The 72089-nt window shown below is 35.7% G+C and overlaps 1 protein-coding gene across 2 annotated transcripts; it reads right to left on the bottom strand.

The window, feature by feature from the left end:
* Positions 1 to 50738: 50738 nt before the first annotated feature.
* On the bottom strand, positions 50739 to 57116 carry LOC145043785 (protease Do-like 7). 2 transcript variants are annotated; one of them, XM_078992536.1, is made up of 22 exons: positions 56555 to 57116; positions 56214 to 56284; positions 55949 to 56083; positions 55769 to 55827; positions 55358 to 55394; positions 55133 to 55258; positions 54944 to 55033; positions 54758 to 54823; positions 54589 to 54645; positions 54440 to 54505; positions 54235 to 54342; positions 54026 to 54156; positions 53518 to 53938; positions 53269 to 53451; positions 53075 to 53180; positions 52824 to 52994; positions 52626 to 52747; positions 52306 to 52539; positions 52001 to 52216; positions 51747 to 51904; positions 51354 to 51465; positions 50739 to 51118 (listed from the first exon to the last, which is right to left on the bottom strand). In XM_078992536.1, exons 1-22 carry the CDS (start codon positions 56826 to 56828, stop codon positions 50915 to 50917), a joined length of 3147 nt encoding a protein of 1048 aa, XP_078848662.1. In that variant the 5' UTR covers positions 56829 to 57116; the 3' UTR covers positions 50739 to 50914. The 2 variants fall into 2 exon arrangements, with proteins under 2 accessions (XP_078848662.1, XP_078848663.1); XM_078992537.1 differs by having other exon boundaries at positions 52668 to 52747.
* Positions 57117 to 72089: the final 14973 nt, after the last annotated feature.

Here is a 72089-nt window from a genome sequence, read left to right as displayed (position 1 = left end):
TTCGGTCATAACCGGGTCATATGTAAACATTTCTAAAAAGTTTGTTACCTAAATATGCACAAAAAAATGTAGTTATCCAGATATGAGCACGCCGAAAAGGTAAAAATAAATTAGACGAATGGTCCATGTAGTTTAGGTAATTTGTACGTTTGATTTCTAACTTATTATTTAACCTGGATGATCCCTACTGTTTGTTTTTATTGTGTGTTTGGCCCCTGTCTTACCACAAAAGAGTGTTGTGCCTTTTTTCTATTTATTTTTTAATTAGTTTTCTTATTTATTTATTTTTTTTATATATTTTAAAAAATTAATAGACCTCACATATTTGTATTTCAACTTAAAACCATATATTTGTTTCAGGTTTAATGTGAGGAGACACAAATATGTGGAGTCTATTAATTTTTTAAAATATATAAAACATAAATACATAAATAAGAAAAATAATTAAAAAAAATAAATTAAAAAATAGCACAACAATCTTTTGAGATAAGACAAGGACCAAACGCACAACAAAAATAAACAGTAGGAATCATCCAAGCTAAAAAATAAGTTAGGGACCAAACGCACAAATTACACAAACTACAGGGACCATTCGTGTAATTTACTTTTATCATTACGGTTTGTTCACATCTGGGTAACTATCTTTTTTTGTACACATCTAGGTAACGAACTTTTTGGAAGTATTCACATATGACCATTATGACCAGATGTAACTTGCTACAGCCGGTCATAATGGTCATATGTGAACACTTCTAAAAAGTCCGTTACCTATATATGTACAAAAAAAGATAGCTACCCAAATGTGAACAAACCGAAAAATTAATTACTTTATTAAGTCCATTTCCCGAGTATATTACGTATAATACATCTTTTGTTCTCATTTTGTAAATTTGACACCATTGATTTTAATAGTTGGAAACTCTATACATTTATATTTTTTTGTCTTTGTAGTTTTTTACGTAACTATGAACTTTAGTGACTAATTCTTTAAATACCTGGAATTATGCATTAAACCCCATTAATTTCTCCATCGTCCTCAGTACGTTTAGTCTCTTTTGTTTATGCATATCCAAGCTCATCAACTATAACGCTAACATCGAAACCACCATAGGTCACTCCCATCACCATGGATCTTCTGTCCTCCACGCCAACATCCACATTCCCTCTCTCTCTCGCTTGCACACATCTATCTCTCATACTCTCCTCAACCACCAATATTGACACGACAGTTCTCGCTTGCACATATCTATTTCTCACACTCTCCTCCACCACAAACATTGACATGACAGTTCTCGTTTGCACATATTTATCTCTCACACTCTCATTCACTACCAAAATTGTCACAACAGTTGTGGAGCTGGTTGTACATAACCGTCGACCACAATCCCTCTCTCTTTCTCTCTCAACAAGTTATAACCACTGATATCTCTTTCTTCTATGTAAAAAACTGACGTCGATCTCAATCTCCTCATATCGTTGATCTCATTCTTCTCTAGGGTTGAAATCAACTTTTAGGGTTTTGGTTTTCAGGTTTTGGCCCATTTCAATTTTAGTTTCTAACAAGCTTAATCTAATTTTGAGTTGTATGCGGTGAAAATGATGTTGGCAACGATGGTGAAATATGATGGTGTTGATGTTATACAATAATGTCTGTAGTTGTATACTATGGTGGTGGTATACAGTGGAAAAGGATTAAGAATGAGATCCATTTATTTCTTTAATAATAATACTTCTTAAAAAACAACATTACATAACATAAATAAAAGACAAAAGTAAAGACATTTTAGTAATTTTATATTGGAAAAGTTTCATATATATCATCATAAACTTCATAATTACGTTCTTTGTAAAACTTTAAATTACGTGTATATCCTTATAAAAGCTATAATATATATATATATATATCCAAATACTTTATTGAATGATAATACATTTAAAAATTAGAAACAATTTCTTTAAATTAAAATTGTAATTAAATTACTAAATTAGTTATTTGCAACACTTTTTATAATCGATCTCATTATTCACAATAAGGTTATCCACAACATGTTTTTTTATCGTTTCATATTCTACATAATCGATTAGCAAAACCCGTTGATTTTATATTTTTATTTAATTGTTAAACAATAAAGATCATCTCCTACAATCGATTTACAAAACGCGTGATTATGCTCTTCTAAACAATTATGTTCGTCATTTGGTTCTTCAGTTATAATTAGACAAGTAAATGACGTAAAAAAAACAATTTCAATGTGGATGTCAATATTTTGTAAGGATTCATAAACTTAATTAAGTTGAGAATAATAATGTAGAAGGGTAATATTGTAATATTACAAGTTCATTATATTTTTAATAATAAAAATCAATTTAAAGATAGTGTTTTTTTAATATATTAAATATGATTAAATTTAGTATATATATATATATATATATATATATATATATATATATATATATATATATATATATATATATGTTTATCCTTTTATATTTATTTAACATAATATCATTAAGGATAAGTAAGATAAAGATCGTGATGGATTTGCTAACCATAATGCTCAAAGATGTCAAAGTTCCAAAAAAAGAACTAAGGGGTGTTTGGCTTATCTTTTTGGAAGCCAAAAATACTTTTGGCAAAAGTTACAAAAAGACAACATCTTTTGATTTTTCCAAAAAGTTATTTTTCCTTATATAAAAAATCAAAAGTAGCTTTTAAAATAGTGTTATCAAACATCTCTTGCATTTTATCTTTTTCAAAAATAACTTTTAGCCCCTCAAAAGATAAGTCAAACACCCCCTAAACTTGCAAAAAAAAAAAGTACATCAAAGGGACCGGAACTATAATTTACTGAAATATATAATTTTCTTTGTGGAAATTAAAACAAAAGAAGCCAAAAGCTATTCAGTGATTTTATAAGGCTGAAGGGAGTGGTGCCACTGAAACCGTACTCTCTTCACTGCCACATAAGCGTCATGTCATTTTTTACCACATTAGTATAGTTTCTTGTCACACCAAGGGAGTGGTGCCATACTTTTATTTTATTTTCTTTTTTGTTTTTTTAGCTATTTTAATTTAATAAAACTTCTTTTTTAACCAAAAAAACATAATTTTAAAAAGATAATATTTCATTAATTAAAAATACAAATACCATACATTGTTTAACTTAAAAAAAAAAATAATAAAAAAAAAATAAAAAAAAAAAAACCTAAAATTTTAGAAAATCATATTAAAAACATAAAACCTACAAACTTATTAAAAAAACAATTAAAAACTTTAAAAAAACTAGAAATTAACCACGATTTACGTAATGTTTTTCACTTGCTCCTTCATCGCCAAAATAACTTGAAGCTCGTCCCTGGTCATATTCGACGTGTCCATCGCTAGTATTCGCATGTCACTCTTTCTTTGTTTTCGAAGCTCTCTTTTAGAAGCAATTTGCAAAATCTTTTTCATTCTATCTTTTATACCCTTCCTGTCGGCCCCCGTTTCTTTCAACTCATATGAATCCAACGCTTTGCCTTTACCTTTGCTTTTTGCTTTGCCTCTTCCCATTGGTCGAGAAGGTAGTGAAACTAGAACAGGTTCATCTTCATTCAGATCAAATTGAACACGAGCATCTGATGTAATGTGGTCGAACTCAGATGTTCTGTTGCGTTTTGAACCACTGTCGATATGTTCGTCTGATGTTTTGCTACTTTGCCATTTCTTGTTATCTTTCACAAAATTCCAAACTTCAAGAAACTTGAAAGCCTTCAGATTTTATTTTTGATACACTTTCAACGTTTTCTTCAAAATCACTTCATCGTTTTCTCCACTGTTCCATTGACGTTTCATGTTGTTATACAAATCATTAAACAACATGATTTCCTTGTTCGTCTTCCCCCATTTGGAGTACACTTGATGTTTTGAACAATATTTTCCATGGTTCATTCCTTTATGGAACCTATGTAAAACGCGAATCCAAAAGCGGTCATGCTTTTGGTCTTTTCCAACCTTCGCATCTTCTGAAATATCGATCCAAGATTGTGCCAACACTAACACTTCTAGGGGTTCCCAACATTTAGCCTCCGCCTTCTCGTTTCTTTTAGTTGCTGCTCGAATAGGATGAGTTTCTGTAACGAATTCCGGTTGGGAATAAGAAACAACCGTTTCTGGTTGTGTTTGTGTTTGTTGAACAAACTCGGGTTGCGACAAAAAATCAAATGGATTAAAATTTGTGTCGGGTTGTGGTAGTGTTTGTGGTAGTGGTTGCACTGATCATTGTGGAAAATACGGAAGCATACCGCCGTAGTGGTAATAAGGAGGTGTAAAAATCGGTCGATCATGTAACAACCCAACCCATTTTTTTACGCCCAAAAATTTCATTTAAAATAAGTGGTTTGTAAAATATTTATAACAAAACATCATCCGATCATATCATTTCATAAAACATATTACGTGTCTGAAAACCCAAAACAAGAAAATAATAATAATAATGTCTGAGTACAATCCCAGAACATCTCATAATGCGGAAATCCAAAGTGTGTATGTATGATGTGCCACTACCGCGCCGGCTCCTTCCCCTTCGCTGAAGAGGTACCTGAAACCAAAACTGAAAACTGTAAGCACGAAGCTTAGTGAGTCCCCCCATCGTACCGCATACCATACAATCATATCACATACATACTGTCAGACATTTTTGGGGTGCCCGACCTACCCGGTACGACCATTCTGGGGTGCCGACCTACCCATGTCAAGCCATTCTGGGGTGTTGACTACCCTTCAGTCCTAACAACCGAACCTCGGGGACTATTTTACCCCCTACTTCTACAACTTGGTTATGATTATTTATTCTAAATAATCTTTTGTCAAAAAGTCGTTTTCGACCCCTATTGCCTCTAAATTCACTAGCTCGGATCTACAGGCGTTACAATTATCTCCCCCTTAGGATGATTACGCCCCGGAATCATCAACGAAATAGAGCTCATATGATGACTCCATTCGTTATCTATTCATCCTAAGTCATAACTTCAATGTTTCTTCGAACGTGTATCTAACTCTTAGACTCCTTGACTACAGGCGGTGCTCGATCTTGCATCCGCCCTCTATCTCACATTAGACTCCAAATTATGACCTTCAAGTCACAACGTCAATGCTCAGTTGATACGAACTTAAGATAAGTTCTTTCATTACTACAATGGAACGATGTGTCATATTCTAATGACCTATCATCGTGTGATTCATTGCTTGGACTCAGGTCGTTTAGAGTCAAATTCTGGAACAAACTATACCTTCCTTCATGTTCTAATCACATCTTAAAAGGTAGCATTTCTAGCAACCGTCGCGATACTTCTACTGATCGCTTTGATTAATTCTTATGGCTTAAGTTGGTGCTACATCGAACTTGGTTCTCTGTAACATACTTATCGTAGTCGGACTCAATTCGATATGATGACTTGGGTCGGAATATCAACAATCTTCTTGGTCATTACCGAAACAATGGTAACGACATACTTGAATAAAACGAAATCAATTACTAGCTTCTTGGTAACCTTGTGACTTTCCGTGATCCAAGCGTGAGTCCAGTGCTTCTGGTAGTATATGCATCTACTACCTTTCACACTTACTCATACTCGTCCCAAGTATTGTCTTGCGGTTCCTAAGTCCTAAAATCACAAAACAATTTAACACATACGAGTGTGTCCAAATAATCATAAAAATTTCCCTGGACTCTACTAGGACTTCTTATATGCGTATCTTCAATCTGATGGGTTTTGGTCATAAGACATCCTATGTGCTCATACAAACCCTAATGCTTGGATCTAGGTTTCTCTATTGTACATGCTTTGAATCCAAGACTATAAACCCTAATTCTAGCATACATATAATCATATTAACATGAGAATAAGTTTATAGTGTTACCTTGATTGTTATGTAGCAATAACAATCCCAAATCTCCTTGTATTGACTTTGGAAGGCTTAGAGTCAAAAGTGTCACTCCTCTAATGGTTCACAAACACCATAAGCAAATGGAGAAGGTATAAAGAGAGAGGAGAGAGGTTAGAATTCGTCCTTAGGACTCCTTGGGAAGGGATTCACGAATTCATGAGCCAAGGGGTGTTTATATAGGTGTAGAGATAGGGTTTCAGTCATTATCCTTATCTAGTTGCTTATCCACAAAGCAACCCATAAGATAATCCTTGAATCCTTATCATAGTCGAATTCTAAGGCCTTATCACCTCAAATTCGTTCATCATATATTTAAGATAATCCTTACCTTATTTTGTAACTATCACATAATTACAAATCAGCTCCTCTAGTTTAATTAATTACACTTGATCACAAAATTAATTCCTAATTAATTATTGACCAATATTAATTAAACAAATATGATTTCTCCTTTAATATATTATTCTTATAACATATTAATAAATCATAATAACCTCTCTCTCTTTATTTATTTCTCCAATCAAGTTGCTTTGGTGAAGGCAACCTAAAAGGACCTTGCACCATCGGGTCAAGTACATACCAAAATAGTTATGGACTTAGACACTAATCCAACAGTCTCCCACTTGGATAAGTCTAACAACTATTCTGCGTATGACTTCAGATCCTGATCTGCAATCGTAGCTTTCCAAAGCCGTTGTCAACTCTGGTCCTATCAGATACGCGTGTCCTTAGATAAGGGATCATATATTCCTCCATTCTAGATATCATATGAGATATGATTTCAAATCATTCTCTTTGTACTATATCTTGATTTCCGATTTATGACGACAAACTAATTGAACAAATCAAATTAGCCCTAGCCCGGCCGAGCATTTACGTATGTCATCACTAAACCATCGAGGGGCCCAAAGATATCGCTTTTATCCTACTTTGGATAAGAGGAACGGATAAACTTTGATACAATGCTCGCTTACACTCACTCACCGAATTACACACAACAATATGTTTTATAACACCAAGTTACTGGTGCGTTTACATATTATCAATGTGCAACCAATTCGCAAGATACAACTCACACATCTCGGTTTCAAGAATATAAGATGTTATCGTCTCACTAATCACTCGTAATACAATTCATGGAGTGATCCAAGTGAGCGTGGGTTTAATCCAATGCTCAAATCATATTCATAAGCACTCATGAACGTTGCAGCAAACATTTGCTTATGTCTAATACTCTTCTAGACAATCCACACACCAATTCACGACAGTCTTCATTCATATCTACTTCCAACATATGAACGATTGTGGCCCGTTTGAATAATTCGATTATTCTTAATAAACTCAATTATTCTGGAAGTCAAAACATGCAAATGTGAAACACAAGAATAATACTAATCTCATATGGCCTCAAACCTTTGAGTATAAATAAAACGCCTTTTATTTATCACCATATTGATTACTCATTATTTGTCGTTTCGGGTAATCAACTTCTTACTTGAATTCCAACACTTGTCCCATGCTCCTAGCATGCACACAATGTTTACCTATGGTTCTTACTTTGTGAAATAGATCACATTGAACACATTTCCAATCCTTCTCATTTCACAACTCTAAATCCGTTTTTCATATGTTAAAGAATATCAAATTCTTGTTACTTATAGAATATGCTAGATTCTAACATTCTATGCAACTATCCTTTCGTAATGTCACTGCACCAAGTCACAAAGACTATTGCCAATGATATTACAAAGTCCTCTATCGGAGATTGTTACAAGACAATTCCTTAGATATGATGTCTCTCACTCAAAGTACATTCCTTTGAACGTCCCTTTGCATAAACGTTTCTAATCTAGACTTAGATTTTCAATATTCAATTCCCAATATAGATACATTTCCATATTTTCCATATGATAACTTATTTTTAATAGAATCTTATCTATTCCTAATAATGTCAATATGGTCCATCCAATACCATGCTTCCAACTAATCACAAGCAACCAATCCTCGTCGAACTTTGGATTGTTCTTTGATAGTTGTTTAATTATTTTAGTCAAAACCGATTCTAGTCCCTTTTCCTTCTAAATGCGCTAGACATTTGGAAAATTTAAGAATGGTCAAACATTAAAGCATTTGCAATCAATCCTATACCCGAAGCGTATGGGACACGATGCACAATGTTTTATTTGCTATGTTCTCAAAATTCGAATTGTGAAGAGGGATGCGGTAATCATAATCAAAATTTTAAGAACACACTATGTACCTTTGACTAAATCTATTAACGTTTCACAACCTAATCCTTTAGATTTGAAATGAAGCATAATATGCTCTCCCTTAATTATAGCAAAACAACCTTTCAACTCTTACAACTTTGCAAAGTATGACTCTTGTTTTCTATAATTAATATTGCCAACTATGCAATACTTGCCTTAATAATCATACAATCATAACATTTATGCTCCCACTATCATGATGATTATTATAAAACATAACACTTATGCTCCCACTAGCTTCGACATGTATTCATAAACATCTTAACTTTCAGAAAAACAATACTTATTGAATTTCTTAAGTTCATGTTTCTAATACTTAGTGCTTTGATAATCTTTTATCAAGACTTCTTGAACTTATACACTTTTTCCTTAGATAGTTCATATGTGTGTCTTAACAATTAAGACTAATTGCCAAACCTCACAATTCAAATTATGGAAAGGGATGCCGTAACCATGATCGAATTTGAGAATGCAATTTTACAATCACTATCTTTTAAAATCTTTCTTAGTGAAAGCATTTTCTCACAATCATTTTCATGAAGGAGGAAATCTTATGACACTTAGATTTAAACAGTGTATGTGTTCCTATCCATGTAAATTTGTTAAAAACCAAAGTTTACGACAAATTCAAACTCATATGGATCGAACTTTCTTAATCTTGATTTCTTGCCTTATGGTAGCACAGCTGCCCACCATGTTTTCCAAGTAGTTAAGCAGCTCACCTTTTCCTATCAATGTACTTTCCATTGATCAAGGTCCTTGCCTTTTATGCATTCAAATGAGAACTCATAGGACTCACATGCATAATTAACTCAATTGGATTGGCACAGAAACAAGATAACGTCAACACGCTAGGTTGTAAACCTCAACTCGTGTGCCAGTGATGATTGATAAGGTTTATTTGATTTGTTCTTGAAACTTTTCCAGACCAATAAGACTCCCACTGACTCCTTGACATATAATATTCTTTTGTCAATAAACATTTCTTGACAAATATTCAAGAGTTAGTGTAGTTTTTATCAAAACACTTCATAAATTGGTCTTAGTTGGTCTTTGTCTTATTCAAGACATCACAACTTTCCACAATTGATGAATGTTATAAACCTTCTTAATACTATTCACTCAATGTCACAATCTTGACTTTAAGACTTGTTTTGGAACGAAGTATGATTGTCTTCTTGATTTGACCATTTCATCAATCTTTGATTCCTCTTCTTGGACATACAATTGTACCAAGATTCACTTAGAGGATCAATTGAGATATGGTTCTTAATCATTAAGACACATTATAAAGCATAAAAGCTACTCTCCCTTCTTCTTAGAATGGAGAAACTTTTATCTTTCTGCCTACTTGATTCTTCGTATTCGTTCTACTATTGATCTAAACTCTTTAATCAATTCAGAATTACACTTAATCTTGTAAGTGTAATCATATTTACTAAGCCTTTAGTAAATCATGACGAATATCTTTGTTACTCTTATGGTGAACTTGATCAACACACAACTTTGTGTATTCGATCTCCTAGTCCTTCACTTGACACTTTGTCAATGAATTTGTCTAATTTCCAAATATGAAATGTTTTCATTCATCATGCAACCAAGTTGCGTGATTCCAAATTTCAGTCCAATTGAAATTTGGGTGATGAGAAACTCTCCCTATTTGGTAAATTCTCGACATTTCCATAAATAACATAACTAAGAATCACATCCATTCGTTGTAGAAATATGCAAACATCAATTTTCATTACGATTTCATTGCAAGGAAGTAAACAAATAAATAAATAAGTCAAACAAAATTTATTTTGTTTATAAAAGCAGCGGAAAAACATTTGTCCTTACAATGCAAAATCCATTGAAAACTATGTAAAAGGAAAAATTCTAACAACTCTATCATAACTATCTAAGCTCAAAATCCAATCATCAAGTCCATGCGATCAAGATCCATCTCTTGTGATTAGATTCATCTTGCTCTCTTATCAAGCTTCCTTTCTTTTCACCGATCCTTCAAAACATTCAAATGCAATCTTATCACATCATGTATTAAAAATCAATAAATAGGAACTTAATGGAGTTAGATAGTGGATTCTTACCTAAAGCGTAGTCATACTTTTGACTCTCCTATCTTAGATCTCTTAGGTAAATAGGGCAACTTCGTCTCCAATGCCCCTTCTCTTGGCAATAAAAGCAAATTGACTCCTTTGGAATAACACATGGAACTACTTCAGACATCGCCTTTCTCTTATGATCAAACTTTTCGATCATTGCATGTCTTTCATTGCCATTGTCTATATCCATAGAGGTCTTGAAGGCAGATTCATCAATCAACTTTGCTTTTCTATTGCGCCAAACCATTGTTGATTCAACAACAATAAGCATATAGGTGAGCTCTATAAGGGTCACGTTGTAGCTCATCATATAGTACTCTCTTACGAACTTACTATATGAGTTGGGAAGTGACTGAAGAACCCAATCAACAGCCATCGCTTCACTGACAACGGATCCCATCATTCTTAATCTATCAATGTGTGACTTCATCCCTAAGACGTGTGCACACACCGACTTGCCCTCTTTATGTTTACTTGCCAAAAGGGCTTGAGTGATATTGAACATTTCAATTTTAAAATCTTGTGGGTTAGGGAGAATAATTGGAGGAGGAGGAGGAAGTGAAGCATGATTTCTTGTTCCTCGATCGAATCGTGGAATATCATCTTCATGTGGAATGCTTGTTCCACGGGATTTGAGAAGACCATAGTTGTCGAACTTTGACATCGGGAGAAAAACGAATTCAAGTTAGTTGATTGATTGAGTCCTTGGTAAATCACCCAAATGAAATTCCAAGGCTAGGACCCAACACAATATCCTACAACTCGGGAGAGGGATGTCGTAACCCAAATTGCAGAACATTTGAAGGTAAGTGAATGACGATTCACTAATTTCCACCATGAAAGACGAAAAAGAAATTTAAGTTTTAAATCTATGAAAACTCCTAAATCCTTTAAGATTCATTGAACATTTCAATGGCATGTTTAAATCTCGATATGCGCCTCTTGTTTGTGACTGGGATGCCGAGGATCACAAAGCGGGTGTGAATAACCATGCAAACTACATGGTGCCCTCACATGTTACAATCACCTATTCGATGTGCCGGTAACCACACACGCTCCACCGAACTATGACAAACATTGAGTCACCCTTTGCTACCTTTTGCTTAGAACCATTTAGTGTGCCGGTAAACCACACACGCTCCACTAACGTCTTCGCAAGGGCACAAAGTGTAATTTCATGGAATTGCATCAATTCACTTTTGCCTAAGTAACTAAGATTGGGAATTTGAAAAACATTTAATTACTTTGTATTTCATTATACTTATAATGGAAGGTTTCGTCCTATCCTACCCGTTCGACTAACGACCCTCCACTAGTCAAGAGTGCGGTGGGTAAGAGTGGATACCCATTCAATCGCCATTTTATAGGCAATTTCCTTAAACACCCCTTATAGACCAGCTTCGTGAATGAGGCCTACTAACGGTAAGACTGAATTTTACTCATATATATAATGTTAGACCTTTAATGTTATATATATAGTATAGGGTGTATTTTAAACTTTTAAAATACTATATGGTTAACTTTAACAATTACACTTTTAATTCAATTAAATGGTTAACCTAAACTTTTATGGATTTATTAAACCTCTTTTAATTATACTCGTTAATTAATTAATAAAACCATAAGGGTGTGATTTGAACTTTTCAAAACATTACTAGGGTTTTAGAATTTAACATTTCTAATTAAACTTTTAATCAGCTTTTAAATTCCAAAACTTGAGGGCAAATTTTGAAACCTTTTTCAAAACGTTAGGGTTTTAACTATTTAAATTTCAAAACTCCAAAACTTTTGGGTTCAAATTTAAACTATAAAACCTAAAGGGGAAAATATGAAACTTTTCATAACAACAAGGATCAAATAACAAATAATCTAAACTAACATTTAGTTACATAATTATCCATATTTGATTTGTTTAATGATTTCTTGCAAAACAATTTATCAATTTACTCAAAATAATTAATCAATTATCTTATAAGGAAACAATTATCTTGTTAATTGATAATTATCTTTAACTAGATCAAGAATATAGTCATATATATCATAAAATTGGATTTATATTGATCTAACATGATAAGGTAACTATCCATATGCAAAAACAGCAAGAAATCCCGAGATAAACATTATCTGACGAGTTGACTCGTCGAGTCAGGCATGGACTCGGCAAGTCCAGCCTCCACAATCCATAAAATCGAATTTTTCAGTTATACAATGCATCAATACAATTGAAACCAAGCTAGGCTCTGATACCACTGATGTGTTTTGGTCATAAGACATCCTATGTGCTCATACAAACCCTAATGCTTGGATCTAGGTTTCTCTATTGTACATGCTTTGAATCCAAGACTATAAACCCTAATTCTAGCATACATATAATCATATTAACATGAGAATTAGTTTATAGTGTTACCTTGATTGTTATGTAGCAATAACAATCCCAAATCTCCTTGTATTGACTTTGGAAGGCTTAGAGTCACAAGTGTCACTCCTCTAATGGTTAACAAACACCATAAGCAAATGGAGAAGGTATAAAGAGAGAGGAGAGAGGTTAGAATTCGTCCTTAGGACTCCTTGGGAAGGGATTTACGAATTCATGAGCCAAGGGGTGTTTATATAGGTGTAGAGATAGGGTTTCAGTCATTATCCTTATCTAGTTGCTTATCCACAAAGCAACCCATAAGATAATCCTTGAATCCTTATCATAGTCGAATTCTAAGGCCTTATCACCTCAAATTCGTTCATCATATATTTAAGATAATCCTTACCTTATTTTGTAACTATCACATAATTACAAATCAGCCCCTCTAGTTTAATTAATTACACTTGATCACAAAATTAATTCCTAATTAATTATTGACCAATATTAATTAAACAAATATGATTTCTCCTTTAATATATTATTCTTATAACATATTAATAAATCATAATAACCTCTCTCTCTTTATTTATTTCTCCAATCAAGTTGCTTTGGTGAAGGCAACCCAAAAGGACCATGCACCATCGGGTCAAGTACATACCAAAATAGTTATGGACTTAGACACTAATCCAACACAATCATCAATCCTGCTTCAGCTCGGTGGAAATGCCATACGATGGGTCAACTTCATGAATTACGCCAATCATTCCATCATCCTGCCAATCGAAGGTGTACTTCGGACGTACTGTATTCCTCTAAACGTACTGCATGACATGTTCTAAAGGCAAGATACCACTCTTATGATATCTTCCGATAGGTGTCGTTCACTATCATAAGCCTTTTCATTTCCTCTATTTACTCAATTCTCTATGAGTCCTTATCATGACATTCTATTCTCCAAAGCAGGCGTTTGGTGTATCGAGACGAGAATATAGATAGAGGAAGAATTAGACGTGTATTCCTCCTGATTACTCCAAAAAGTTACATGCCAGTTCTAATATCGTATTTAAACGTTTAGAAACCTGAGCACATAAAATTTCCAGATCCGGTCGGCAACAGACCATAGATCCGATCATATAATACATATCATAAATCATTTAGCACATAAAAGCATGTTAGGAATTTTCCCTAAATAAGCTAGTGCTTGTGTCTATTCAGGTGTATTACCTAAATTTTATTAGACACACTCTTCACAATCATTGCTTAGTATTTTAAGTTTAAGTCTAGAAATCCTACAAATTCCTAGTTCGCTTAAACTAATGCTCTGATACCAACTATGACATCCCCATTTTCACTACCAGAAAAGACCGATTTTGTTTATGCTGTATAAAAATCAGAGTTCTTCTTTTAATAAAAATGTTGCGGAATTTGTTCCCAGAAAAATACGATAAATACGTTATTAAAACATTTTCGAAGAAACGTATTTTATCCATTTCAAAACGTTTGGGATGTGATCGTTAATACAGAAACATAAGCATAAACAGAACTTACATTTATTTATTCTAGTGATCTACATCTCTTTAAATCTCTCAGTGTAATGTGACTTCATATCAACACCTGTGATATAAATAAAATAAGTGGGTCAGGTTGGGAAACCTGGTGAGTACATATGGTTTTCAACCCACAATAATATAATTATTATGTTTAAACAATCAAACAATCAACCCAATTATCCATCCCCATTATCTTCTTTAATCTTAAGGATCTACACTAAGAATCAGCTATTCCTCGTTCATTCATTCCTAAGGAATCGGCACAAAGTCCATCGTTGCCACGATTTACAACGGACACTAAGTCTGCATAGTCGTCGGGGTTTAGGCATCAAGTCTGCATGATCACCAGGGTTTAGGCATCAAGTCTGCATGATCACAAGGGTTTAGGCATCAAGTCTGCATGATCACCAGGGTTTAGAGTACACCGGGTGAACACATCGTTCACAACACCTACAGGTTGCGAGTCTGCTAGTGTTCCACTGGACTGTCTAGAATAGTCTGTGGTTGTCATCCATACTCTGCTGAATGACGGGGCCATCATTTGGGAAAAAGGCTTCTCACATCATCCACCTCTCACCCTCACCTCGTGGTCTATAACACCTCTCAACTCATCATTCAACTCATATTCCATCTATTATATCTACCCATGTTTACCCCAACATTATCGTAGATATAAAATACATATACAGTTTAAATCATTTAAAACATGTATAAAATTGTTCATTTAGCATAGACAACAAGTACTCAGATAATATGCACACATAGCACGTAATTTATATAAAATACTTCATATATATGTGTAAGATGAAAGTAACTATGCACTCACCTGAAAGGTGGTGACTCAGCACTCGGACAGTGCTTCGATACTCTCAAAACAATTTCCTTCGATAACACCTAGTACCAATACCAATAGGGTTTAGTCTAATGATAACCGCGACAAATTAATTAGTCTGACTATTATTATTATTATATAAGCGTTAATAACACTCAATATAACTCATAATAATAGCCCAAATAATTATTTTAAGGACCTAATAACATTCCTATAATTATTCGAAAGCTATATTAAAAATTGCGTAAGTATAGCTCACTTACAACGAATTTTATCGAAAACTGGAACTTTATTTGGAGCAGCGTTTCGAAACCGAAAGATCCTTTTTCTCGGGACTCTGGGAGCCTCGGGGCTTCCCTCGGGTGCTAGGGGATCACCTAGACTTTAGGGGACTCAAAAGGAGATAGAGAGAGAAAGTTCTTAGAGAGAGAGTGACAAAATGTGTGAAAAAGTTGGAGACCCTCGCCCCCCTTTTATACCCAGCGAGGCCTCGGATTACGTTGGGCGTAGTCCTTGGCTACGCTGGGCGTAATGCTCGGATAAGGGTGCCAGCGAGCCTCCAGCTGTCTCGCATTTGGAAGGGATAAGAATCGAAGTACGTTAGGCGTACCCAGCCTCGGACACGGGGCGTAGATGCGAGTCGATGTGGCGTGATCCGAAGCGAAGCCTTGGTCAGCAAGCAACGGCTCAGATGCGGCCACGTCATCAACCTCTCGCAGATTTCGAAATTTTACACTCCGACTTCTAAAAATCATATCTTTCGCATACAAGCTCAGTTTTTGACGTTCTTTATATCCACGCGAAGGTGGGAATGTACTATACAACTTTCTTTTAGACTTCATCGGCTAATTTTGACTCGATTTTATATTTTATATTTTTAACAGACCGAGATAGGATTGGTCCGTTAAATCCTCATAACTTCTTCATCCGACGTCCGTTTTCACCCATATTTTTCTCGTTATGCTACTCTTAACGAGATCTTCGATTCTCGTTTAGGTCGTGTCGGCTGAAAAGCACTCGATCTAATATTCGAATTTCGGGTTGTACACTGCTAATCCGAAACTTCGAAAAATCATAACTTCTTCATACGAAGTCAGATTTGGGCGTTCTTTTTATCGATGTTCTTAGTTTAAAATATTCTACGACTTTCGTTTAGATCGCAAAGGCTAAATCTCGCTCTATCGTAAATTCACTATTTACGCTTCTCGGTATCGTGTTGGTTCCGTCGCGAAACTTCAACGGGTCATAACTTCTTCGTTATAACTCGGATTTCGGTGTTCTTTATATGTACGGAAACCTTGAGACATATTCTACAACTTGGTTAAGATTATTTATTCTAAATAATCTTTTGTAAAAAAGTCGTTTTCGACCCCTATTGCCTCTAAATTCACTAGCCCGGATCTACGGGCGTTACAACGTACCTGGGGTGTCTGACTACCCTTCGGTACTAACAACCGAACTCTACTACTATCACATACAACATATCATGCTAGCATATAACATATCAGGTAGAAAAAACCTAGATGATATCACAAAGACGATCATCTATCATACGTCTCCTACTGGTGGGCCGACATTGTGGCCTTAGACCCACCACTACTGGAATGTAACTCACCTCGAAAAGTAGCTGCTGAAAGCCTGCTTACTAAGCGTCTGACTGCTGAATCGGTAATCCTCCGGCTATAAATCATAAACATAGATTAGCCACTCATTCACACCCTTAGGTCAGATGACTGACCCACCCCTGGTCCAATGTCAACTCCTTAGTTAAAGTCAACTTCCAGTTGACTGGACTCGCCGAGTCATGGCACCGCCTCGCCGAGTCCTTATCCCACTAACCCGGTCCCACTCCACAATCCCATAATCTCACTCACTGAGTCACCCTTAACTCACTACTTGGGATGATAGAACTGGCTCGCGATCCGACTCGCTGAATCCATACGAGCAAACCTCCCACTCGCTTCTAAATCCTCACCAGAGCATCCCTTATGAGGATTTGGTTTTTTGGGACTATTGCAACACGTTAGATTGCTAATTCCGCGTGTAAATACGAAGGGTTGGACCTTCAACATCTAAACCCCTCTTACTCAGTAACTGTTCATCTGACTCGCCGAGTTTGAAGAACAACTCGTCGAGTACCAGGCAATCTTCATAGGACTCGCCGAGTTGTTCATCCAACTTGCTGAGTCTAAGGCCGTCTTCAAAGAACTCGCCAAGTCCCTTGACCCATTTCCCATATAGACCAAATCTGAGACATGCAACGCTTCAAAACCATAGATCTATGTTTCTAGAGCATGCTTATCACGTAAAGTTGCAAACTTTACGTGCATGCATGGCCTTACAAGCTTCAAAAGGAAAATCTAAGCTCTTTATGAGGTCCTACACTCAATGGGGACCTCAATCACTTCATCCACATGAACTTTATGCTTTTAATACGTCCACAGGGTCTAGATCTAAAGTCCTTTCGGATCATTAAGCACAAACACATGGAGTTTGGTGTTTTAGAGCTTGAAAACCACCAATTTGGGACAAAAATGGTATCTAATGAACTAATGATCAAGGTATGAACTTTTATACCTGAATGGAAGCTTCTCACAGTGTAGATTTCGAATCTACTCTCTTACTTGGACTCTTCAAACTCCTCTTTCTTCTTCTAAGCTCCAAACTTCCTTCACCAAGTAAAAATCACTCACAAGAACAATATGGGGGCTAGGGTCTCTCACTACAGCTCTCTGGAAGTGTTAGGGACAAGGGAGGCTGAGTTAGTGTGCTTAAATAGGGTGCCAACACTCGGGTTAGGGTTTTTTCCCAACAGGGCCTACTCGTCGAGTCCAAGGCTCAGACTTCGCGTCTCATCCCGCTCCTACTCGGCGAGTCGGTTCTTCAACTCGCCGAGTCCAAGGCAAAAATGCATGAATTTAGAATTATTAATTACAAGAAATACGTACCTGGAACCAGGTGCTACATATCAAATGAAGGTATTGGGGTGGTGGTGTTTCTAACGAGTGTTTTTTCTTTGCTGGGCCTTTTGAAAGAAGACATTTTCAAAAAAAGATGGAGGAAAAGAGGAAAGATTTTGGTTGAAGGTTGTGTAAATAATGGTTATATATATATATATATATATATATATATATATATATATATATATATATATATATATATATATATAAAGTTAAAATAATAATAATAATAATAATAATAATAATAATAATAATAATAATAAAATAAATAAATTCAGTCAATGGACCGTTCAACGGTCAAAAAGGGAATCAAACACCTACCAATCACAGGCCACAGTTCTTTCTAGTCGTAGTGCGGCCAAGACCGCACAAAACCGCACGCAGGGGGTGGTGTTTGTGGTCGACGTGGCACGAACGCGGTTCCAAACCGCACTCCACTCCGACGAGTCTAACCGTTAACATGTCGCCTACATTAAAAAGTACAGATATTGCATTCTTTAGTGAAAAGTCTGCTAAAAGTTTTGGGATTAAGTTTGTGTTGTTTGTTCTTATTTTATGTATATTGACCAAATTTGTATAAATGAAAATCTTTTTGTCACATGTTTTATTATTATTGATTTGGCCACATGTCATTTTATGGTTATTTTTAATTAAATTTTTTTCTAAATGACATTTTGTGGTTCTTTTTCCATTTTATTAAATTTCAGATAATATTCAAATGTAATAATTACAATAAATGTAATAATAAATGCATATCAATTTCAATAATTGACTTCCTTTCTAATTTCAACATTTCTAAATTAAAACTTCATTATTAGGTTCTTTTGTTTATTTTAATTAAATTATTTTTCTTTAAATTTAAAAAATAAAAAATCACTTTAACTTTAATAATTCAATATTTTTTTCTAATTTTTCTTATAAATTCAAATTTTTTCAAATTGTTAGAATTTTCATATTTATTTTTCTTTTAGATGAACTCATGTAATACATGAGTCTTACACCTAATATATATTTAAAATTAATTAAATTATATAAAAGTTATCCCAAGCAAGAACTAAAGATGTGTTATACCAAATGTTGAGGTGCATATAAACACGGTTAAAAACAAAACCATTATTTTCTTAAATCTATCGGTTTTTTGGATGGTTAGATTCAATTAAATCCAAGTCAACTTTGACTGGTTTTTTTTAGAATAGATTGGATATTCGGTGTAATCGAATTCGGATTATCCATTTTTTTTAAATGGTTTTGGTTTATCCGCTAAAAATTTGATTTTCTTTTTGTCAAAATTCTAATTTAGCTCCAACCATATAAATACTTACTATTTTTGGTTTTTGAATACTAGTTCAAAAAGGCAACAAGGTTAAAAGTACATGAAATTAAACGTATAAAAAGAAAATATAAATACATATAGTCCCAAAATGAGTTTTCTCCATAAATCCAATTTTATGAGTTTATTTAAAATCTAAGTTGAATCTGATAAGTCTTTAATGTTACCCTCATCTACTTCAATTATGTCTCCTCATTTACTTCGACGAGTAGAAGTGATCTTTCAAGTGAAACATAATTTAGTATCTTTTCAATGTTGTCCAAGTAATCATTCATACAGACACATATTTCCATCAATTTGACAGGGAGTCTTGACTTAGGTTCTGATATAACCATTACGCTAAGAGAAAAAGTGGATTATGAAGATATCGTGGAAGCTTGGAATGTTAGTATATCATGGGTAGGGATAGAAATGGGGCTCCCTGACGGATCCGGGGAATCAAATCCAATCCCTTTTAGATTTTGGTTTTTCCCTGAACCATCTCCGACCCATCCCTGGTCCATCCCCGATCTATCAACATAATAAACTAACAATTTCAAGTCTAATAAGTTATAAAAATCAGAGATCATAATCAGATTTGGTTTACATCAATTATAAAGTTTAACAAGCATCAAAGCAAGAAGCGACGATTTTGTATATGCACCGTCAAAAAAAGTGAAGATTGACAAAAATTGAGAACATAATTTGACATACGAACTCTTCTTTGGATGGTCTAATATAGATCAATTCATGTTTAATGGACTGGTTTCGAATTCAATAAATTATCAATATATATATATATATATATATATATATATATATATATATATATGTATATATATATATATATAGGGTTAGGTTATTTTGTTTTTACTAACTATTGTGTGCCAGAATGCACAGATCTGGACCATCGGATGGAATATAATCAAATGTCATGATTTGAGGGTCTATGGTAGTAGAATAGGATAGCATGTACCATATAATCATACAAATTAATTTCAGCATAAGGGCATTTTAGTCAATTAACCTATATTAAAAAAGGAAACTTTCGGATTTTTAGGGATGATTAATTCCTTTATTTTTTAAAAATCTGAATATTTTAAATTAATTCAAATTTAAAAATCCAATTTTATTCTGTCAGAATGATAGAATGTCAACCATAAACTAGTAAATGTATTTTTTCGATTTTATTCTGTCAGAATAGCAGAATGCCAAACATAAACTATTAATACATTCTGAAAGAATACATAAAATCGATTCTTGAACTAATAATATATCAAAAAATTACATTGTATGATTGTGATTCATTGAATAATAACAAACATTCTGAAAGAATAACAAGTATAATTCTTAAAAAATAACAACATTCTTAAAAAATGAGTGTGATCATTCTTTAATTCATTCTTCAACCCTTTCACATCAGGTCTTCAAGCCATTCTTGAAGCCATTTCTACCAGAAATTCATTGCCAAGTAATTTGTAGTGATACACTTGTAAAACCTGCACATTAAACATACAAATAATTAACTACAATTCTATCATAATACAACAAATAATATTCTTACAAAATAAACTATTCTGCAAGAATATTCTTTAAGAATTTGTATTATCAAGAATATACCTAACAAACAAAATAAGGAACTAGCATCAACCTATTCTGACAGAATAAGGAACTAACATTCTTCGGGTTCCTTGTGTTTCTTCTCGATATGCTCAATGTATTTAACTGCAAATTCTGAAAGAGTAAGAAACTAGCATCAACCTATTGTTATGAAAATGGCATCCAACCCAATCTAAATTGAGTTATATAGTTCTGAAAAGAACAAGGAACAAATTGAAGTAAAAACATTATAGATTTTTAACTATTTTTTCAGTGAGGCATTTTATCAAACACATGGAGGCCATGACAGAATGTTGTTTCAAGAAATTACCTGTGATCACATTAAGCATATCATGCAGGCTAGCACCAAGTTCCTTTGGCATAGCTTCTAACAAGCGTATCAATGGACGAAACTGTGACCCATTGAAACATGTAGCTGCAAAGGAGACAGACATTGTTAACCGCATATGTTAATGGTGGAAAAAAGAAAATTTTGATCAGTTGAAACACACACACACACACACACACCTGAGTTGTCCAAAACTAAGAGAATATCAACTATGCATTTTATCAAACACGTGGTGTGCTTCTTCAGTTTCTTCAAAAAAAAATTAGTGATAGTCTTACCAATTCAGTTTCTTGAATTCAAGAAACAACCCCAAACAACCATGAGTTATATCCCATCCATTATTATAATTTTTTTCAGGAAAACCCAAACATCCAAATTTACATGGATTCAAATCAAAATAAGATGAAGAAGAAGATCACCTGTTGGCCATGGATGCAACACCGCCACCTCTTTTCCGAACAATCTATCCTCCAACCTTTCTTTTCCATCCGTCGATCTGTCACACCCCAAAACCACGAACGGCGGAAACGTTCAGGGGTGGAGGACGTCATGTACAGTATCACAACAGTGTAATATAATAAACAAGCAACAACATCATCCATTGCATTATAAGTAAAGTTTTATACATGTGTGTTCTTTCATTGTAATAAGACACCAAAAATGTACAACCAAAATAAAAGACGAGACTTGTCTGCTGCGTCTTCTCACAACCTGTTCTCCGTACCTATCTACTAGCGACCTGAGAACACAAGTTATTTTGAAAGAGAGTATCAACTTTAAAGCTGGTGAGTTCATAAGTATATAAGTGTCATTGCTTTGGTTTGTGAAAACCTGCTATGAATGCCATGAAAAACCTTTACATGAAAATGTTGAGATAAGTATGAAATCCCTAGAAAACCCTTATTTTCTATAAGTATGAAGTGTAGTCTTCTACCAAGACCCAAATGTTTTGTATGTATGAAGTGCAGTCTTCTACCAAGACTCGAATGTTTTGTATGGGTGAAGTATTTTTCCTTTGTATAGACTAGTACTAAAAGTGCTTAGTCTAACTCATCGTTTATGTGAAAGATATCACAAAATAAAGTAAACAGGAAAATATGATATGATAAGTGTTGTCACTGGGTACTAGGACCTACACTACATCGCATAAAGTGAAAGTTAGACCATGAGGAACGTCCGAAGAGCGTCCCCTCATCCTCTGTAGCAGCAGCAGGATGGAAGGAGGGTTAGTCCCTGCATCGATCCCATGACGTAGATCGTCAACTTAATGATCCTCCGAAGATTCACATCTCGTCCACTGTTGCAACAGCGGGCGGAGGGATAGTTAGTCTCGTCACTGACCATTACTCAAGTGACTACCTTAGGCATCCGTAGACGCCATCTCTCACTGGTGCTAATCAGTGAGATTCGGAATGGTAAGTCCCGCTGAAAACATCCCCTCGAACGGGAATAGGAAAGACAATTTATACAGTAATTACTAATAAATCATCCTCTTAGATCTAGTTCAAGTATCCAAGGTAAGTAAGTACCAATAATGTACTTACTAAGAAGTGTCTCTGTCTAGGATTCATGTAAGTGTACTCATGTAACAGATAAGTATATGTAAACATATTCATGTATCATAGAATCCCAAGTACGTGTAATCATGTATCATGTAAGGCAATAGTATAGACTCATGAATGAACTGACTCTTGTTTGATATTCTCTGACTATCCCTATGATAGTTAACTAAAAAGTATATTGTTGTTTAAGTAGGTTTATGCAAGGTATCTAGGAGCTTTGAACAACAATAATATAAAGTGACTTAAAGTCATTATACAATTCAAAACTAATACTTCTGTTGTCTAAGTATTTTAAGATAGAAAACCCTTTTCGTGACTTCTTTTGAAATATGAGAAATCTACTGAGTGAAAACATAGTTATAAAATACATGAAACTGATTTAATAACATGTTTGTTTCTACTTGTATCCCCCCCCCCATTAAAGCGTTTAAAATCATTTAAAACATTGATTACGGGGTATGAACTCACCTGTAGTTGGTGATTAGAATGAACTGAGCGGTATCGGATGGTTAGGTGTCAAGCGAGGACTTGTGTACACACTACGATCCTAATGAACATATAATCACACATATATGCTCTCAATTAGACACCAAAGACTAATTGATAATGTTTAAGACATTTTAGATACAGATGACACTTTATGTAAGTGTTTTAGGCCGTAAGGACTTCATCTAAGCTTTTGTGGGACAGGGTACTTGAGTTTAGGGTTTCCAAAGGACCCCATATGAGAGTGTACTCTCTCTAAACCATCACTCATGGAGTTTACGGTTGTAAACTATGGAGTTTACGGCCGTAAACTCCCAAACATGTGTGTTTGGTGTGCTTTGAAGTCCAATATGCTTTCTAGAATTATTCCAACCTTGTGACTATGTTCTTGGAAGGGTTTAAGGCCTAGAAGTACTCCAAATAGGAGTTCACGGCCTAAAGGACATTTCCCTTTGGAGTTTACGGCCATAAACTCCCTTGGGGTGATTCCTTGGTTGATTTCAAGCCTCTTGTATTAGTGGGATGTGTTCTAGACTTTTAATCCTAGCATATGAAGGCATTAGGCACCACTTAGTGCCCTTTATAGGAGTTTACGGCCCAAGAACTATGCCTTGGCCGTAAACTCACTTGTTCATGTGATTTTGGTGTGGTTTGGTCCTTCCATTTAGTGGGTACAATTTCTTGTGAAGGGCTAGGACCTTAGGTGTCATGAAAACATCATTTGGGACCATTTACATGGAGTTTACGGCCTAGGAGAGTTCTGGGCTGTAAACTCACTTCCTTTTGTGTCATTTGAAGTGTTTAAGACCTTAAGCCACTTGGGGAATTAACCTAGATGCAAGCCTTAAAGTCCTTTAGTCCAAAAACCACCATTTAGGCATGTGGAATGGAGTTTACGGCCTAAGAGTGTTCTGGCCGTAAACTCCCAATCTTGGGTGGTTTTGTGTGTGATTCCTTGTCCTTAGTGTGTTTACCTAATGTCCTAAGGCCTTATTCAAGCATCGATGTCGGTTTTGGCCTTGTTTCGGGAGTTTACCGCCCAAGAACACCTTAGGGAGTAAACTCCTAGATCTCATGATTTAGCCATCTAAATCATGTTATGAGTACCTAATATGTGTTATAACACTACTAGAAAGAGTGACTCACGTTTTGGTATAAAAACCCGAAGATCCGTCAGAGAGAAAATGGTTTTTCTCTAGTCAGAAATGTGAATAATGACCTAATTTAGTTCAGAAAACTATTTATAGTCCTGAAATATTTTGGCAGAAAATATTTTTATTCCTGAAATGATCTCCAATGAATTAGAGTGTTGGAATATCAGTGTTGCACCAAACCCTAGGTGCACACACTCTACTGATAGTTATTGAAGTGTAAACCATGAATTTCTCAAACTTACGCGAAGAAGTCTGAAAATTAACTGTGACTGCTACAACTTCTATTGAAGTGATATAGTTTGTACAGAATGAAAATTTCGGGTTGTCACATCATCCCCCCGTTAGAAGGAATTTCGTCCCGAAATTAGAATGTAAGCAAATATGAATTTACAAATAACTAAGTAAAAAGGTGAGGGTATTTCAGTTTCATCTGATCCTCACGTTCCCAAGTGAATTCCGGTCCACGCTTTGCGTTCCAGCGCACCTTCACTATCGGGATACGGCTCTGCTTTGTCCGCTTGACCTCTCGGTCCATGATTTCTACTGGTTCCTCCACGAAATTGAGGCTCTCGTTGATCTCGATCTCGTCGAGTGGAATAACAAGAGTCTCGTCGGATAGACACTTTTTCAAGTTCGAGACGTGGAAGGTAGGATGTACGTTACTGAGTTCTTGCGGTAGATTGAGTTTGTAAGCCACAGGGCCGATTCTCTCAAGAATCTCGAAAGGCCCTATGTATCTTGGATTGAGCTTCCCACGCTTTCCGAAGCGTATCAAGCCCTTCCAGGGTGAGACTTTCAGTAGGACTCGATCGCCCACCTGGAACTCCAATGGTTTCGTACGCTTGTCGGCGTAGCTTTTCTGTCGGTCTCTAGAGGTTTTTAGTCGTTCACGAATTTGAACGATCTTCTCTGTCGTTTCCCGAATGATCTCCGGACCTGTGAGAGTGCTTTCGGGAACTCGTCCCTTAGCTAACTGGGTATCACCCACTTCGGCCCAGCACAGAGGGGATCTGCACTTTCGACCATAGAGGGCTTCGAATGGAGCTGCCTTGATGCTCGTGTGATAACTATTGTTGTAGGAAAATTCAACAAGGGGTAAGTGAGTATCCCAAGCTTTTCCAAAGTCTATCACACAGGCGCGCAACATATCTTCTAAGGTTTGGATAGTTCTCTCACTTTGCCCGTCGGTCTGTGGATGGTAGGCTGTACTCATGTCCAACCTAGTTCCTAGGGAACTTTGTAATGACTGCCAGAACCTCGAAGTGAATCTACTATCTCGGTCTGAGATGATAGATATGGGAACACCGTGCAGTCTTACAATCTCCCTAATGTAAGTTCTGGTAAGTTTCTCCATCTTGTATGTTTCCTTGATCGGTAGGAAGTGTGTAGACTTGGTCAATCTATCGACGATGACCCATATGGAATCAAGTCCACCCGTCGTCTTGGGCAACTTGGTTATGAAGTCCATAGTAATCCGCTCCCACTTCCATTCTGGTATTTCCGGTTGTTGTAGAAAACCGGAGGGTATCTGGTATTCGACCTTGACCTTTGCGCAAGTAAGGCATTTACTCACGAAGGTAGCAATATCTGCTTTCATGTTAGGCCACCAGTATAGCTTTTTAAGATCCAGATACATCTTATCTGAACCCGGGTGGACGGAATAACGAGTGTTGTGAGCTTCCGTCATGACCAAGTCTCTGAAGCCACTGGGTTTCGGTGTCCAGATCCGATCCATGAGGTATAAGGCTCCGCCACCCTTGGCTTCCAAGTTCTTATCCATTCCTCTAAGGGATTCACCCGCCACATTTTCAGTTTTCAAAGCATCGAGCTGAGCCTCCTTTATTTGTGTGGACAAGTGCGAATGGATGGTTAGAGTCAAAGATTTGACCCTACAACCGGTATATTCTTTCCGACTCAGGGCGTCGGCTACTACATTGGCTTTACCCGGATGATAACTAATTTCACATTCGTAATCACTAAGTAGCTCAACCCACCGTCGTTGTCTCATGTTGAGCTCTTTCTGGTCGAAGATGTGCTGTAGACTCTTATGGTCTGTAAAGATCGTACTTTTGGTACCGTATAGGTAGTGTCGCCAGATCTTCAGAGCAAACACAACTGCTCCTAGTTCAAGATCGTGGGTTGTGTAGTTAACCTCATGTGTCTTCAGCTGTCTCGAGGCATAGGCGATGACTTTACCTCACTGCATCAGAACACATCCGAGCCCTTGGTTGGATGCATCGCAATATACAATGAAGTCTTCTATCCCTTCGGGGAGGGATAGTATCGGGGCGGTGCACAAGGCTCGTTTGAGCGTTTGGAACGCTCTTTCCTGTTTCTCTTCCCAGTCAAAGGCCACGCCTTTCTGGGTCAGGGTTGTAAGAGGTTTTTCTATGCTGGAGAAGTTCTGAATGAACCTGCGATAGTAGCCAGCTAGACCTAGAAATTGACGAATTTCGATAGGTGTCTTTGGTGCTGACCAGTTCTCAATGGCCTTAATCTTGGAGGGATCCACATGTATACCTTCTTCGCTAACCACATGGCCCAAAAATTCGACTCGTCGAATCCAAAATTCGCACTTCGAGAACTTCGCGTAGAGCTTCTCCGCTCGTAGTGTTTCTAGGACTTTACGGAGATGTTGACTATGTTCCTCCTTACTTCGAGAGTAGATGAGTATGTCATCAATGAAGACGATGGCGAACTGATCCAGGTAAGGACGACACACCCTATTCATTAGATCCATGAATACTGCGGGCGTGTTAGTTAACCCGAATGGCATCACTACAAACTCGTAGTGCCCATAACGAGTTCGGAAGGCTGTCTTGGGAACATCCTCCTCTAACACTCGTAGTTGGTGATATCCGGATCGCAGATCAATCTTTGAGAAGTAGTTGGCTCCTTGAAGTTGATCAAACAAATCGTCAATGCGGGGCAAGGGATAACGATTTTTAATCGTAAGTTTGTTGAGTTCTCTATAGTCGATGCACATACGAAACGATCCATCTTTCTTCTTGATGAACAAGACCGGTGCTCCCCATGGTGAGAAGCTTGGTCGAATGAATCCCTTCTTGAGAAGTTCGATAAGTTGACTGGAAAGTTCCTGCATCTCGGCCGGTGCCAAACGATAAGGAGATTTGGCTACTGGGGTAGCTCCTGGCGCTAAGTCGATTCTGAACTCGACTTGGCGTTGAGGTGGCAAACCGGGAAGTTCTTCGGGGAATATGTCGGGAAAGTCGCGTACTTCTGGAATTTTCTGGATGTCTTGCAGTTCTTGACTGGTATCGACGACGTGTGCTAGGAATGCATGGTATTCCTTTCGCAAGCACTTCTGGGCTTGAATGCACGAAATGATACGAAGGTTCGTACTAGGTTTGTCGCCGTAGATAGTTAAGGTTTCGTTGTTAGAAAGGTTAAGACGGACTGCTTTTTCAAAGCACAGGATATCGGCGCGAAGAAGACTCAACCAATCCATACCGATGATAACGTCGAAACATTTAATTGTGACTGGCATGAGATCTATCTTGAAAGTATGGCCATCTAAAGTTAAGGTACAACCTACGTATATGCAGTTTGTACTCTCCGTTTTCCCGTTAGCCATTTCTACCGTGAATAAATTTTCTAATGCACTTGGTTTTTGTTTAAGCAAGTGTGCGAATTTGTGACTTACAAAACTTTTCTCGGCTCCACTATCGAAAAGTATGCAAGCATATGAGTTATCGAGGAGGAACGTACCAGTAACTATCGTAGGATCAGCTACTGCTTCCTCGTGGCCTAGAGCCATAACTCTTCCCACTCCTCCAGTCGTCCCCGCTTTAGGGCAGTTCCTCTTGTAATGGCCCACATCGCCACATCCGTAGCAGGCTTGGCCCATACCGGCGTTAGGAACTTGGGCAGTTTGAGCTGTTGGCATTTTGCAGAAGCGGGCGGTATGTCCCTTCTTGTTGCAGTTAGAGCAATGCATCTCTCTGCAGGGTCCGAGGTGATGGAAGTTGCACTTGGTGCACTTCGGGAGGGTTCCAGCATATGTCCTTGCTGGTAATAGGTTGGTAGGGGCAACAGGAGTAACTGTGGCAGCATTGATCGTCACAAGTTGTTGCTTATTGGAGGATCCTTGCGGAGCTCCTCTTTTCCTCTTGTTCCACCCCTTCTTGTGGTAGTCGGGGTTGGACTTTTGTGGTACAGGTGTAGGGATTGACGTGATTTGGGGTTTCCTGTGATCGATGAGGGATTGTGCTAGTTCCTTGGCGCTATCGAAGGTAATAGGCCTGGAAGCGATCACACTTGACTGGATCTGGGGCGATAGTCCCCAGATATATCTTTCTATCTTTTTTCTCTGGGAAGCAACCATATCGGGGCATAAGTTTGCCAGATCACAGAACCTATTCGTGTAGGTACCTATGTCGGATCCAACCATTTGCAGGTTCCAGAGTTCCTGCTCGAGTTTTTGTACTTCTCCTCGAGGGCAATACTCCCTCATCAGCATATCCTTCAAGTGTTCCCAGTTGATGGAATACGCCACCACCAGGGTTAGGGATTTGACATGGCCGTTCCACCATGTTAGTGCCCTATCGACGAAGGTACAAGCTGCAAACTTGACCTTGTTGTTTTCCTGGCACGCGCAGATTTCAAAGACAGATTCCATCTTTTCGATCCACTGCCTTAACACCATAACCCCACCAGTACCATTGAAGCTGCGGGGTTTGGCGTTCGTGAAGTCTTTGTAGGTGCATTCCCGAGGGTGTCCATGGCTTTCGCCGTGGTTTGAGGGTGGTGCACCTGTTCCCGATCCACTAGGGGCCGGAGTGTTGATTGCTGACACAGCAGCTGCAACTGCTGCTGTGAAAGCTGCCTGGAACATATTGGCATCAAAGGGGTTAGGTGGTAGAGGAGGTTGAGTTTGTGGTTGTGGTGGTGGAGGAGGCGGTGGTATTGGTGTTTCGTTGTTTGGATTCCTCCTAGGATTCCTGCGTGGCGGCATCTTTAACTATACGTTTAAAAGATAACCACATGGATAAGAATAAATGATAAATGAATGTGTCTCATGGACTAAATCGCCATAGTCCAACAACAGAATGAATAGAATAACTAACTGAAAGTGTCAGCATTTGGATAATAATTTCCATATGATCAGATATCTATCGAGAATACTGGAATTACAGATGTAATAAGTTCGGGAAAAATGGCCTAAAAGTAGGCCTTACATCAACCAAGCTGGAAAACTTTGACAGACTTAAGACTAGACCATGATCTAACAGGTCTAAGATTTATACAGGTAGGAAATTAGACCAAAGTTTTACATAAACTAGGTTATATCCAAAAGATGAGATAACGATAATCTATCAGCGACGAGAACTACTAGCATGAGTCCTTGATTCCGACAGTAGACGTTCGATGTCCCTTATACGCCTGTCCGACCTTGCTTGTTGAGCACGAAGTTCTCTAACTTCAGCTTGGGTTTCAGCAAGTTCTCTTTGCAGATTTGCATTCCGGGCCAGAGTCCTTTCATGAGCAGACTCTAGTTGGCGAATATGGACAGTGTTAACACCAGCGTTAGCATCAACTTCCAAGACTTGATTGATAGCCGCTTGAGTTATGATCGCGTTCCGAGAAATCCTACGCACCATGATTGGTAGTACTCTATCAGCAGAACCTCCTTCAGTGAGGTTGTAGAAACTTCGGTCTCCATTGTAGGGAATGGATTGACCTTGTTCCTGACTCCATTCAGTCAAGTTAGTGGCCCACAAGGGTGTGGGTCCTTGAAACACAGGGCGAGGATTTAGGTTTGGGTTTTGAGCAGCTGGGGGTCGGTTGTTGACTTCTGGCTCCGAGTCGGAACTATCGGAAAAGCCCTCAGCATGGTGATCATCCAAAGGGATTGGGTGATCATCTTCTGGCTCTGCCTCTAGCCAACCAGCATTGCCTTGGTTTGGAAAGTACGGATCGCCGTGGGGAAATCCAGCCATCTTAATCTACGCGAGAAAAGGGATATAAGAGATAGCTAAAATAGACGAACTAACTAAGATAATTACAGTAAGATCAAATACCCATATGGTATTTCTTGATGGTTGTGTTGGTAAGTTTTTAGACTTGTTGCAACTTCACAACCATTCTTGAGCATATGCTAATCACCCTTTGGACTAGCATAGTTGATCAGGCTATGCTATTCCCAAGACTAACTATACATCCCCAGGCTCACTTGTGATGTTCAACAATCGTAATACTTTTGTTCTTGTCATTGTGACACTAGTTTTAGTATGAATGCAGGCACGTATACTTTGTTAAATATTTTATTATTTAAAAGTATAACTCTTAGACAGAGTGTTTTAATCCCATGTATTTATAGTTAGTATATCTTTTATGGGTTGATATACTTAATTCACTATAAACAATGCTCTGATACCAATCTGTCACACCCCAAAACCACGAACGGCGGAAACGTTCAGGGGTGGAGGACGTCATGTACAGTATCACAACAGTGTAATATAATAAACAAGCAACAACATCATCCATTGCATTATAAGTAAAGTTTTATACATGTGTGTTCTTTCATTGTAATAAGACACCAAAAATGTACAACCAAAATAAAAGACGAGACTTGTCTGCTGCGTCTTCTCACAACCTGTTCTCCGTACCTATCTACTAGCGACCTGAGAACACAAGTTATTTTGAAAGAGAGTATCAGCTTTAAAGCTGGTGAGTTCATAAGTATATAAGTGTCATTGCTTTGGTTTGTGAAAACCTGCTATGAATGCCATGAAAAACCTTTACATGAAAATGTTGAGATAAGTATGAAATCCCTAGAAAACCCTTATTTTCTATAAGTATGAAGTGTAGTCTATTACCAAGACCCAAATGTTTTGTATGTATGAAGTGCAGTCTTCTACCAAGACTCAAATGTTTTGTATGGGTGAAGTATTTTTCCTTTGTATAGACTAGTACTAAAAGTGCTTAGTCTAACTCATCGTTTATGTGAAAGATATCACAAAATAAAGTAAACAGGAAAATATGATATGATAAGTGTTGTCACTGGGTACTAGGACCTACACTACATCGCATAAAGTGAAAGTTAGACCCTGAGGAACGTCCGAAGAGCGTCCCCTCATCCTCTGTAGCAGCAGCAGGATGGAAGGAGGGTTAGTCCCTGCATCGATCCCATGACGTAGATCGTCAACTTAATGATCCTCCGAAGATTCACATCTCGTCCACTTTTGCAACAGCGGGCGGAGGGATAGTTAGTCCCGTCACTGACCATTACTCAAGTGACTACCTTAGGCATCCGTAGACGCCATCTCTCACTGGTGCTAATCAGTGAGATTCGGAATGGTAAGTCCCGCTGAAAACATCCCCTCGAACGGGAATAGGAAAGACAATTTATACAGTAATTACTAATAAATCATCCTCTTAGATCTAGTTCAAGTATCCAAGGTAAGTAAGTACCAATAATGTACTTACTAAGAAGTGTCCCTGTCTAGGATTCATGTAAGTGTACTCATGTAACAGAACATATTCATGTATCATAGAATCCCAAGTACGTGTAATCATGTATCATGTAAGGCAATAGTATAGACTCATGAATGAACTGACTCTTGTTTGATATTCTCTGACTATCCCTATGATAGTTAACTAAAAAGTATATTGTTGTTTAAGTAGGTTTATGCAAGGTATCTAGGAGCTTTGAACAACAATAATATAAAGTGACTTAAAGTCATTATACAATTCAAAACTAATACTTCTGTTGTCTAAGTATTTTAAGATAGAAAACCCTTTTCGTGACTTCTTTTGAAATATGAGAAATCTACTGAGTGAAAACATAGTTATAAAATACATGAAACTGATTTAATAACATGTTTGTTTCTACTTGTATTCCCCCCCCCCCCCCATTAAAGCGTTTAAAATCATTTAAAACATTGATTACGGGGTATGAACTCACCTGTAGTTGGTGATTAGAATGAACTGAGCGGTATCGGATGGTTAGGTGTCAAGCGAGGACTTGTGTACACACTACGATCCTAATGAACATATAATCACACATATATGCTCTCAATTAGACACCAAAGACTAATTGATAATGTTTAAGACATTTTAGATACAGATGACACTTTATGTAAGTGTTTTAGGCCGTAAGGACTTCATCTAAGCTTTTGTGGGACAGGTTACTTGAGTTTAGGGTTTCCAAAGGACCCCATATGAGAGTGTACTCTCTCTAAACCATCACTCATGGAGTTTACGGTTGTAAACTATGGAGTTTACGGCTGTAAACTCCCAAACATGTGTGTTTGGTGTGTTTTGAAGTCCAATATGATTTCTAGAATTATTCCAACCTTGTGACTATGTTCTTGGAAGGGTTTAAGGCCTAGAAGTACTCCAAATAGGAGTTCACGACCTAAAGGACATTTCCCTCTGGAGTTTACGGCCGTAAACTCCCTTGGGGTGATTCCTTGGTTGATTTCAAGCCTCTTGTACTAGTGGGATGTGTTCTAGACTTTTAATCCTAGCATATGGAGGCACCACTTAGTGCCCTTTATAGGAGTTTACGGCCCAAGAACTATGCCTTGGCCATAAACTCACTTGTTCATGTGATTTTGGTGTGGTTTGGTCCTTCCATTTAGTGAGTACAATTTCTTGTGAAGGGCTAGGACCTTAGGTGTCATGAAAACATCATTTGGGACCATTTACATGGAGTTTACGGCCTAGGAGAGTTCTGGGCCGTAAACTCACTTCCTTTTGTGTCATTTGAAGTGTTTAAGACCTTAAGCCACTTGGGGAATTAACCTAGATGCAAGCCTTAAAGTCCTTTAGTCCAAAAACCACCATTTAGGCATGTGGAATGGAGTTTACGGCCTAAGAGTGTTCTGGCCGTAAACTCCCAATCTTGGGTGGTTTTGTGTGTGATTCCTTGTCCTTAGTGTGTTTACCTAATGTCCTAAGGCCTTATTCAAGCATCAATGTCGGTTTTGGCCTTGTTTCGGGAGTTTACCGCCCAAGAACACCTTAGGGAGTAAACTCCTAGATCTCATGATTTAGCCATCTAAATCATGTTATGAGTACCTAATATGTGTTATAACACTACTAGAAAGAGTGACTCACATTTTGGTATAAAAACCCGAAGATCCGTCAGAGAGAAAATGGCTTTTCTCTAGTCAGAAATGTGAATAATGAACTAATTTAGTTCAGAAAACTATTTATAGTCCTGAAATATTTTGGCAGAAAATATTTTTATTCCTGAAATGATCTCCAATGAATTAGAGTGTTGGAATATTAGTGTTGCACCAAACCCTAGGTGCACACACTCTACTGATAGTTCTTGAAGTGTAAACCATGAATTTCTCAAACTTACGCGAAGAAGTCTGAAAATTAACTGTGACTGCTACAACTTCTATTGAAGTGATATAGTTTGTACAGAATGAAAATTTCGGGTTGTCACACGATCCTTGCTGGCAAATCGTTCCCACCTGATGTCGCTGAAGTCCTGATTTGATTGAAACGATTCATCAAAAATGGAATCTAGCAAGTAAAGATTGTGGAGGGGGAGGAGCTATTTCGATTGGCGAAAGGATGCAAAGAGGAACACAAGCCCTAGGTTGAAACAGATTGATCGTTCGATGCAGACGATCATCGTTGGAGGACGCGTATGTGATATGTTGTATAAGGTTATTAGGTCAAATATATTTACTTTATTTCCATAATTGTAGGATTTCAATTAAATGATTTCCCTAATTAAAAGTACAAAATGTCCAAAATACCCTTTATTGATTTATTTAATTATTTATTATTTCTTGAATTCTCATTGGTGCATTTAGGCACACAATATTTGTTGAAAACATTTGAACCTAACTATATATATATATATATATATATATATATATATATATATATATATATATATATATATATATATATATATATATATATATATAATGTCACTGATGAGAGAGAAACCATTTATCACTTTTTTTTTTACCACTTACTCAATTTTTTATTTTCAAAAATATCATAATATTTAATAAATAAACAAAATACTCATTTTCAAAAATATAACCGATTTCTTTTTTCAAAATTTCAAAATTTAGCCCTCATTTCTCAACTATGAATGCCACCATCTTTATTCATATTTCACCATATTTAAATCTTCTTAATTAAATTTTGCTAACTTTTTTATTTTTCCATTTTCTTCAAAACATCCTCGTTAATGGCTCGTGTTTGGTCCATTGAAAAAGAAGTGTTATTAACTTGTTCATGAGTTGATGCAACAGAAGACCCAATCCATATTGACCTCCATACAACAACTTTTTGGATAAGAGTTGCCAAAAAATACAACCGTCAAGCCCTTATACCTCGACGTAAAGATGAAATCTACTCCAAATGGAGAAAAGCAAACACACTTGCAACTCAATTTAACAATGTCTTTCGTATAGTGATGCATGGAGCCAAAAATGGTGACAATGAAAATATTTTGCATAAGAATGATCTTGAGGCTTACCGTATTGAAGCCGACAAATATTTCCGGCTTGTTGAGTTTTAACAAATTGTGAGGTGGTGCCCAAAATTTGGTCAAATTTAAACTCTTTGTCTTCTAATTTCTAGTGAGTTGTGTGTGTTCGTTTATTTCAAATTTGTTATGTTTTTTAAGTGCAAGTGTGTGGTTTTTGTTCAAGTTAATGAAACTTAAGTTCTTATTATAATAAATTGTTTATATTGATTTCTTTATATAAATTAAATATTAAAAAATAGTAACATGGCAAGCGTGGTAACCCGTGGTCTGATATCCAAGTGTCATGGGCTACCTCTATGGTCTTCCATGCCATGGGCTAGCCCATGGTCTTTCATACAAGTGTTACTGGCTACCCCGGGGTCTTCAGACAAGTAAGAATATAGACACTATCATTTCCACATGTCACGTAATGGGCCGACATTTGAGCCTTCGGCTTATTGGTATAGGGAAAGACTCACCTCGCACTGTCAAATCACACTAATAAATCCCTGGCTGCTGGTCCGACAAATTCCCGAGCTATCAATATGAAATATCACCCAATTAACAATTGGATTCTAATCCATAATAATCAGTCCATAATTATGGTAAATGACCAATTTACCCCTTACCTAGTTTGGACCAAGATTAAGGCCCAAACCTACAATCAAAAAGGCTCAAAAACCAAATAATCATTCAAGGCCCAAACATGGCCTAATTTTCCAAATTGGGACCTAACCTTTACACAGGTTTTCCCCCGAGGCCCACCAATAAATCTAGTCCAAAACACTTACATTTAGATGGCCCAACAAGGCCCTAAGTATCCAATCCCAAAAGGATGGCCCAAACTCGAAGCCTAAAACATGAAGTCCATCATATTGAGTACATGAGGCATACTCAGCACGTATGCGCAACGTACTCGCTTGAGGGCTTGTACGCTAAGCGTACCTGCTTGTACGCCTAATGTACTCACCAATTCATCCAAATCTTGACTTTAACCCTTAATCCATTAAGACATTGCTCCAAAACGTAGATCTGACTTCCTTGAGTTGGATTATCACATAAATTTGCTATCTTTACATTTATGCATGGCTAAATGAAGCTCTTAAGCTTAAAAAGGACTTAATAGATGACTTAATACATGCATGGGACCCAATACTCCATAAAGTTGGCACCTTTATGCACAAGGAACTCCTAATAATCTCAGATCTAAAAGAATAAGTCCTTCAAACCTCTTAACTCAACAACCAACCAAAAAAGGACCATAAGCATAACAATTCAAGTCATAAAGAGATATAAGCATCTAGAAGCCAAGGTATGAACTTGATACCTCCAAAGTCTTGAAAAAAGGGTGATAATTCTAGATCTATAAACTCCTCACCAATCAAAACACCTTCAATCTTCTTTACTTTCTTCATAAAGGGCAAAATAACCACCAAAATCTTCTCAAGTGCTCAAGAACACCACAAAGAAGGCTTAAGGGTCGATTTAGGGTTTTAGGAGGTTTGGGGGATGGTAAAGAGGCCATCCCTAAGCTGATGGGTTTTGGTCATAAGACATCCTATGTGCTCATACAAACCCTAATGCTTGGATCTAGGTTTCTCTATTGTACATGCTTTGAATCCAAGACTATAAACCCTAATTCTAGTATATGAAATCGATATTAACATATGAATGGGTTTAAGAACATACCTTGATTGTTATATAGCAATAACAATCCTAAATCTCCTTGAATTGACTTTGGTATGCTTAGAGTCACAAGTGTCACTCCTCTAAAGACTTACAAACACCAAGAGCAAATGGAGAAGGTATAAAGAGAGAGGAGAGAGGTTAGAATTCGTCCTTAGGACTCCTTGGGAAGGGATACACGAATTCATGAGCCAAGGGGTGTTTATATGGGTGTAGAGATAGGGTTTCAGTCATTATCCTTATCTAGTTGCTTATCCACAAAGCAACCCATAAGATAATCCTTGAATCCTTATCATAGTCAAATTCTAAGGCATTATCTTGTTAAATTCGTTCACCCTATATATAAGATAATCCTTACCTTATTTTGTAACTATCACATAATTACAAATCAGCCCCTCTAGTTTAATTAATTACACTTGATCACAAAATTAATTCCTAATTAATTATTGACCAATATTAATTAAACAAATATGATTTCTCCTTTAATATATTATTCTTATAACATATTAATAAATCGTATTATCCTCTCTCTATATATATTTCTCCAATCAAGTTGCTTTGGTGAAGGCAACCCAAAAGGACCATGCACCATCGGGTCAAGTACATACCAAAATAGTTATGGACTTAGACACTAATTCAACAGTCTCCCACTTGGATAAGTCTAATAACTATTCTGCGTATGACTTCAAATCTTGATCTGCAATCATAGCTTCCCAAAGCCGCTGTTAACTCTGATCCTATCAGATACGCGTGTCCTTAGATAAGGGATCATATATTCCTCCATTCTAGATATCGTATGAGATATGATTTCTAATCATTCTCTTTGTACTACTTCTTGATTTCTGTTTTATGACGACTGACTAATTGAACAAATCAAATTAGCCCTAGCCCGGTCGAGCATTTACGTTTGTCATCACTAAACCATCGAGGGGCCCAAATATATCGCTTTTATCCTTATTTGAATAAAAAAAACGGATAAAATTTGATACAATGCTTGCTTGCACTCACCCACCGAATTACACACAACAATATGTTTTATAACACCAAGTTACTGGTGCATTTACATATTATCAATGTGCAACCGATTTGCAAGATACAACTCACACATCTCGGTTTCAAGAATATAAGATTTTATCGTCTCACCAATCACTCGTGATACAATTCATGGAGTGATCCAAGTGAGCGTGGGTTTAATCCAATGCTCAAATTTATATTCATAAGCACTCATGAACGTTGCATCAAACATTTGCTTATGTCTAATGCTCTTTAGACAATCCACACACCAATTCACGACAGTCTTTATTCATACCTACTTCCAACGTATGAATGACTGTGGCCCGTTCGAATAATTCGATTATTCTTAATAAACTCAATTATTCTGGAAGTCAAAACATGCAAGCTGAAACACAAGAATAATACTAATCTCATATGGCCTCAAACCTTTGAGTATAAATGAAACTCCTTTTATTTATCACCATACCGATTACTCATTATTTGTCGTTTCGGGTAATCAACTTCTTACTTGAATTATTACACTTGTCCCATGCTCATAGCATGCACACAATGTTTACCTATGGTTCTTACTTTGTGAAATAGATCACATTGGACACATTTCCAATCATTCTCATTTCACAACTCCAAATCCTTTTTTTCATAAGTGTAAGAATATCAATTCTTGCTACTTATAGAATATGCTAGATTCTAACACTTTATGCAACGATCCTTTCGTAATGTCACTGCACCAAAGTCACAAAGACTATTGCCAATGATATTACAAAGTCTTCTATCGGAGATTGTTGCAAGACAATTCCTTAGATATGATGTCTCTCTCTCTCAAAGTACATTCCTTTGAACATCCTTTTGCATAAAAGTTTCTAATCTAGTCATTGATTTTCAATATTTACTTCCTAATATGAACACGCTTCCATATTTTCCATATGACAACTCATTCTTAATAGAATCTTTTCTATTCATCATAATGTCAATATGGTCCATTAATACCATGCTTCCAACTACTCACAAGCAACTAATCCTCATCGAACTTTGGATTGTCCTTTGATAGTTGTTTAATTATTTTAGTCAAAACCAATTCTACCCCCATTTCCCTCTAAATGCGCTAGACATTTGGAAAATTTTAGAATGGTCAAACATTAAAGCATTTGCAATCGATCCTATACCCGAAGCGTATGGGACACGACGCATAATGTTTTATTTGCTATGTTCTCAAAATTCGAATTGTGAAGAGGAATGCCGTAATCATAATCGAAATTTTAAGAACACACTATGTACCCTTGACTAAGTTCATTAACATTTCTCAACCTAATCCTTTAGATTTGAAATGAAGCATAATATTCTCTCCCTTAATTATAGCAAAACAACCTTACAACCCTTACTACTTTGCAAGGTATAACTCTTGTTTTCTATAATTAATATTGCCAACTTGCAATATGTGCCTTAATAATCATACAATCATAACATTTATGCTCCCACTATCATGATGATTATTATAAAACATAACACTTATGCTTCTACTAGCTTTGACATGTACTCATAAACATCTTAACTTTCAGAAAAACAATATCTATTGAATTTCTTAAGTCTATGTTTCTAATACTTAGTACTTTGATAATCTTTTATCAATGCTTCTTAAACTTATACACCTTTGCCTTATATAGCTCATATGTGTGTCTAAACATTTAAGACTAATTGCCAAACTTCACAATTCAAATTATGGAGAGGGATACCGTAACCATAATCAAATTCGAGAATACAATTTTACAAACACTATCTTCTTAAAATCTTTCTTAGTGAAAGCATTTCCTCAAAATCATTTTCATGAAGGAGGAAAATCTTATGACACTTATATTTAAATGGTGTATGTGTTTCTATCCATGTGAATTTGTTAAAACCAAAGTTTACGACAAATTCAAACTCATATGGACCGAACTTTCTTAATCTTGATTTCTTGCCTTATGGTAGCACAGCTGCCCACCACATCTTCCAAGTAGTTAAGCAACTCACCTTTTCCTATCAATGTACCTTTCATTGATCAAGGTGCCTTGCCTTTTATGTGTTCAAAATGAGAACTCACAGAACTCACATGCATAATTAACTCAATTGGAAACAGCACAGAAACAAAATAATGTCAACACGATAGTTGTAAACTTCAACTCGTGTGCTAGTGATGATCGATAAGGTTTATTTGATTTGTTCTTGAAACCTTTCGAGACCATTAAGACTCCCACTGACTCCTTGACATATAAGATTCTTTTTTCAATAACCATTTCTTGACAAATAAATATTCAAGAGTTAGTGTAGCTTTTATCAAAACACTTCATAAATTGGTCCAAGTTGGCATTTGTCTTATCCAAGACATCACAACTTTCCATATTTGATTAATGTTATAAACCTTTAATACTTTTCACTCATTGTCACAATCTTAACTTTAAGACTTGTTATTGGAATGAAGTATGATAGACTTCTTGATTTAACCATTTCTTCAATTCTTGATTCCTCTTCTTAAACATACAGTTGTACTAAGACTTACTTAGAGGATCAATTGAGATATGGTTCTTAATCATTAAGACTTATCATAAAGCATAAAAGCTACTCTCCCTTCTTCTTAGAATGGAGAAACTTTTATCTTTATGCCTACTTGATTCTTCTTATTCGTTCTACTATTGATCTAAACTCTTTAATCAATTCAGAATTACACTTAATCTTGTAAGTGTAATCATATTTACTAAGCCTTTAGTAAATCATGACGAATATCTTTGTTACTCTTATGGTGAACTTGATCAACACACAACTTTGTGTATTCGATCTCCTAGTCCTTCACTTGACACTTTGTCGATGAATTTGTCTAATTTCCAAATATGAAATGTTTTTCATTCATCATGCAACCAAGTTGCGTGATTCCAAATTTCAGTCCAATTGAAACTTTGGGCGATGAGAAACTCTCCCTATTTGGTAAATTCTCGACATTCCCATAAATAACATAACTAAGAATCATATCCATTCGTTGTAGAAATATGCAAACATCAATTTTCATAACGATTTCATTGCAAGGAAGTAAACAAATAAATAAATAAGTCAAACAAAATTTATTTTATTTATAAAAGCAGTGGAAAAACATTTGTCCTTACAATGCAAAATCTATTGAAAAACTATGTAAAAAGAAAATTTCTAACAATTCTATCATAACTATCTAAGCTCAAAATCCAATCTTCAAGTCCATGCGATCAAGATCCATCTCTTGTGATTAGATTCATCTTGCTCTCTTATCAAGCTTCCTTTCTTTTCACCGATCCTTCAAAACATTCAAATGCAATCTTATCACATCATGTCTTAAGAATCAATGAATAGGAACTTAACGGAGTTAGATAGTGGATTTTACCTGAAGTGTAGTCATACTTTTGACTCTCCCATCTCTTAGATCTCTTAGGTAAATAGGGTAACTTCGTCTCCAATGCCCCTTCTCTTGGCAATAAAAGCAAATTGACTCTTTTGGAACAACACATGGAACTACTTCAGGTCTTGAATGTCTTTCATTGCCATTGTCTATATCCATAGAGGTCTTGAAGGCAGATTCACCAATTAAATTTGCTTTTCTATTGCGCCAAACCATTGTTGATTCAGCAGCAATAAGCATATAGGTGAGATCAATAAGGGTCACGTCGTGGTTCATCATATAGTACTCTCTTACGAACTCACTATACGAGTTAGGAAGTGACTGAAGAACCCAATCAACAGCCATCTCTTCACTGACAACGGATCCCATCATTCTTAACCTATCAATGTGTGACTTCATCCCTAAGACATGTGCAGACACCGACTTTCCTTCTTTATGTTTACTTGCCAAAAGGGCTTGAGTGATATTGAACCTTTCAATTTTACAATCTTGTGTGTTAGGGAGAATAATTGGAGGATGAGGAGGAAATGAAGCATGATTTCTTGTTCCTCGATCGAATCGTGGAATATCATCTTCATGTGGAATGCTTGTTCCACGGGATTTGGGAAGACCATAGTTGTCGAACTTTGACATCTACAAAATGGGAGAAAACGAAATTCAAGTTAGTTGATCGATTGAGTCCTTAGTAAATCACCCAAATGAGATACTAAGGTTAGGACCCAACACACACTACTAGAAAAAAGGCCTTTTACGACGCGCAAACCACGACATTCGTTGATTTATGTTACGCAAAAGAGAGTGACATTAAAAAAGTGTCATCTCTTCAAAAAATTTAACAATAGAGGACACGCTTTATTGCGTGCCCTTAAATTAGTGTCTAAACAAAAAAAAACACGTAGGGCACCTATAATAAAACGCGCGTCGTCTAAGGATGTCGCTTTATAATTTTTAATGGAACGCGCGTTCCATCCTTTAACAGTGGGGGGAAATGAAATTTTGAATAAATTAAAAAACCCGCCTTCCTTTCTTTTCTCCTTTCCCTCTTGCCCAAATTATGGACGCTCCTTCCTTCCCCCTCCCGACATTGACTGCTGCCTACTTCTTCCCTCACTTACTTCTACCTACTGGAACCACCATATCTCCCACTCGATGTTGAAATTGTTAGAAAAAGCCCTAATTATACTCTCAAGTCTAAATATTAGGAATGCAAATCTTGATTCTCGTTTGTTTCAGATTCCCCAAAGATTAATCGAAAAACACACAGACGAAGAACTGTAACTTTGCTCCATTAACTTCCCGATTACATCTCGTCATCACCTTTGAAACTTCTGCGTTAGAGACCTAGGTAATGCTTTTATTTTTTCATTTCTTCACATATCTTTTTCTAGTTTTGAATGATTTGGTGGCTCCTATGTAAAAATTTGGACCGTATCCAGCAAAAAAATTGGACATTTTGAATAGAAAGCGAATCTGAATCTAGCACTCTCGATATGATTATCAGGCTCAAAGGAGTGGGCATCGTTAGGATGGTCGTCATGGGTCGCTAAGGGCGCTAAACACCTCCCGCTATCTTCCGCCAAAGGGGTCGCCAACCAAGTCTCGCCAGCAGCTTAACGAGAAGAGAGAGAGGGAGAGAAAGGAGTAAACATGTTCAAGCCTTCATAGTGGTAACTTCCATCCCTAAATCAATTTATGTTGATCTTTTTTTTTACTTCTCGATTTATTATGATAATCCATTGTGCATCTCTATTGTTTCTGTTTTTGTTCATATTTCAACGAATTATCAACTCCTATACTACATTTTTTTTATTTATGTGTTTGATTTATGCAATTTACCTTTGTCTATCCATGGTTTTTAGACGAACACCAAGTGTTCGATGAAATTCCCCAGGTATTATTAAGTCTTTAGCACCTCTTACATATGTTTTATGAAGTGAGAAATGCTTCATTTGATTATATTCACATGTATCTTTATGTTTTCAATATTTATCCCTTTAATTTCTCCTTTTTCTTTATATCGTGACTTCTAATTTGATAAGGGTTACCAAATATTGATGCCTGTGAGGATCAATTCGATAATTTACAATTTATCTTCTAGGCCTTTGAGTTTCAGTAATACAAGCCCTAGAGTGCGACTAGCTCCTGTAAGAATATAATCTGGAAATTACCAAGGTACAGAAGATGAAAAAAATACAGATTAACAGGGGAGAATGGAAGTAGAACAGGGGACAAATGACTTTCTGGGAAAATTTCTTTGTTGGTACGCCTTATTAATAAAAACGAGAACGTGATGCCTTTCCTTTTGTTCCATGTTTGATGAGTTAGAAGAAATAAACTTGTAGGTATGGTCTGATTAGGATCCCATACCCACGTTTGCTGAAATCTTCTAATATTATTTGTTGGTCTGGTTTTTTTAGCCCCTGTAATACAGTTTCTTTTTTACTACATGACATGGACTTCACGATTGTTGGTCTAATTTTTTTAGTGTTGTATTACTATTTGCTGAGGATATTTTTGTCATTTTCTTTTATTTCATGATTGTTTTTAACTATTACTATTGTTGCAGGTGGTCACTAGGTGCAATAATGTATGAGATGCTTGTTGGATAACCTCCATTTTATTCAGATGATCCGATAACTGGATGTAAAAAGCTATACCAAGCTGCAACTGATTATTATTTTTATTTGCTGTATATTTATTATTTTGTTGGGTTCACAAAAAAGATCTAGGAAATGCGAAAACAACTATCTATTGGGTGACTGGTTATCTTCCAAAAGATATGCTTCAAGTGGTCATCATTTATGTTCAGGTAAATCTGTATAAAGACGATGCATTACATCATTTACAAGATCTTTGTCTATCTTCCATGGTTTTTACTGAAGTGATTTCTTTTAATAAGCACAATGTTAGACATGCTGGCTAGCATTTTTTTCAGTCTCTGCTTTGTGATTTTGCCTTACACTCTTACAGTATGAAAGTATAAATGAAGTTTTTTTTGTTTTTTTTGCCACTAACTTGAATGCAAAACAGGTGTTGGTTTAGATAAGCCAAACGAATGGGGATTGGATATTACACAGGTTGATAATATTCTCAAAAAGTTGAAAGTGGTAAGTTCTTCAATTTTCTTCACCTGAGCCTGTTCTCTCTCTTTTTTTAAGTTTATTAACATAAATTATCTTATTAATCAAAATTTCATGTACATTTTGACAGCAAGCAACACAAACAAAACGTGATGAACGTATATATGCTTAAGTAACTACTTTGTAATCGTGATGAAGCTTTAGTATTTGTTAACTCATGATCCTTGTTTTCTTATCTCAGATGATGATGATGAAGAAACAGGCTTACCAAAGGACAATAGTGAAAAAAACTACACGTCCCCAAGGAAGGTCATTTTCTTGCTCAAAATCGAATTTAATTCTAAATTGTTCATTATATTCAAATTATTAATACATAGGTATATATTAATATATTATTAGATACAAGAAATGAAAAAGAAACATCCATTTACATACTATATATATATATATATATTATTAGATTAAGGGGTTTTTTTTTTTAACTTAATGGGCTTAATGGGTTAAGAACTTAATCTTGATTTATTCTACACAAAATGATTTGATGGGTTAAGCCAAAAAAAATTCAGGCTTAATGTATTAAAACACTAATTCTATGCTTGTTTTCCCTTCTTTTTTTCTTTCCTCCCAACTCTTCTTTGGAAAGGGTAAAATGATCATTTCATTTCATTAATTAGATGGTTTATTTAATCTAGAATAGAAACATACTCCCAACTCTTCTTTGGAAAGGGTATAATGTTTAAATAACAAATCAAACAATAACCAACTATATGATTTTGGGATCCTTATGATATGTACCAGAGATTCTAAATCATCTTATCCAGAAGAACATTAAGTATTGCATGGAGGTAATTACTATAATGCCCTTTTCTTATATTTACTTTGAAAATGTTAATTCTTACCTTTTTTCTATGTAGGATCCACCAGGAGTAGGAAAAACACAAACAATTCTTGGGCTTCTTAGTGCCATATTACAAACCAGCTGAGTATATAAGTCTCTTAGTAACTTATGCAGGTAACAATATTGTTCATAGCTGGGTTGTTATTGTTCCTGTTTGTTTTCATTTATGCAGGTAACAATCTAGTTGAAAGGACTTATGAATCAGATATTAATGGTAACAAGTTTAACACTCGAGTCCATGCGATTAGATGTTAATGGTAACAAGTTTAACACATGTGTCTTTGTTATACATACAAATTAAATGCAATGGATTGTATTTTTTGTATATGGTATTTTATTTTATATTATGCAATGGATTGTATTTTTTATATATGGTATTTTATTTCTATTATGAGAGATTAAATGCAAATTTAATTTATAAATTAATAAATATATAAATATATTTTAAAAAAAAAAAATTAAAATTACGATACGCAAGAATGTGTGTCGTCTTCATTTATGACATGGCCTTTCTTGACTAGTGCTTCCTTGATACGCATTGCGTGTCATAAACACGCGCGTCGTAAGGTTACGACATGCGAATGCGTGTCGTCTTCCTTTATGACAGGGCCTTCCTTGATACGCAATGCGTGTCATAACCGCGCGTCATAAATGCGCGTCGTAAATGCGCGACGACGCGTAAAAGCGCGTCATCTCTCTTTATGACAGGGCCTTCCTTGACATACATTTGCGCGTCGTCTGAGCGTTTTACGACGCGCAATGAGCGTCGTAAAAGGCCTTTTTTCTAGTAGTGACAATACGCTACAACCTAGAAGAGGGATGCTGTAATCTAGTTGCAGAATATTTGAAGGTAAGTGAATGACGATTCACTAATTTCCACCATGAAAAACGAAAAAGAAATTTAAGTTTTAAATCTATGAGAACTCCTAGATCCTTTTAGATTCATTGAACATTTCAATGGCATGTTTAAATCTCGATATGCCCCTCTTGTTTGTGACTGGGATGCCGAGGATCACAAAGCGGGTGTGAATAACCATGCAAACTTACATGGTGCCCTCACATGTTACAATCACCTATTCGATGTGCCGGTAAACCACACATGCTCCACCGAACTATGACAAACATTGAGTCACCCTTTGCTACCTTTGCTTAGAACCATTTAGTGAGCCGGTAAACCACACACGCTCCACTAACGTCTTCGCAAGGGCACAAAGTGTAATTTCATGGAATTGCATCAATTCACTTTTGCCTAAGTAACTAAGATTGGGAATTAGAAAAACATTTAGTTACTTTGTATTTCATTATACTTATAATGGAAGGTTTTGTCCTATCCCACCCGTTCGGCTAACGACCCTCCACTAGTCAAGAGTGCGGTGGGTAAGAGTGGATACCCATTCAATCGCCATTTTATAGGCAACTTCCTTAAACACCCCTTATAGACCAGTTTCGTGAATGAGGCCTACTAACGGTAAGACTGACTTTTACTCATACATATATATATATATATATATATATATATATATATATATATATATATATATATATAATGTTAGACTTTTAATGTTATATATATAGTATAGGGTGTATTTTACACTTTTAAAATACTAGGTGGTCAAATTAAACAATTATACTTTTAATTCAATTAAATTGCAAACCTAAACTTTTATGGATTTATTAAACTTATTTTAATTATAAACCTTAATTAATTAATAAAACCATAAGGGTGTAAATTGAACTTTTCAAAACATTACTAGGGTTTTAGAATTTAACATTCCTAATTAAACTTTTAATCAACTTTTTAATTCCAAAACTTGAGGGCAAGTTTTGAAACATTTTTCAAAACATTGGGGTTTTAACTATTTAAATTTCAAAACTTCAAAACTTTTGGGTTCAAATTTAAACTATAAAACCTAAAAGGGAAAAATATGAAACTTTTCATAACAACAAGGATCAAATAACAAATAATTTTAAATTAACATTTAATCACATAATTATCCATATTTGATTTATTTAATGATTTCTTGCAAAACAATTTATCAATTTACTCAAAATAATTAATCAATTATCTTATAAGGAAACAATTATCTTATTAATTGATAAATATCTTCATTTAGATCAAAAATATAGTCAAATATATCATATAATCGGATTAATATTGATCTAACATGATAAGGTAACTATCCATATGCAAAAACAGCAAGAAATCCCGAGATAAGCATTATCTGACGAGTTGACTCGTCGAGTCAAGCCTGGACTCGTCGAGTCACCCTGGACTCGGCGAGTTCAGCTATGGACTCGGCGAGTGCAGCCTCTAAAACATCAAAAATCGAATTTTTTAGATATACAATGCATCAATACAATTGAAACCATCCTAGGCTCTGATACCACTGATGGGTTTTGGTCATAAGACATCCTATGTGCTCATACAAACCCTAATGCTTGGATCTAGGTTTCTCTATTGTACATGCTTTGAATCCAAGACTATAAACCCTAATTCTAGTATATGAAATCGATATTAACATATGAATGGGTTTAAGAACATACCTTGATTGTTATATAACAATAACAATCCTAAATCTCCTTGAATTGACTTTGGAATGCTTAGAGTCACAAGTGTCACTCCTCTAATGGCTTACAAACACCAAGAGCAAATGGAGAAGGTATAAAGAGAGAGGAGAGAGGTTAGAATTCGTCCTTAGGACTCCTTGGGAAGGGATACACGAATTCATGAGCCAAGGGGTGTTTATATAGGTGTAGAGATAGGGTTTCAGTCATTATCCTTATCTAGTTGCTTATCCACAAAGCAACCCATAAGATAATCTTTGAATCCTTATCATAGTCGAATTCTAAGGCATTATCTCCTTAAATTCGTTCACCCTATATATAAGATAATCCTTACCTTATTTTATAACTATCACATAATTACAAATCAGCCCCTCTAGTTTAATTAATTACACTTAATCACAAAATTAATTCCTAATTAATTATTGACCAATATTAATTAAACAAATATGATTTCTCCTTTAATATATTATTCGTATAACATATTAATATATCATATTATCCTCTCTCTATATATATTTCTCCAATCAAGTTGCTTTGGTGAAGGCAACCCAAAAGGACCATGCACCATCGGGTCAAGTACATACCAAAATAGTTATGGACTTAGACACTAATCCAACACTAAGGACTTAAGGTCTTTAAATAGGATGCAACACCCTAAAATTAGGGTTTCTTATCCTCAACGTACACTAAGCGTAACCCTCGTACGCCCAACTTACGAGGCCTCGCAATCCCGATCGCTATCTGCTTAGTACGATAAGCATACCATGTGGTACGCCCCACATAGTAGCTTTTCAGGTAGTGCGCTAAGTGTACCATGTGATACGCCCTACGTACTATTCCAAGGACTAAAATGCAACATTTTCAAAATGAAAGGGCAATAAGGAACATACCAAAAATCCAAGTTTTACATGTGTTCTTCCTAAAAGCATACACACACACACACACTAAGAGCATTCAACTAAGCCCAAAGCTCCACAAGAGACACTAGAATATGTCTTCAAAGATGAGGCTGATGGATAAGTGACTACATGTTTCATCCTACCCTTGAGACATTAGAATATGTTTTTTTTTTTTTGCTACCCTTAATCTTAGTTGGAATATGTTTTGTGATATATGGTTGGGCATGGTGGTTGTAGGATAAGAGGTGGCTTATTGGTGTCGACGACAACATGAACATGGTTCACCCGAGTTGTAGCCACCGCCTTTGTCTTAGTTGTGGTGGGCTTTGGCTCTACGCTTCTAAAAAGGTAGTCGAGTGAAAAATAGTGGAGGATTCTTCAAATCCAAATTATTCAAAACCAACAACAATAAATTTGATTATGGGTATTTTTTATTTCAGATTCTTGAGATGGGTTCTTTTTGAGAGAGAGAGAGAGAGAGAGAGAGAGAGAGAGAGAGAGAGAGAGAGAGAGAGAGAGAGAGAGAGAGAGAGAGAGAGAGAGAGAGCCTTTTATATTAAATAATTATATTTTATTTTTTGCTTTTTTTTAAATAAAACAAAACTTCATAAATAGTTCCTGTCATATTCAAATAATGAAAATATCATTTAATTAACAACACAGAGTGAAACAATAAAAGTTTTGAAACCACAAGAACTATTTGTAAAACTTTTAAACTTATTGACTAAACTTTTGATTTCGAGATACCACATGAACAATTTATGAAGATTTGTCGAAACTAATTTTGTTGTATGGCCAATTTACACATGATTTTGTTTGAAATCTCTACGCAATTCCTTAATTGATATAAAAATTTGTTTCATTATATAAATGCAAAACTTATGAAAGACGAGGGGCTAATTAATACTTATATATATCTTCCATCCTTCCTCGCCCAATCTCTCACAAACAGATGTTATATTCTCACACATCCTTCCCCTATTTTCGCTCCTCCTCCAACTCCGGCCAATGAATCCGTAAAATCCCCCGAGTTTTCCGATCAATTGTCAGTAGAAGACCAATGAAGCGCAAGAAGTGGTCAGAGCTCGAAGAACAAACGCTTCTGACCAAATACTCCGACCTCGACACCTCCGGCGCCCTAGCGAAGCTAAAAACCAGAGAAAAGAAATTCAAGCCAATCGCCGAACATGTCAACTCCGTCCACCACCTTCGTGACCCGAGCAGCTTCCCGTTCAAGTGGTCATGGCGTGACGTATCAATAAAAGTCCAAAACATGCGTCATCAGTACTTAGGAGTGAAGCAAAAAATTAGGGTTTCGGATAGCGAATACAACTGGAAAGACGGGGAGAATCACTGGGAGAATTTCATGAAGTATAAGGAAGTTTTCGGCGACATCGAGCTCGAATCTAGAGACAACAAGCGGTTTAGCGACGTCGGCGGCGATCTATTTGCCGATTCCGGTTTTGCGTATTCACGTAACGGTGGAGATGAGTTTTTCGGATTAGGTTTTGACGAATTGCAGAACGATGAAGATGACGATAACGATAACGATGACGATGGTGATAGTGAGAAAGAGGAAACCGATGATTCTGGTTCAGTTCACGTGAAGAAGCTTCGGAAAGGAGTAGGTGGGAGGATGTTAGGGTTAGTCGGAGCTCAAATGTTGGAGCTGAGAGATGTTGTGTTGAGGAGAGAAGAGAAGAGGAGGAGGAGAGAGGAAGGTGGTTTAGCGAGAGAAGAAAGGAAGAACATAAACATCCATGGAAAAGAAAAGGATGACGATGCTGAAGAAGAAGAAGAAGAAGAAGAAGAAGAGTTGTTAATGGTGATGGGGAGAAGGGAAGTGGAGAGCAGGGTGAAGTTAGAAATGGAATTCGAGGAGGAGAGGAGGCGGCGGATGGCGGTGGAGGAGCGGTGGGAGGAGGAGGAGATGAAATGGAGGGAGAAGATGGTGAGTATGCAAATGGAACATGAGAAACAGATGATGCAATTGCATGCTAATGCTTGCCAGAATCAAATGCAGATTCTTGGAGTTATGGCTAGGGTTTTTTGTCAGTTTTTTGGATCTGGGAATGATGGATTGGGGAATTTGGGTCCACAGGTTTTGCAGAATTTGCAGCATCCAGGTGTTTTGGATGACAATGGAAAGCCAGATGCAAATTCACCTTCAGAATTCTTGTAATGTAATTCATAACCTTTTTCTTATATATATATAATCTTTTTAAATCTGATATATGTATATAACCAAAGAGGCTAAGAAACAAAAACCATGATTCCAAAATGCAAATTAAATTACACTGTTATAATTATTTGACATGAAATGTACATGAAGTAATGTATATAAGTTATATAATATGTATATCTGGAAGTTGAATTAAGGCAACTCCAGAAACAAATATATAAGATAGGACTTAGGATTTTGAAATATGGAGTATGTACATGGTTTTCAAAGGCTATTATTATTTTTATTATTATTATTATCTCCAGTTGCTAATGACTTAATAGTCTTTCTTTGCCACATTGAAGTTTCTGGATCAAATCTTAGCTCCCATGTAGGCCAGTAGTGTAGATCTTGTTTCAGTGTCAACACTCGTGGCTTCCCATTTAAGTGGATTGTTCTTACACGAACAAATTCTCCATCTTCAATTTCCTATACCAAGATAGAATTCAATACACTACTTTCATTTTACCAGTTTCTTGGTATAGTAGAATGACTTAATGTGTTAAGCCAAAAAAACCAACTCCTCTCACGTTGAGTGTGATGAATATATATATATATATATATATATATATATATATATATATATATATATATATATATATATATATATATATATATATATATTTTTTTCTTTGGAATGTAAGGGTAAAATGTTGATTAATACCTTTGTGACATTAACAAAAGCATCCAAGTCAGGAGTTGGTTTCCCATTAACTTCCACTATCCATTGAAGAGCATATAAACCATATCTGTGCACAGGACTCCCATGAGACCACCTGCAAATTTTATTTAGTACCCCAATTAAATTCTTTCTTAAAACATAAAACTGATGAAACACATATAGAGTAAATTACATCTTTGGTCCCTGAGTATAGATGATTTTTTCAGTTTTAGTCCTCTTGTAGTGTTAGTTCTTATTTGAGGTTTTTGTAACCTTTCTGGTTCTTGTTGCCCAAGTAAAATAAATGACTATATTTTTGGGGACTAAAATTGCAAAAACCAACTAAACTCAGGGACTAAAAATGTAATTTAGTAAAAGATATGAGAAAAATGGTACCTGGTGACATATACACCATGGCCTTCTTCAGGAAGAAAGCCAAGGGCACGCACTGCTGGGTGAGGTTCCTGTACAAAACATCCACACCAATTTATAACACGTTTTGTACCATTTCCATCTCGTATATCAGTTCCCACAACAACTTCAATTTCACATCCCTGAGAGAAAAACCACAAATAAGAATCATCAATTTCAACAGAATTAAAATAATCTAAAAAAACAAGAACCATATATATATAATTGATTAAACGAACCTGACGAAATATGGTTAATTGAAGTTTCTCTTCCATGTTATCAGAAAGATCCAATGCATGACATGCATCTTCAACATCTTGAAAACATGTAACTGGCTTTTTATTAATAGCCAACACCATATCCCCTTGTTCTAATAAATTCTCAGCTTTAGATCCAGCCAAACAGCCTTTCACCCGTAGAACTTGACGTCTCACAGGATCCTTTTTCGCAAGAGCCTGACAACAAATTTATAAAAAAAATATATATATATAAATCTATACAAATATAATTTGACGATAAGAAAAAATTAAAAAAAGAAACATACTTGAATCCAATTGTTGTTGAGGCCAAAACTTCTAGCCTTGGAAAGCAAAGTAGGATAAAGCTCAACTTCCAAAATCCTAACTAAAGGCATGGGTCTTGTTACGCCATTTATAAGAAGGGAGGGACCTTTTGCTTTTGCGCCTGATATGATTTTATCAAGGACTTGGCTTATGGAATGTATAGGAATGCCTCTAACAAATTGATGGTCTTCAGATGAATTCACCCCGTATTTTATCTGAAATTAGGATTTAAATATCAAGAGCATTAATTGACCTATTAGTGATTCCAATAGGACTAAAGAAAACCAACCAACCAACCAACCTTCCTTTTCTTTTTGTTTTTTGATCGATGATTAGTACAAACCTGAGTTGAGAAGCTTCCCCATATTGCTTTAACCCTTCCTTCCTCATCCGTAAGCACCCCCGAAAAATTGCTACCAAAATCTGCATAAATTTTATAAAACAATAAAAGATCCATCTCTTTAAAATTATTGAATGTGATATAGATTAGTAATAGCACCTGTGTCGAGCTCAATCACTTCCATGTTGGTTGCTCTATAACGTGGAGAATCAGCTGAGCTTATGTTTAAAGCTGCACATGGGTTTGTCACAACAGATTTTCTAGATGTTGTTTGTAAGCTTCTACTTAACCCCACAAGGTATACACTCTCTCCACGATGCAAACCAGGTTCTATTTTTTTTTTTAAAATAAAAAAATAAAATAAAATCAGTATCAACTAAAATGGCAAAAAATAACAAAACTTTGCCTACCAGGAAGAAGTTGAGCAGCTCGTACTAATGAAGCACCAGTAGCTCCAAGGGCAGAAGGGTCATATGCAATAATAGCATAATTATGAACAGGGTGAAGAAACACCACCTGAAAAAGTACTTAATTAGGAGATTTAATTTTAAGAATTAAAAGTTAAAAAGTTAATTTCTCTGTTTCATAATCGTATTTAATTTACCTCTCCTGGGATTTCTATAGGAAAGGCAGCAAAAGAAAGCATGACATCAGATGCTGATATGGCAACAGTGTTCTTGTCAACTGCAACCAATCCCATGTCTTGTGAATGATATATAATCACACCAGTTCCAACAAAATGCTGTGAGTGGACCCCATCAAGCATACATGATGATGGTACATAAACCTACCATGTCATATCACATCATACATCAACATCAATCCAATCAAATGTTAAAATTTTGTAATTTACCTCAAACATGACAAGAGTGGGTTCTATAACACGTTCAGCAACAGAAGCATTCCCATTCCCATTATCAGATGATGAATCTTCCATATTTGTAATACCATTAGCCACTTGTTCACCAACATCAACACCTTTAATAACTTCCAAAGTGGGACCCACAACCAGAGCTTGTTTTCCTACCCAAATACCAGAATTATCATCACGGGTGTAGATCTGAGGTGGAGCATACCACTCATGGCGATCAACTGTAACAAGAACAGACTTCCTCCTATGCCTATCTGTATAGCTTATGTACTCTAAAGGAACCCTAGCTCCTTTACTTAAATTAGAAAGAACATTGATCAAGTCTTGAAGATTTGAAATGTCTTTACTTGCTAATTTCTTGATAATTGCATGTCGTGGGACCCCTGCTCTGTACAACATGTAACTGCATAGATATAGATATGACAAAAGTTAAGTTATCATATCATACTAAAGAAATTTTAAACAACTTTAAATTTAAACTTAAACTTACCCAGGTTCTGATACATATACAAGACCACAGTGAAAACGAAAATTCCTAGCCTGTTGATAGGAGAGAGGGTGTATAACAGCACCACTAACTTCAAGAAAATGATTTGGTGTTATGGAGTGTAGATCTTCCACCTGAAGATAACAATTACATAATGGAGATTTTAGTATCGTTGACTACTATTTTGACTTTTACAAATTACAAAATCTTACCTTTAACTGAACAGTTAAAGGTGTGCCACCTCTTTCAAACTGTAACTCAACATTTTGGCCAACACTATCATCAAGTAAAGTCTCCATTTTCAGAAACTGAGTAGTAACCTGTATATACATTTGTTGTAAATTAGTATTTGTTTGTATGAAATATGGTGAGATTTATTTTTATATTTTATATTTTATATTTTATACATATACATACCTCACCATTCATGCGAACAAGTACATCACCTGGCTCTAAATGGTTATAAGCTGGGCCACCTGGCACCTACATCATATGTCCACGTAGGCATCACCCATAAAACATACTGCTAAAACTACAGATATAATGAAAGGAGACTTATCACTTACCACAGAATCAACAACAAGCATTCCCGTTTCACTTAGTGGAGATGCATGGCGAACAAGCTAACAAATAATCCACAAATAAAATTCAAGTTTTTTTTTTTTTTTTTTTTTTTTTTTATTTAATAAAAAGAAAAAAGAATAAAAAGATGAATAAAAGTATAAAACCACATACCTGCTCTGTTTCGGTTTGCAGGCCTAGCCTACGGGTTTCATCAAATCCTTTGTGGACAAAGGTTGTCTAAATAAAAGCAGTGGCATAAATGTAAATACGAATCATTTTGAAAAAGGGTAATCAAAATCAAAATCAAGATTCAAGAAGTCTCATTTAATTAAAAGTTAAAAGTTAAAACAAACAAACCTGGAGGGTACCACGAGGTATTGAAACAGCCTCCCAATTATCTTGACCAGAAGCTCTTCCCTTTTGTAAGAAATTTAAAGCCCTCACCACCTGCAACGATATTATTTATATAAGATGTAACTTTTTTTTTTAATTTTTTACTTTATAAATATAAATAATAAGAATAAAGTTTGATAATTGTTAACTAACGCGTTCTAGAGGGAAGAAAAATGCTGAAGCACTAGAAGTCTTGCTGCCAGCATTTAATGCAATTGCCCTTCCTTGCCAATCAATCACCGGGGAACCACTTGAACCACCTTTAGTACCTGAAGCAGCCTGGTGTGTGTGTGTGGAAAAATAAAAATTAAAAATTAAAAATTAAAAAGATTGGAAGAAAATCATAAAATTTAAGCTTAATAATTACAGGAAGCTCACCTGCATGTAGAAAGTATTGAAATCGTTGTATCCATCCCTACAGTAAGGAAAAATAGATCTTTTTAGTTCAAACATGAATTTTAAACTCATATTGCATATAATATAATCATAAATTTCTTACCTTTTTGCCCTTGCTTATTTCTATGACTACATCCAGATATCTAGTTGTCTACAGACTACACATTACTACTACATTAAGTCAAATTTGAAAACTTCTTACCTTTTTGCCCTTGTTTATTTTTTCTGACTACATCCAGATATCTAGTTGTCTATACATTACCACATTAAGTCAAGTTTGAAATTTTCTTTACGTTTTTGCCCTTGCTTATTTTGAGTTTAACATTAGTTAGGTTTGGGGTCGAGTGATATAAATAAAGGTAAAAAAGTATAAAAAATAGTGAAGCAGCATACTTTTTATAATGTGGAGCATCCCTATCCAGACGAGCAAGGGTACCAGCCAAAATAGAGATCTGTAAGTTTCACCCAAAGATATGATCATGAAAATTGACAATAGTGTTCAATTTTATACCCCTGTGTGACTAAAAATCATGTACACAAGTACACAACCATGGCTTCACATAATCATCATACCTTCTCTCCACTATCATTACCAACAACTCTAATTTCCAGTCCAACACAAGCAGCTTCAGGGGCAAGAGGGATCTCTTCATAGCTCAGGAACTGAATTGCAGCAGGATCATAACGAAAGAATCCAAAATCATGAACCTAAAATTGTGAAAACATAATATTGTTATCATTCACAAAATGCCTCTTTGAATTAGTAAATTGAACGTTTGAAAACCTAGGTACTGAAGTAAGTCTCGTAAGATATCTATGATCCATTAAAATGACTCACAGGGTCTCTGTATATGGGATAGACTGGAGTCTCTTCACGATTTACAAATGTAGCTTCTGCTACTACAGGACCTACAAAAGATATAACCACATCAGCCATAAATAACACCTTAAAGAAGCTAATCATAATACATTATGTATCCAGAAGCATTGAAAAGGTAACTTTTTTGTTTCCGTATTAAGATCATGATTACTAATTTCTACTCCCTTGTTGCACAATCAGTCTTTTCAGAACTGATCCAATGTTCTCAGGTTTCTCAATCTGAGATCACGTATATCGTTAACATTTTCCCTAAATTTGAAAAGTGGTGGCTGATGATGAAAAGAAGTACCTCAGCTTACCTGGTTTAACCACATGGCGATTAGTTAGTATAATTCCCCGACGCTTGTCGACAACAAACCCGGTAGCATAGCTAGCACCCGCAGATTCGGTGTCAAAAGCTCGGCAGGCAGTCGTACGAAGCACCACCACCGCCGGAACCACGTTATGCAGCGCTTTCCTCCAATCCTCAGCGGTCGCATGGTTCTCTTTGAACGGAGGATCGATTTCCATTGACAGCTCATCCTTCATTTCCGATGACTCCGATTCTAATAACTTCTCCAATGAATCCTCCATCTCCTCAAAACCTAAATTCCAGTAGCTTTTTCTTCTTTGTCTTGTTATCTGAAACCGTAGCAACTGGTGATTAGGGTTTAGACGTTAGATGTAAAATGCGATCTCTTCGAGTGAGTTTATGAATTATGAGTATGCGCCCGTATGAGCCGGAGCACTGCGGCTGGTACTGAAACTCCGGCGACGGCGACGGCGACGGGTACTGCAACCGCGAAGTGAGTGCAGTTGTTATTGCGATCAAGAGAGAGATGTTAAAATTACACTCAACCAAGTCGCTAATTCGTCCATTTCAGTTCGTGCTGCAGCTTTTTCAACCCTTGATATTAAATTACCAAAATACCCTTCGTATGTCATCATAGTCAACCGTTGGTTGGTGATATGGTCAACGAACAACAAACTCACCAGATTAGGTATCAAACTTTTCTCTTTTACCATAATAATAAAAATTGAGAAAGTAAATATATTTTTATTTTTTGATCTTATTTTTTTTCTATTTATTTAAAATGATGACAAACGTATAAATTTAATATTCAATTTAAATTTAAATTAAATTAAATAACATTTGTTATCATCTAAATATATAGGAAGATATTAGGTATAAAGAGTAGAAGGATATTTAATTTCTCATAAAAATTAGAAATTAATTGTTTCATGTACTCCACCCTTCCAAAATTATTATCCATAGACAAAAAATACAAATTAAAGAAACATTAATTACCATTAATTTTATTAAATAAAATGATATTTTTACCCTTTTGTTGTATTTAATTTCATGGTAGTTGCATTAAATTTCATGGTAATTTAACTAATAATGAGGGTATTTTGGTAAAATGAATATTTATTTTTAGATGTACACTATTATTTTGGGACAAATCAAAAAAGAAACATAGACTATTATTATGGGACATTGGGACGGAGAGAGTATATATTATAAATAAAATATTGCTAGAATATGCTTATGAAGATATATTTAAAATCTACAATTCTTATTGGACAATAAAAAAATCATATACATGTATGTGTTTGTTTGTTATATATGTGATGTGGTTTGTTCCATGCTTGATTGTTTAATTTATAATAATATAAATTAATACCATTGGGTTAGCATAGCCACCTAATGTCTAGTATTTTATTATAGTACTAGTTATGAGACCCGTATTTTATACGGGTTGCATAAAACATATATATATATATATATATATATATATATATATATATATATATTTATATCTTATCTTCTAATAAAACAGTACAATTTCTGCCACGTGTCAGTCAATCAACTTCCCCAAATCGATTTTTCCCGCTCAATTTTCTAAGTGAATTCTTGAAATTACCCAAATAGGAATGTGATCTTCACCTGTTTATTCTACGTTTAAGAACCAAAAAATTTAGGGATTTGAATCGGTGCTTTGCATATCTTCCGGTCTTGATTGTCTTCCTCATTTTCTGTCCTATTTCCTTATCTGATCTCTGATTTTTTTTTTTTTTAATTCAAAACTTCTTAATCTGTTTTGAAATGACGATGTTTTTTTTTTACAAACAAGGAACATAATCTATCCAAAATTGAAATCGATGGACTAAGGCTTCTATGGTAAACATTCGGTTCAATACTTGCCCATTCGAACCCTCGATCTGATCAATGGTTAGTGGTAATCCTTATTCTTCTTCTTTGGGATTCAAGGCAATGTCTAGGTCGTGAAGCTATGGCGCCGTCTCCCCCCTCCCAACTCTGACAACAAGGTTTGGAATTTAGGTTTGCCTTTCTACCCTTCCCCTTAACATTCCCCTTGACGTTTCCGGGTGGGACGATTTAGGTTTTTTGTATGAATATTGATTTATAAAAATACTTATCTCAATATGATCTTCTGTTTCTCCCTCCTTTCCTCCTCTCCTCTCTCTTTCCATCTCTATATTTTTTTGTTATTTTTCGTTTATTTTTCGAGAATCAGACCCGAGGATACAAAAAATGGACTTTCAGAAAGATATAGGCTCATCAAGAAGGGTTTTGATGTTGCAGATAGATTTTGAAGCAATATTTCTTTGCAAGCCGATTTCAATTTTTACATATGGTTTGTTCTCTAGATCGTATTCATAAACCCACTTTCTGAGACGGAGATAGATCTTCCATATGTTATCATCTTTCAATTGATTTTCTATGTTTCACATTTAACCCTATTTTTTAATATTGTTTTGGTTGAACATCTTAGCTACTCTAAGTAACTGACTGGTGGATGATGATGAAAGTATACACAAACACGTGGGTGCAGTAATTTTAGATGTAGGCATGTAGCATCTCTGGAGTACTCATCCATTTGACCATTCCACCTAAAATCATAAAGCATCTCGCTGAACGCCTTGATGACAAATCTGTAAAAACACCTTTTTGTAGTCTATTTCATTAACATCTATGTTAGGGTATTCCTATTTATGTAATATCTGCCTTTACCCTAATTGTTATTCTTGATGTAAGTCCTTATGAAAAACTATATCCTATAAAGGCTTTCATATATATATATATATATATATATATATATATATATATATATATATATATATATATATATATATATATATATATGACTTGGTGCTTAAAGAAAATTGTTGGTTTGAATGTCAATCATGACTATGATTGGATTCCTAGAAGAATTTTAAAAATTGTTTTAACAAAGATTTTGGATAGGCTATGGTTTTATACTTTTTGGATGAAATTGAAGTATTTTCAATATTTTATTTGACAACATTGCGATTTTCAACTCTGAATTTTTCCATTTACAGAGCATACACAAATAAACCACATACTATCCCCATCCCTCTTCCCAGTTGAGCTTTCGGCCAAAGATAAGGTCAAAACTGATGGTTTTAAAGCAAAAGAACATCCTATGGGCTCATGCAAAACCCTAAATCTGGATCTAGGCTTCTCTATTGTACATGTAATTAATCCAAGACTTGTAACCCTAGATCTAGCATGCATAATTCGAAATCAACACTATAAGAACAGATCTAAGTGTTTACCTCTTTCAATTAGCTTGAAATCCTTTAAATCTTCTTGATATTGAGCTTAGAGTCACTATTGTAACTCCTCTAATGGTTCACAAACACCACAAGCAAGAAGGCTATTATGACAGAGGAGGAAGAACACTAAAATTCGGCCCTAGGGTTTCACTTGGAGTCAAGGTACCGAAAATTGCAACGAAGGGCCTCTATTTATAGTGTAGACTGCTAGGTTTTCAGTCTAAACCCTAACAGACAACTTAGTTACCAAGCAACCCATGGAAACTTCTAGATTAGGGCCTTTGGAAGAAAATATGATGGATCCCCATCATAATTTCGTTCCCGCTTAGTCCATTAGGTTTCCCAACCCAAAACTCAACTGTCACACATTTGAAAGTTTATGCCCCTTTATTCAATTAATCTCTTTTAGTCACCAAATTAATTCCTAATTAATTTATGACTAATATTAATCAAATAATATGATTTCTCCTTTAATATATTATTCTTATAATATATTAATAAATCATAATATCTTCTCTCTCTCCTAAATAACCTTGTTAAGTTGCTTTGGTGAAGACAACCTAAAAGGACCATGCACAACCGGGTCAAGTACATACCAAATATAGTTACGGGCTTAGACACTAATCCAACAGTCTCCCACTTGGATAAGTCTAGTAACTATATCTCACATATGACTTCGGGATCCAATCAGCAATCATAGCTCTTACACGTCGCTGTCAACTCTGATGAGTAACTCGTCCTTCAGATAAGGGATCATATAATCCTTTGTTCTATACATCATGCTCACAATACTTATTGTTCAACACTTTGTTTCTCGATCTTTGATTTGTTCGACATAGACCTTAGTTGAACACATCAACCTTGTTCCGACCGGGCCTGACACATAAGTCAAACCAAATCATCGAGTGGCCAAGATATCACCTTTATTCTCTTAGAATAAAAGGAAAAAATTAACTTCGACTCATATGCATTTACTATTTACTAATTAAATTATGCACAATAATGTGTTTTATAACATCAAGTTGCTAATGTGTTTACACATCATCAATGCATAACCAACCAACAAACAATAACTGTATCTCTAAGTTTTAAGACTATAAGATATTATCACTTTGCGATAACCTGAGGTAAACCATGAAGTGATACTAGCAAATGCAAGTTTATTCCAATGCTCACATCACAATTCATACGCATTCATGAACTTTGCAACAAACTATTGCTATGTCTAAAACCTTTTAGACAATCTACAAATAGATTCATGACAATCTTCTTTCATATCTACTTCCAATATATGAATGATTGTGGATCGTTTGAATAATCTTATTATTCAGGAAGTCAAAACATGCAAAACTGAAATAATAGATAAATAACCAACACAAGATAGTAACTTTACTCTTAAATAAAACACCTTTATTTATATCAAATGTCAAGTACAAATGATCTATTACACGTTTCCTATCTATCTAATCTAAACTCACATCGTCCTTCAGCCCGATGCTCCTAGCATGCTGCAAGTGCTTAACCCTGCTCAGTCCCTTCGTAAGGGGATCTGCTGGGTTATCTTCTAACAATACCCTCTTCACTACGATGAGTCCATCTTCTACCCGATGTTCGATATACTGGTATTTTCTGTCGATATGCCTGGATCTACCGTGATCCCTTGGTTCTTGGTTAAGGAAACCGCTCCTTCATTATCATAGAAAATTTCCATGGGCTCCTTTATGGATGGCACAACTCCAAGGTCTCCAATGAAGTTGTTCAACCATATTGCCTCTTTTGACGCTTCACTTGCTGTAATGTACTGTGATTCACACGTTGAATCAGCCACAGTCTCCTACTTGGAACTGTTCCAAGTCACTGCTCCTCCATTAAGGGTAAAGACCCAGCCTAACTGCGAACGATAATTATCCCGATCCGTCTGGAAACTAGCGTCACTGTACCCTCGTACCCTTAAGTTATCACTCCCACCGAGGACTAGAAACCATTTCTTGGTCCTCTGAAGGTACTTAAGAATATTCTTAATTGCAGTCCAATGCACTCTACCAGGGTTTCCCTGATACGTGTTGACCATGCTCAAAGCGAAGGCCACATCAAGGCAAGTACAAGTCATAGCGTACGTGATCGAGCCAACTGCGGAATCGTAAGGTACTCGACTCATATAAGCTATTTCTACCTCTGTACTCGGGCTTTGAGTCTTACTCAAATTGGTATTGCTTTGGATTGGCAACTCCCCTTTCTTGGAATTTTCCATACTAAAACGCTTTACTACCTTATCCAAGTATGTATCCTGACAGAGTCCTATCAGTCTCTTACTTCTGTTTCTTACTATCCTTATTCCCAGAATATACGCAGCCTCTCCGAGGTCCTTCACAGTGAAACACGTCCCAAGCCAGGACTTAACCTCCTGCAAGGTTGGGATGTCGTTTCCTATGAGTAGTATGTCATCAACATACAATACGAGGAAGCTCACTATACTCCCACTGGCCTTGACATACACACATGACTCATCTTCGCTTTGCAGAAAGCCAAACTCTTTAACCTTCTCATCAAAACAAATATTCCATCTGCGAGACGCTTGCTTTAATCCATAAATGGATTTCTCAAGCTTACACACTCTATTCGGATGCTTTGCATTGACAAAACCCTCTGGCTGATTCATGTAAACATCCTCAACCAACTTTCCATTAAGAAAAGCAGTTTTCATGTACATCTACCATATTTCATAATCATGAAACGCAACTATTGCAAGCATCACCCTAATAGACTTTATCTTGGCAACTGGCGAGAAGGTCTCATCATAGTCAAGTCCAGGAGTTTGAGTAAATCCCTTTGCGACCAATCGCGCTTTATAAGTGTGCACTTTCCCATCCATGTCTATCTTCTTCTTGAAGCTCCACTTGCACCCGACTGTCTTACGACCCGGCACATTGTCAACCAAATTCCAAACTTGGTTGTCATACATGGACTGAATCTCGCTGTCCATTGCCTCTTTCCACTTAGCATACTCCGGACCTGCCATGGCTTCCTTGTAGCTGCTAGGTTCGTCCAAATTTACTAGTGTACTATCACTAATAAATGTATCCCCTTCATTAGTAATATGGAATCCATACAACTGGGGTGGAACAGTAGCCCTACTGGAACGTCTAAGAGGTAAATACTCTTCAACAGGTTCAACAGGAGTTTCCTCCTCAGGTTGAGTGTCAGTGTTAGAAGTTCCTTCATCGCTTTGCTCTTGAATCTCTTCAAGATCAATTTGTCTCCCACTGTCCTCTTGGCTTATAAGTTCTCTTTCTCGGAAAACCCCTCTTCTCGCAACGAAGACAAAATTGTCACTCGGTCTGTAGAAGATATAGCTAAAGGACTTCTGCGGATAGCCAATGTAATAACACTTCTCACTATAAGGCTCGAGCTTTTCGTGAGTCTCTTGTCTTACGAAAGCCTCACAACCCCAAACATTGATATGTGCCAACTACGGAGCTTTCCCTGTCCACATCTCGTGAGGTGTTTTGGCAACCTTCTTGGTGGGAACTAGGTTAAGGATATGGGCGGCAGTCTCTAAGGCATACCTCAGAAAGCTATTGGTAACGAAGCCCGACTCATCATAGAATGAACCATGTCCAACAAGGTCCGATTATGTTTCTCAGCCACACCATTCAATTGTGGCGTTCTCGGAGGCGTCAATTGCGAAACAATTTAGCATTCCTTTAGATAGTCGTGAAACTCAAGACTTAGGTATTCTCCTCCTCGGTCTGACCGAAGCATCTTGATTTTCCTGCCCAACTGATTTTCCACTTCATTTGTAAACTCTTTGAATTTTTTAAAGGTTTATGACTTTTGCTTGATTAAGTAGATATATCCATATCTACTATAATCATCCATAAAAGTCATGTAGAAGCGGCAAGCGTCCCTTGTGGTGAATCTTAAGGACCACACACATCGGTGTGTATGAGATCCAATAGACCCTCACCCCTTTCACAAGCTCCATTAAAGGGGGACTTGGTCATCTTCCCAAGTAAATAAGATTCACACATGTCATCGTCCCTAAGGTCGAATGACTCCAACACTCCATCCTTTTGGATTTGGGCTATGCGTTTCTTGTTGACATGGCCAAGGCGACAATGCAACAAGCATGCTTTGTCTAGACTATTAGACGAATCAATATTCAACACATCATTTCCTAAATTGTGTACAACCAACACAGATTCATATATTCCATTACAAGGAAATGCATTGAAATAAAAAACACAATTCAAATAAAAATTAATAGAACCATTACTATTATCAAATGAATATCTGAGACACTGTCTATATAATCCATGAAAATAAATGATATTATTTGCCATATCTGGTGAATAGCAACAATTGTTTAAATCTAACCCTAACTCATTACTCAACACTAAAGAATAAACTCTGCCTCTGGTAACAGGCGACGATCTTCTGTTTCCCATAATCAAATTTATTTTCCCATGCTCCACCTCCCTACTTCTTCTTAGGCCTTGAAAATCAGAACAAATGTGAAAACCACATCCTTTATTAAAAACCCATGAAGTAGCAAGTGATGAGTTGTTAAATTTAATAGAATATATACCTGCGAAGGTGGGCTTTATCTTCCCATCCTTAATGTCCTGCAGATATTTAGGGCAGCTACGTTTCCAGTGGCCCTTCTCGTGGCATTAGAAGCACTCTGCTTCCTTAGGGTCGGAGGAGGGTTTAGCAGAACCTGCTTTGGTCCCACTATAGGATGAACCATCACGGGACTTTCCCTTTTGGTGGCTCTTTGAGGGAGCCTTCCTCTTCTTTCCATTCCCTTGGCCAATTGCCAACACAGGAGCAGCCACAGTAGGAGATGGTGCAACAGATTTGTCCTTGAGGTTGCTCTCAACAGTCCTCAGCAGTCCTTGAAGGTTACTAAAGGAGACCTCTTCTTTATTCATGTGGTAGGTCATTCTGAACTGGTTGTAGCAGGAAGGCAAGGAGTGGAGGATGATGTCGATAGCCAAATCCTCATCAAACTTAACATTAAGTTTGAGAAGACGATCAACATACCTCTGCATTTTCTACAAATGAGAGGTTAGGGATTCTCCACTCCCCATCTTAGCGGTGATCATATTAGTAATGATCTCATAGCGCTCTTGCCTCGCGCTTTGGTGGTACCTGTCCAACAAATCTGGATGCATTTCATACGGATACATGTCCTTATAGGACTTTTGGAGTTTGAGGTTCATGGTGGCCAACATGATGCAATGAACTTTCGTAGCATCACGCTCGTGGGCCTCAAAGGCGGCCAACTCTTCAGGAGTAGCAAAATCTGGGATGATCTTTTCAAGCTTCTCATCGAGGACATATTCTTTGTCCTCGTAGCGAGTGATCATGTGAATGTACCTCATCCACTCGTTGAAATTCGACCCATCAAATGTCACCTTTTGACATAGGTTCATCAGCGAGAATGACCCAGAAGCGTTGTTGTTTTTGTTAGCAGACATCTGAAAAAGAAAGGAACAAAGTTTGATTAGAAATGAATCCCCAACTAAACACCCAAATGAAAAATTAGGACTAGGATCCAACAACATTATTCACAACTTAGAAAAGGGATGCCGTAATCTAAATGCAAATAATTTGAAAGTAAGTGAATGACGATTCACTAATTTCCACCATGAAAAACGAAAAGAATGTAAGTTTTAAATGTATTTGAAAACTCCTAGATTCTTTTTAGATTCATTGAACTTTTCAATGGCATGTTTAAATATTGATATGCCCTTCAAGTTTGTGGCTGGGATACCGAGGATCACAAACAAGGTGTGAATAACCATGCGAATCAACATGGTGCACTCAATGTCTCTATCACCTAATCAATGTGCTGGTAAATCACACACGCTCCATTGATCTATGACAAACATCGAGGCACCCTTTGCTACCAATGTCGATCCCAAATTAGTGTGTCGGTTAACCACACACGCTCCACTAACGTTTGACAAGGGTACAAAGTGTAATTCCATGGAGTAGCATCATTTTCACATTTTACCCTAAAGTAACTAAGATTGGGAATTTGTAAAAACATTGTAGTTACTTTGTATCATTCATTATACTTTTAACGAGGAGAGGATTGTCATATCCTACCCGTTTGGCTAACGACCCTCCACCGATCAAGGAAGCGGTGGGTAAGAGTGGATACCCATTAAACAACCATTTTATAGGCCATAACATTATACCCCCTTATAGATCAGCCTCATGAATGAGGCCTACTAATGGTAAGACTAGTACTTTAAGTTATACAAATATATTAAATAATCTTGTAATAATATAATAGTATAGGGTTAAATTTTAAATTTGTAAAATTCTAAGGGTTTGAAATTTTAATTATTCAAAATTAAACTTTTAATCATAAAATTTAAATTTCAAAACTTGAGGACAAATTTTGAACTCTTCAAAACACAAGGGATCAAATAACAAATAATATAAATTAAATAATTAATTTTATAATTATCTATATGACCTAATCCAATTTTAGTCACAAGATGATTACCAAATATTTTAAATAATCCATATTTATCATATAAAGAAACTTTTATTCAAAATATTTTAAATAATCCAAATATCTTTTGTTTTTGTAAGGATAATCATTTATATACAATAAAATTCGGATTTTATTATCAAAAGACGATTTTGGCATTTATCCTATAGCAAAACAGCAAGAAATCCCGATATATACTCTGTCTAACTCCCGGACTCGCTGAGTCAGTTACTGGACTCACCAAGTTGGGCCAACTCGCCAAGTCCAGATACTGACTCGCCGAGTTAAGTAGGGCAGAGGCCTAAAAAACGATTTTCAGCTAAAACTCGACAATTACATCACAAACAACAGAAACCAATCAAGGCTCTGATACCACTGATGGTTTTAAAGCAAAAGAACATACTATGTGCTCATGTAAAACCCTAAAGTTTGGATCTAGGCTTCTCTATTGTACATGTAATTAATCCAAGATTTGTAACCCTAGATCTAGCATGTATAATTCGAAATCAACACTATAAGAACAAATCTAAGTGTTTACCTCTTTCAATTGGCTTGAAATCCTTTGAATCTTCTTGATCTTGAGCTTAGAGTCACAATTGTAACTCCTCTAATGGTTCACAAACACCACAAGCAAGAAGACTATTATGAGAGAGGAGGAAGAACACTAAAATTTGGTCCTACGGTTTCACTTGGAGTCAAGGTACCAAAAATTGCAACCAAGGGCCTCTATTTATAGTATAGGCTGCTATGGTTTCAGTCTAAACCCTAACGGACAACTTAGTCACCAAGCAGCCCATGGAACCTTCTAGATTAGGGCCTTTGGACGAAAATATGATGGATCCCCATCATAATTTCTTTCCCCCTTAGTCCATTAGGTTTCCCAGCCCAAAACTCAAATATCACACATTTGACAATTTATGCCCCTTTATTCAATGAATCTCTTTTAGTCACTAAATTAATTCCTAATTAATTTATGACTAATATTAATCAAATAATATGATTTCTCCTTTAATGTATTATTCTTATAATATATTAATAAATCATAATATCTTCTCTCTCTCTCTCTCTCTCTCCTAAATAACCTTGTCAAGTTGCTTTGGTGAAGGCAACCCAAAAGGACCATGCACAACCAAGTCAAGTACATACTAAATATAGTTACGGGCTTAGACACTAATCCAACAAAAACATGGGTCAAACTATTTTAGAGAATATATTAGAGCAAAGGCAAAGGTTTGTGAACAACTTATTTATGCATATTTTTATCTCAAATAGGATTACTTTTTCCTGTTTTAGTTTGTTAAAAATACATCTTTGCAGTACATTTTAGGTAATATCCACTTGGATTGTAGGTTACAACTAGAGTTGCGAAAGTATCTTTCACTTAGGAGACAACAATGAGATTTCAATTTTTATTGGTTTTGATTTTGTTTGTTCTTGATATTTCTGCTATTTTCTACACCGATAAAAATATTCTTTTCTCTTCCTATTACTCTCTCTAGAAGCCGATGTGCCCAACTTTCTCCTTTTTGTAAGTGAAGTTTATTTTTCGATTTTTTCATTTGCCATAAAGAGAGGTAATTCTTATATTTTCTTTATGGTTTCTTTTGAATAGAGTTGTTAGTCTTATTTTCATCAAGTAATAAGTATGATGGGAACAGTAGCCTACATGACTTGCTTGTTTTTTTTTTGGCTAGATATCTTCAACATATGACATCATCAGAAAACATAAAAGGAAATTTGCATTTTTTCAATACGTATTTCTATAACTAACTCCAAAAGGTATCCACTTTTAAGTACTACTCTAAATTATCTTTGTTTACTAATTTGTTTTTAGAGTTAAATGAAAGAAATAACAATGTACTTCTGTTGATTTGTATATTATAGCATCTTATTTTTATTTCTCCTTATTATAGCACTCTACCTCGAAAATATTTCACTCAGTTATAGCATATTCATCCAAATATTTTCTTAATTTTTTTTTATATTTGATTGAAATTTGTTTTGTTGGTTTGTAGGTGTGTGAAGAAGCGGGTTAACCAATACGCCAAAGACTACAAAAACTCAAAAAGTCTATCTGGTATGAATTGTGTGTCTACTTTGATTTTGGTTCTATGTCTTAAACAAAGATTAGAGAAGCCAAAGAGTAAACTTTTAGTTCAAAATTAATTTTAGTGTCAATGCTTTTACACTTGCTTTAAATTTTAAAATTATTTCTGTCATTTTATGACGGCATGAGATAAATTTAATAATTACAGTGTAAATGTATGATGAATTTGAACTGCTTGGAAGGAAGATAGTAAAGCGTGGTGGGATTTTTGTTTAATCTATTTTAAACATAATTTATCTAATCTTAATCCAAAAAAAAAATCAACATAATGAGTTACAAACATATTATGTACTAACGTAACCAATTTTGATTAATTATCTTGCGTTTAGCTCTTTATGTTTTTTTTTTCTTTCATATATCAAAGTGTGAGAGAAAATTTTCTTTAATCTTTCAATATCGTTTATCAAGACATATTTGGTTAGATAAAAATAATAATAATAATATACTTTTAACTCATTTGTTTATAATAACATTCTACTTTAACTTTTCCTATTACAACATTATACTTTGTAAAATATCTTCCAAATATAAGGGTGCTGATTTTGTAATTAGAATGGTAAAATGTCAGGATAGGAAAGTAGAGTGCTAGCATAAAAAAGTAAGTCAAAGTATGTTTTTATTTCTTGCATTTATATAAGTTTGGGCTAAATACAAGAAATATACACACTTTCACTTTTCTGTTTGTTATAATATCCTAATTCTTTTGCTATTTCTTGATGTGCTGTGAAGTACGATCTCATCTTCTTCGACTTGATGTTCATAAATTTGATATTAGCAATGGGTATTATAGATAGAAATGAAAGTATGATACTATAATAAAAAAGAAAATGTTAAGTTGTTATGGTTGATGATATCATCGATTATCAAACATGTAAACATTTTTTTCTTTTTTGAAAAACCAACTTATTCTTCTTATGTTTACATTAAGTTAGGAATGTTAATTTATTTAGATTTTTGAGAATAAAATATTTTTAAATATCTAGACACCGAAGATTTTCAAGTGTTTTAAGGACTGGATTCAAAATCCTAAGAACCGATATAACCAATTTCAGTTCCAAAATTAGTGTGTTTTAAAAACCAATTTAAATACAAAAATAATATATGAAGACTAAAACAAGCTTTGATAGTTGGAAGTGATGGGTTTTGGTCATAAGACATCCTATGTGCTCATACAAACCCTAATGCTTGGATCTAGGTTTCTCTATTGTACATGCTTTAAATCCAAGACTATAAACCCTAATTCAAGCATATGGAAATCGATATTAACATATAATTAGTTTTAAGATGTTACCTTGATTGTTATGTAGCAATAACAATCCCAATTCCACCTTGAATTGACTTTGGAATGCTTAGAGTCACAAGTGTCACTCCTCTAATGGCTTACAAACACCAAGAGCAAATGGAGAAGGTATAAAGAGAGAGGAGAGAGGTAGGAATTCATCCTTAGGACTTCTTGGGAAGGCTTACACGAATTCATGAGCCTTAGGGGTTTATATAGGTGTAAAGATTAGGGTTTTAGTCCTCATCCTTATCTAGTTGCTTGCCCACCAAGTAACCATAAGATAAGTCTTAGAAACCCTTATCCTAGTCGAATTCTAAGGCATTATCTCCTTAAATTCGTTCACCCTATATTTAAGATAATTCTTACCTTATTTTGTAACTATCACATAGTTACAAATCAGCCCCTCTAGTTTAATTAATTACACTTGATCACAAAATTAATTCCTAATTAATTATTGACCAATATTAATTAAACAAATATGATTTCTCCTTTAATATATTATTCTTATAACATATTAATAAATCATAATAACCTCTCTCTGTATTTATTTCTCCAATCAAGTTGCTTTGGTGAAGGCAACCCAAAAGGACCATGCACCATCGGGTCAAGTAAATACCAAAATAGTTATGGACATAGACACTAATCCAACAGTCTCCCACTTGGATAAGTCTAATAACTATTATGCGCATGACTTCAGATCCTGATCTGCAATCGTAGCTTTCCAAAGCCGCTGTCAACTCTGATCCTATCAGATATGCGTGTCCTTAGATAAGGGATCATATATTCCTCCATTCTAGATATTGTATGAGACATGATTTCTAATCATTCTCTTTGTACTATTTCTCGATTTCCGATTTATGATGACTGACTAATTGAACAAATCAAATTAGCCCTAGCCCGGCCGAGCATTTACGTTTGTCATCACTAAATCATCGAGGGGCCCAAAGATATCGCTTTTATCCTACTTAGGATAAAAGGAACGGATAAACTTTGATACAATGTTTGCTTGCACTTACTCACCGAATCACACACAATAATATGTTTTATAACACCAAGTTACTAGTGCGTTTACATATTATAAAAGTGCAACCGATTAGCAAGATACAACTCACACATCTCGGTTTCAAGAATATAAGATGTTATCGTCTCACCAATCACTCGTGATACAATTCATGGAGTGATCCAAATGAGCATGGGTTTAATCCAATGCTCAAATTCATATTCATAAGCACTCATTAACGTTGCAGCAAACATTTGCTTATCTCTAGTACTCTTTAAGACAATCCACACACCAATTCACGATAGTCTTCATTCATATCTACTTCCAACATACGAACGACTATGGCTTGTTCGAATAATTTGATTGTTCTTAACCAATTAAATTATTCAGGAAGTCAAAACATGCAAAGTGAAACACAAGAATAATACTAATCCCATATGGTCTCAACACTTTGAGTATAAATAAAACTCATTTTATTTATCACCATATCGATTACTCATTATTTGTCGTTTCGGGTAATCAACTTCTTACTTGAATTACAACACTTATCCCATGCTCCGAGCATGCACACAATGTTCACCTACGGTTCTTACTTTTGTAAAATAGATCAAATTGAACACATTTCCAATCATTCTCATTTCACAACTCCAAATCCTTTTTCATAAGTGAAAGAATATCAAATTCTTGCTACTTATAGAATATGCTAGATTCTAACATTCTATGCAATAATTCTTTCATAATATCACTAACCAAAGTCACAAAGACTATTGACAATGATATTACAAAGTCCTCTATCGGAGATTGTTACAAGACAATTCCTTAGATATGATGTCTCTCACTCAAAGTACATTCCTTTGAACATCCTTTTGCAAAAAAGTTTCTAATCTAGACATAGATTTTCAATATTCAATTCCTAATATGGACATGCTTCCATATTTTCCATATGACAACTCATTCTTAATAGAATCTTATCTATTCATAATAATGTCAATATGGTCCATCCAATACCATGCTTCCAACTACTCACAAGCAACCAATCCTCGTCGAACTTTGGATTGTCCTTTGATAGTTGTTTAATTATTTTAGTCAAAACCAATTCTAGTCACTTTTCCCTCTAAATGCACTAGACATTTTGAAAATTTTAGAATGGTCAAACATTAAAGCATTTGCAATCGATCCTATACCCGAAGCGTATGGGATACGACGCATAATGTTTTATTTGCTATGTTCTCAAAATTTGAATTGTGAAAAGGAATGCCGTAATCATAATCGAAATTTTAAGAACACACTATGTACCTTTGACTAAATGTATTAACATTTCTCAACCTAAGCCTTTAGATTTGAAATAAAGC

The sequence above is a fragment of the Lactuca saligna genome, chromosome 4 (genome assembly GCF_052625555.1).
Source record: "Lactuca saligna cultivar CGN05327 chromosome 4, ASM5262555v1, whole genome shotgun sequence".
Lineage (NCBI taxonomy): Eukaryota > Viridiplantae > Streptophyta > Magnoliopsida > Asterales > Asteraceae > Lactuca > Lactuca saligna.
This window is presented reverse-complemented; position numbering and strand designations above follow the sequence as displayed.

Bases quoted from the DNA above. Each gene is read 5' to 3' on its own strand.
- LOC145043785 (XM_078992536.1), bottom strand. From the start codon at position 56,828: ATGGAGGATTCATTGGAGAAGTTATTAGAATCGGAGTCATCGGAAATG. The intron at 53,939-54,025 runs GTAAGTTTAAGT...ATATCTATGCAG, and splicing joins GTATATGTATCAGAACCTGG to TTACATGTTGTACAGAGCAG. The intron at 53,452-53,517 runs GTAAATTACAAA...ATGACATGGTAG, and splicing joins CCACTCTTGTCATGTTTGAG to GTTTATGTACCATCATCATG.